Genomic DNA, 72089 nt, shown 5'->3' on the forward strand with positions numbered 1-72089 from the left:
TATTAGGTTGAGTGGAAAAAAATGTTTTATTTCTATGTTGATACCTTTCAGGTCTCTTTATATGCATGTCTCAAAGGCAGCTTCATTTAGATACAAAAATGTTTTTCCATAATAAAAAGGAAAAACAAAACCAAAACTGATAAAATCAGAACCCTCCAAGCCATAAATATATCAAGATAAGTACTTAAAATATTCTGTGGTTTGGGGTATTTCAATCTCAGATGACGAAAGTAGACATAACTTAAAAGACACTCGTCAATGTTATGACACATGCTGACAAGCAACCAAAGCCTGGAAGCAGCCATCTTGCTACACTCAGCTATACAGTATATGGAGGATTGGACTTCAAGACTGAGTAACAGTGTGCACTGTTACCTAATTATGAGGCGCATCTATTTGTTGCTTTTGGCTTTTGACAGGATGATGGTCTGCTTCACATCTTTTGTGTACCCCACCCCCTCCTCCTGCCTACAAAACACCTACATTCTTCAGACTGACATTTTTGTTGTCCTAACCTTATTTTTGGCCATCACTACAGGCCTCACCCTGTGGAAAACCATGTATGGAGCTGGTTTAAGCTTTTTCATCCTGTCCTTCAACACAGTGGCAGACTTCCTATGTCCATTTATCTGTCCCTGAATAGGTCTGAGTGCTTGGAAATTCAGTCATAATCTCAGAAGGGTCTTAAGTGCCAAAATCTTGATGCACTCACTCATCACTCATTCCATTTTAAAGTGTTCCTAACTTTCATGGTCAGCAATTCTTATTAATGCAGAGGAAGATAAAAGTTCCCTTTAATTTACAAATTCTTAAGAATTCCAATATGAAAGTTTAGGCCCATTTCTATGATGAATTCTAACAGATAAGATCTTTAATATCTGTGTAACCTCTCAATTTTTTTCCTTGTTTCTCTATCCTGTTGTTTGCAAGAAGAGGTTATACTGCTGTATTTCAGTAAATTCACTACTTTAGAAAAAAACAAAACAAACAACAACACAAAAAAAAAAAACAACAAAAAGAAAAAACAAAACAAAACCAAAATAAAACCCTACAAAGCAAAAAGCAATGAAGTCAGAACTATCAAAGGGCCTCTTTTTGCAGATGATTTTCTGGTAAGAAACAGGGGCCATAATCACAGAGATAATGCATTTAATTTAGCTCTCATTTAAGCTAACAGAATCTGACAACCTTTTTGCACAGTCTCTTGTTCTTAATTGTGCTAGTTACGACTTTACTTTTATTATATTAGACATGATACTGATAGATTTTAAACGGCCTAGTAATTACAGTAGTGCCTTTAGGCTACTGCTAATTTCAACTTCAGCTTTCATGTAACTTCACTTGAGCATATGTGTTCATGTGAAAAAGAAAACAAATGGAGGGTTCAACAGTTTGTCAATTTAAAACAGTTTAAAAATAATAATTAATAAAAGAAACCTTAAAGTAACTTAATGTCTCCAAGTTGTGAATAATCAAACACTATTCAGTCATTACTGTTTCTCAATAGGTAAGTCAAAATGGATCATCTTAGCTATTCAGTTTAAAAATAATAATTAATAAAAGAAACCTTAAAGTAACTTAATGTCTCCAAGCTGTGAATAATCAAACACTATTCAGTCATTACTGTTTCTCAATAGGTAAGTCAAAACGGATCATCTTAGCTATTCAATGTGCTTATATGCTCCCTTTTTTCAGGGCAAGAATAATAAACTATTAATGGGATAGAAACAATGTAATAATTTTCTGCATAGCAAACTGGATTCTGGTAGCACACAAGCTACTTCTGCTGCTTGACAGCACATAGGCTACAGAAAAAAAGAAAAAATAATCAATTTGTATTCTTAGCTGAAGAAACCTCAAGGTTTTTTCTTTTTAAAGAAGCAAAAATAAAAAAGGAAAAAAATTCCAAGTCAAGCACCCCAAAAAATTACTTTGGCCATGATGAGTATATGAAGACAAAATTAACTTTCTTTTCCTCTTCTTCATGTATTAAAGTGTACAGTGCTTGTTTGTTAAAGCATTTGCAAGTTTCCAAAGGCTTTTTTGTCTTAAGAATTTTTAAAAAGTAAAAAAAAACCTAAAAAAGTTGTTAGTGTACTAGTTTTTCTATACTCAGCTGGTGGTTGCAATATTGAATAATCATGCAAATGTGTATTTGCACCAGTGTTGTTTGTTTTGTTTTCTGAAAGCTTGAAAAGCTTTTTATGCTCATTTTCCTTTTCACTGTCATGTGAAACGATTCACAATAGAGCAAAAGAGATGTGATGCAAAAAGGGGAATGTATACACAGTTTCTTTGTTTTCCCTGTCTTTTTAAACACATGGTGTGGTTTTGATTTGTGAGCCTGCCCTTCTTCAAATGGTAGAGGAAACAGACTTTCTGGATTGCTTATCTTCTCGATTGCTTATATCTTCTGGACTGCATATGTATGATCTAGGTACGGATCTGTTTGCTGACTTACAATAAAAGTACAGAGTCCCTCTGACATTTGTGGATCAATCCTGTCCCTGTATGTGATAAAGGTGCTACAACTTTATAAATATATAATTAGATATGTAATGACCATCTGAGGAAAGAAAAAAAAAAGCTCTGAACTTGCTGTATTCACAAGCACCTTAATATCTTTTATAGCAGATTTTAAAGCATCAGTGATCAGAGGGTTAGTGTGAAGAAATGTTGGGGGTGGGGCTAAGAGGGGAACAACATCCATTTATTTTAACAGAGACTAGTAATTTGCTACTATAATTTCTTTCAGGTGGCAATTTAATTGAAGTAAGAATTGGCAAGTGAAAACCAAACATTATGCCTACTGGTTTTCTGCTCATAATCAATTGACAGTGTTTTTACTGAGGTGTAAATATAAAAACTTGGGTACAGGTAAACCTCTTTCAAATCTTATCTGTTGTGTCACTGAAATAAAAAGAGGTGTTTTATAAAGCTAATGCCAAAGGAAGTCAGATAGTATGGGTCAGCTATGATTAGTGGAGGTGTGAAGGTAAACAGGCTACCATGTACTTCTTTTGAACCAAAAAGAATCCTTCCCTCTTTGTCAAAGATTGAATTAGTCTATAGTTTAAAGACTTGGTATGCCTTACTTACAATTTGATTTATTTCTGTCACAGACACAGTGCAGTTATTGAGGACTCCTGTTAATGCCATCCATGATCTTCTACATTGAGCTGCACTCTAGAACATGAATAGTATATGTGTGTGCATGTACACACACCCACAGTGTCCTAAAGGTCATAGTAGGGGAAAATGTATCCTTAAACACATGACTTGCCATGCAATTAGGAACATATTAGACGACTATCAACTAATATAAGCTTATAAAAAGATTACTTTTAGGATGTTGATTGCCCTTAAACCTAAGGCATAAGCGATGAGCCTCTGCCATTTAAATTACCATTAAGAAAAAAATGGGTAAAAATTCAGGAGACAAACCATATAATTTTATGATACTACTTTTCAGATGCCATTTGACAATCTCTGTAGCATAGTTTTTTATATTTTTTGCACCCTCTTAACAGCTCAAAGTCTCTTTGTTCATACCTTATACCATTTCTGTTAGAAAAAATATCTCCCTATTTCACAGCCAGATGATATTAATGATCCACATTATTTTCCACTTAAAAAGGAAGAAAAGAAAGAAAGAAAAAACATACATAAACAACTAAATTTATCTCAAAGAGTAAAAAAAAAAAAAAAAGTTTATAATTCCTCATGTAGGTCTGTTGTTTTGATATCACCATTTTGTGCCAGCTGTACCTGATTGCAGATCTGCATTTAAAACTATGGCATGTGGACACTGTATGAAGACAGGCTGAGAAAGTTGGGGCTGTTCAGCCTGGAGAAGAGAAGGCTGCATGGAGACCTTATAGCAGCCTTCCAGTATCTGAATGGGGCCTAGAAGGGTGCTGAGGAGGGACTCTTCATTAGGGACTGTAGTGATAGGACAAAGGGTAACAGGTTAAAATTTAAACAGGAGAAGTTTAGATTGGATATAAGGAAGAAGTTCTTTCCTGTTAGGGTGGTGAGGCACTGGAATGGGTTGCCCAGGGAAGTTGTGAATGCTCCATCCCTGGCGGTAATGAAGGCCATGTTGGAGAGAGCCTTGGGTGACATGGTTTAGTGTGAGGTGTTCCTGCCCATGGCAGGGAGGTTGGAACTAGATGATCTTAAGGTCCTTTCCAACCCTAACTATTCCATGATTCTATGTATGGAATAAAATCTTAAACAATAACATAGTTCATTAGTCTTTCTAAAATGTTATTTTGCCAGACTGAATTATAGAAATGGCAATGTCTATAAATCTAAAGTTCTGTTAGCTACAGGGTTTTAAAGAGAACATCTCCCCTTCCAAACATTTAGTCTCCTTTTCACTGCTGGATTCTGACTCCTTTGACTACCTTTATTGCACAAATGTACCTTCTCCCCTGATATATTTTTTTTTTTTTAACATTTCCCAAGGACAGTAGAAACCTAATTTTGTTTCCCACAAATTATTTGGGTTTTTTAAATACATACAGAAAAAAAAATGACTGTGATAATAACCAGAGGCATAAATCACAAGAACTGAAATCAATAATTTGTTTTTATCATAAAAAAAATCTTGCCTTAGACTATTACAAATGTAACCTTTGACTAAAATATACTCCCTTTTTGTGTTCTACAAAAAGGAATTATCAAATCATAGTATGGTTTGTATTGAAAGGGGCCTTAAACATTATGGAGTGCCAATCCCTCCACCATGGTCAGGGATACCTTCCACTAGGTCGTGTTGCTCAAAACCCCATCCAACCTGACCTTGAACACTGCCAGGGATGGGGCAGCCATAGCTTCTTGGGGCAACCATAGCTTCTTGGGGCAACCACTTCAAGTGCCTCACCAACCTCACAGTGAAGAAGCTCAGGAAGCTATGGGCAGTGTAAATAAATTAGTTACAGGGAAAAGATATGGTAAGACTGATTCCCATGCATACATGTGCTTAAATTTACACAGCTGCTGGGTCTATGACATTTCCCTGAAAAGAACAGGACAAGGTGGGTGACACAAAAAAAGTGGCTGAGTCAGTGTTAGTTTTTAACAAAAAAAAAAAAATTAAAAAAATTAGATATTCTTGTCCTGACATGAAACATATCACAGTGTAAGTAAGACTGTACTTTTACCCAGACATCAAAACTGAGAATCCACTGGAATAGTAAAATGACTTGGTTTGGTCAGTTTGTGCTTAAGAATAGATCTTTTTGTAACCTGTACAAACTGACCTTAGTTATTTACAATAAAACTTTCTTACAAAGTAATTTTTTTTTTAAGTTCAAGTACCGGTAGTAGTCTTTCCCCTTGAATTACCTGTTAAATCAAACTACCTAGATAGACAGGAATGAAGACCAAAGCAGTTTATTTCTGGCATAGTATCTCTGTAATTCAAATTTGAGAATGGAATAGGAATTATGCTAAAGAGTCCCTGTCATCAGCTACTTAGAGCCACAAGAAGAAACTACTTAGGAGACATGCTTATTTCATAGGAATGCAGAAACCTCAGCTTTTAAAACTGAAGATGTTCAACCAGAATAAATTTGGTATGAAACCTTCTTTCTGAAAGGTCTTCCAACATTAGACCAGTGGGTAAGGGTCTTGGAAAAGAATATGTACACTTACAGAGTAGATACAATTTGGGGTGGGGGACAGTGGGGGCACATCAGTCTTCTTAAATGGGTAGAGCTCCTGCATGATGCATATGCACACTGCTGTCTAGTCATCTGTTAGGTGTAGACTTAAAGCTGCATGGTCATTGTGCAAATATACAGGATGCTATGTAGGCCACTAACAAAGAAATTTGGGTACTACTGTAACATACAGTTAATAATTTCAAACCTTGTTAGTCCATAATATAATGCTCAAAATTATTTTTCAAGGCATGTGATCTTTTTCTTATTTTTATTTTTCACTTTGTTCTTCTCTTTGGTTTTGTTGTTTTTTTTTTTAACCTTCCTCCACCTAGAAATGCATAATCCAAGCTTCATGGCCTAAATGTGAATGCTACTGGGCAGATTTACCAAAGTAATACTTCAACTTCCCACTTATCCATCACATTTATCAATATCGGGAGAAAAAATGTTGAAAAGCACAACTGTATTCCACTTTTATTCATTGCCTCAACTGAGATGAGACTACATTAATAGAGGGAACATTTATGCTAGTATTAATATGATGAGACATCAGCCTTAGGCTAATATTTATATTTCATATAAGGAATCAGTAACAGTAACGTCATTTCCAGATATGGCTACATTTTCGTGTGGCATAGCCCCCTTTCTGTTCTGGAATGATTATATTAAAATGTCCATAAATCATTGACAATAAATTTGGCCTTTAGAGTAATAATTAGTCAGAAAGAAACAGAAGGGTGAATTGAGGCATTTATGATATTCACTATATAGTGTTAATTTGTTTGGAAGCAGACATTTTTGAGGCTTGAGACTCTGTGAATTACAGTGTCTGAGCATTATGAGCACACATAGCACTATTTTGCATATGTTAACAGTAAAACTTGAAACATGGCTATTGTTAGATCCTAAAGGAGTTTTATTTTGATGGGAATTTTCACTGTGCCAGAAGTGGAGCATTCAGCTAGCAATTTTATAGCAATTCTTGGACTTGTTTAAATCAAAAGTTCTGCATCTCTGTATTTTGGGGGGATTATTTATTTGCTTTTGTTTTGTTTTCCCCAGAAGTCTTAGAGAAATACTTTCTTGGGAAGTCTCACACTTCCATATGAATTTAAATGAATAGTAGATACACTGTCTGGAGCTGTCCCAACTGGAAGATCATTAGCAAAGCAGTAAATGCTACTGTGAACAAGAAACTACTTTAACAAGTCAGAGTTATGAATTTCAGTATTTTAAATCTTCAGAGGTTTTTCTCTATTTTTATTTTTTCATTCTACAATGAAATATTAGCTACAGTTCTCGACCTGGAATCAAAAGCAAGTATGATACAATTTCCCTGGCCTTACATGTAAAAACTTACTAACAGCATTGTGTCTTTACCATGGAATACCATATGTGTGTGTGTCTGTGTACAGATGTAAATTGACTCCCCCCCCCCCCATAAAGAGATTAAACATGAAAAGCATTACTGCAGTCATATTTTCCCTATGGCTAAAAGACTGTATGTCAAAATGTGATCTTTTTGAGCTTTTAATTAAATATTAATACAAAGGGGAAGAAAAGTATCCCACTTAGTTGCTTTCCTCAAGCACTAAAATACACAACATGAAAGCGTATGCACAAATTATATTATTTTCAACAAATAAAGCTTCATAATATGAATATTTTTTTTTTAAGTGTACATCTTAAATGTGAGCAAACGGAAACAGATGTAGTGGCAATTCTACATCTCATTAGTCTGCATAGTGTCTTGATGGTTATAAACTTAATTTCAGGCGTTCGGTACTCTTATCCTCCTCAACACGCACATTCAATTAAAATCTCTTCCTTTCCAAGAGCAGCTTTCACAAAAGAATGGATTCAACATGTTAGCCTGTGAGTGCCTGAATCAGAGCTGTAAAAGTGCTAAAGAGCGTACGACATGCACTGGTATTGCCAGATGTAAGTCTGCCTCAGTGCCTTTTCAGTTCAGAGATGGTCTGCTGAGTACATATGTACTGCTGAAACTCTCCATTTATGGTATGAAAATATTTAAGCTGTAATTTTCAATTAACTTTGTCAAAGAATCTTTAAAGCATAAATAAGTTAAATATTTAGGTATATTAAAAAAAGTAATAAACAGAAATCCAACAGAAATAATTTTTCACTACTTTGTGATTTTCTTTGCTTAAATAAATTGATAAAATCAGAGCCTTATTGCCACTATCCAAAACAAATCAACAACAAATACTGCCTCAAGAAAAATGCAAACATGGAGAAAATATGCACATATTGATTCCTATGTTACATAAATTCAGAACTGACTTTGACAAGCTTCCAGCTTAGCTTTGCTCACCACAGAGCAGTCTTAATGCTGCAAATCATTATGAATGCAAGACATCTCACTGAAGTCAGCAGGACTCCTCATGTGAGTGCATGCAGTCATTTGTATCAAGTATTTGTAGAAGGCAGCTCCTCGTTCAGATGTTACACATGATAAAAGACATGTTGGCCCCATCTAGAAAACCCATTCGTATGGTGGGGCCTCTGCAGATTTGTTATGTTCTGTGTAGTGTTTGACAAGTGGCTAAATGACCTAGCAATATTTACCTCACACTTGAAGACTTTCAAACTTTCAGTGAACTCCTGGTTAAAAGAAAAGCAAACAAAGAAGAAAAAAAGTGGGAGTAGGAGGGTTGTCAGGGGTGGGGGTGGGGGGGTGGTAGGGCAGGGAGAAGAGGGAGACAGTGTATTCAGCAGCACAGCATCTAGGAGACCTAGATTTCAATTCTCACTTTCTCTCACCCCCTATACTGGAAAAGCTGTTGAGGCAGCTGTTCAGTGTTTCCTGCCATTTGGTTGCCATTCAGCAACGACCTCTACATGAATTGGTGGTGGTGCTGATGAGAACCAAACAGCAAATCTCCTCTCAGTTCTCAACAGTAATAAAGATGCAAGGAAGATCCCTGGCAGTCTGAGATGTTAGGAATCCTGTCTCAGAGTCCAAACAGTATGTTTATGTCAGCATTTCTAAATTTACTATTTTATCATGAGACTTGGTATGTGCATTTCCTTTAACATCCCTATCTTGGAATGGTGTGATTACTTTTCAGCTTCACCTTTCAGTTACAGAGGTCTCTTTTCTGGTCATACAGAAAAGTTAAAAGCAAGTTCAAACCTGTGAAAATGTGGAAGTTTGATGTTTCAACATTTTATTTAACCTAATATTACCTAATATGTATGAAATCAACTGAAGATGTAAACTACCATCCATACATGTTATTCAAAGCTGCTCCTTGTGCTTAAAATGTGTATTTAAATATAATTTCTAATCTGTTAATCAATTTAACAAAAACATTATTCTCCCATTTTTAAGTAAAGAGAAAAAAGAGAATTGCATGTCTCCCTGTCATTCTTCTTTCCCTGCACTTTAAAGGCAGAGATAACTGCAAGTATTTTTATAGTCTGTGCCATTTCATCAGCATTTCTTAAGAAATGAGCTAATCACCCATCAGAAACATTAATCTCAAAAATGCTTCCAATAATACAGTGAAAGATTGCAAGCATTTCAAAATATTTAAATAAGTTTTGATACCATGCTTGATATTGCCAATAGACATTACATTTGAGGAGATTTTTCCTGCTTTTGAGAGGTTTTTAACAGTCCAGTAACGTGTTACACCTCTTCTGATGTGCAGTACTGTAGCAGTACCTATGCAAAATTTATGAACATGACCTATTTTATTTGATTATATAGAAATACCTAGAAGAAAAGCTTTCTCTCTGGGGCAATTGCATTACCTGTAGGTGGTTGACAGAATGGTAAAATTTTGGCTAAAAAATCCCTAAATTTTTAATAAGAGAAATTTATAATGAAAAGCCCTTGTAACAAATCAAATAGTCTTATTTTTATTAGGAGAAAGAAGGAGACCCTTGGGCTTCCTTCAAAAATAGGTAATTTTTTGTGTGCTGTAAAGTTGAGAAAAATGTTCAGAAAATAAAAATTCCAAGAAACCAATTTTCTAAAGCAACTACCTTCCAAGAGAGGTAATGAAATTATTTATGTTTAAAAAATATTTGGAAATAAATGCCATAAATAGAGGGGTGGTCATTAATATTTATTCATGATTAAGGGCTGCTGAGAAGATATAAAAGATCAATAGGACTGTTTTGTACCTTACAGTCCTCTAATAGTTCTAACAATGTAGTAGCCTCAAAAAAACAGTAGGAGTTAGAATAAAATTAGGAGGAAAGCCTGTCGTGGTTTAAACCCAGTCAGGTAACTTGTTCACTCACTCCCAGTGAGTGGTGCCGAGCTGACAACAATCAAGGTCCGTGTCCGTCTCCCCCCCCCTGCACCGGGGCTCTCCCCTTCCCCGCTCCTGGAGGAATGGGGAGGAGGATCGAGAGAGTGCAACTCCTACGGGTTGAGACAAGAACAGTCTAGCAACAAATCACCACCGCTACTATCAGCTAAAACAATGCTAAGGGAAAATAACAAGGGAAGAGAATACGATACCACCGGCCAAGAAAACGAGTTCCACCCGGAAGCTCCTGTCCTTCCGGGCAACTCCCAGTTACCCCCCACCCCGGGCATGACGTGCTGTGGTATGGAATACCTCCCCGGCTAGCCCGGGTCAGGCGCCCCCGTCTCTGCTTCCTCACAGCTTCCCCTCCTCCCTGGCAGAGCATGAGCCTCACAGAGTCCTTGGTCAGGGTAAACATCACTTAGCAACAACCGACAACATCGGCTTCACCAACACTGTTCTCAAACTAGAAGTCAAAACACAGCACTGCACCAGTTAACACAAAGGAAAAAACATGACTGCTACTGCTGAACCCAGGACATTGTGATTTTCTTAAACCTTTTAACCTATTTTTAAATAATATTTCTATTCTTAACAGAACTATACAAACAAAGATATTATTATGTAAAATCATTCTGGTAAGTTAACTTAAACACTGCCTTACTAAAATAACTCAGTAAAATTTCTACAGAAAGTGTTGGAATAAGATATTAATCATGGCTATTTATTTAAACTCAAAATAGAATCATAAAATCATAGAATAGTTAGAGTTGGAAAGGACCATCTAAGATCATCTAGTTCCAATCCCCCTGCCATGGGCAGGGACACCCCACACTAAACCATGCCACCCAAGGCTCTCTCCAACATTGCCTTTAACCCTGCCAGGAATGGAGCATTCACAGCTTCCCTGGGCAGCTCATTCCAGTGCCTCACCACCCTTACAGTAAAGAACTTCTTCCTTATATCCAATCTAAACTTCCCCTGTTTAAGTTGTAACCTGTTACCCCTTGCCCTGTCACTACAGTCCCTAATGAAGGGTCCTTCCCCATCATCCTTATAGTTTCTATTTTCTAATAAGAATCACAAACATACTAGGCAAAGTACAAACAGACAGAAAAACAGAGATTTTCCAGTCCCTGGACTTACCAAGTTCCTGTCCCCTTCAGTCTGTTTTCTATAAAACTGGACTCAAAAAATAATGAACTTATGAAAAAAAATAATGAGGATTTTTCTCATTATAGAGTTTCTGCACAATAAAAATAACTTTTCCAGGATGAATGTGCAATATGAAGGATATATGAAACATTTTTACTTTAACTTCCAAATTACTATTTTCCAGGTCTGGACAAGATATAGTTCAATTATCCTCATCAAAATAAGTTGACTCAGCTCTTTTTTCATCCAAGGTTGTTGTTTGTTTTTTCTTAAGGATTAGATGGTTTAATAAATGAAAATAAAATTATTTCTTGCAGTGTTCAGAATTCCTGAGCTGACTTTAAAACCCAAAGGATTCAGTTTCCAAAATTATCCCTAAATTGTTCTTTTTTCTGAAATGCAAACATAAACATCCTTGTAGAAAAAAAAAAAAACAACAAACACAATCCCCTCCCCACCCCCCCAAAAAAAACCCACAAACCAAACAAATAAAGCCGAATCCAATTTCTGTGTCTGAAATGTATTATTGCAGACTGCAATAATATGTATATTTTATTTTAAAATAATTGTTTAGCTATGAGTGGAATTTCTGACAAATGTGTGTCCTTGTATTGCAAAGACATGAAGCAAACACATACTGCTATCTGCATCCATCTCATTTACTAAGTTTGTGTAATTACTGCTGAAATGCACCTGTTGCATCCTGAGGCCCTTCTCCTAATCATTCAAACACCCAGAAGCAGTCCATGGCTTCCTGCCAGCCCAGATGGACCACCTTTTTATTTTCCAATAGAAATTACTGCTCAGAGAAAATGCTGCTTGCTTAAGTCTCAGTCTGGTTGAAAGTCATTGAGTCATAGTGAATCTTGACACTAAACTGGAAAGTGCTTCAGGATATTCTGGTCCAGGCATGACCATTAGCATTTGAAAAGTGCATGTTTCAGATATTTATTTTGGAAGATATTTGCACAAAAAGATAGCTCTAGATATGCATCCTTAGAAATATGTGACATAAGTGTTTTGAGGCCTTAATCTACAGCAATGTCACATGGAGAAGTTACCTTTCCCTGCTTGGCTGTCATACCTGTGAAGAAAGCACCAAATGATACCATAGAAATAGAGAGGACTGCACCCAGAGCCTTGTGTGCCTGAAAGATGAGCTCAGGCACTATTTTATGGACATTTCTTTGTGCACATACTTAGGTACAAAATTAGAAATATTCTGATGTATCCTAAATATTCTGTTTTTTTCCCCCCTGACAATTAAGCAAAACACATAGGTAGTTTATATATTTGAAAGCCCTAAAAAGTGGTTGATACATTATTTATGAAATTACAGAGGACAGTTAAAATAGTGGGTGTCTTCAGCTCAAGCAGTCAACTTTGGTGAGCTAGGTTAAATTAGAACATTAAGGTATTAATGATGGTATTTTTCAGAGGAACCTACTACTTTCGGATATTGCACAGGAAATGTTAAAAGTTACCAATAGGAGTTGTTTAGACCAAGGCAGAGTTTGATTCAGCTGTGTCCTCCTGCAACCGGCTAGAGGGCCATGATCCTTCTCTTTAATTAATTCTGTAACAGCTGTTTAACAAAAACAAATTTAAATGAGGGAACAGGTTTTCCAGTTTTTTGTTCCTGGCTGAGTGATTTCATCACTGGGCAATAATTAGGCTTTCAGTACCCTCACAACAATCTAATAAAGGAGCAACATCCTATTGTCTTATATTACTGTCACAAAATTGGGTGGAATGGAAATAAATCAATTTGTTTAATATCACAGAATATATCTGTAGCAAAACTAAGGGTTTAAGTCTACTTTTCGTAACTCCTTACATATTAACAGCACCATCCTTCTTCTTCTTAGGTTATCTGAAATCACATTAAAGACTGTTAAGTACAACTAGACACTAAGTTGATAATATGCTTAAAAAAACTAATGATGGCAATTTAAAATGAAAAATGCCACTGTTTTCTGGAGTGCCACATTTTTCTAGCTGATGGGAAGACCCTAGAAGAGGTCATCACGTGAAATTTGTTCTAATGAGGTGTAGTGGTTTAAGTCCAGTCAGTAACTGAGAGCCAGGCAGCTGCTCTCTCACTAGCACCCCCCCCCCCCCCCAGCCTTTCTCTCCCCAGCTCCCAGAGGGGTGGAGAAGAGAATCAAAAGTATGTAACTCCCATGGTCTGAGATAAGAACAGTCCAGTAACTAAGGTATAACACAAAACCACTACTGCTACCACCAATAATAACAATGATAAGGGAAATAACAAGGGAAGAGAATACAACCGCTCAACACCTGCTGACTGATATGCAGCCCAACCTAAGCAGTGATCTAGCCCTTCCGGGTAACTGCCCCCAGTTTATATACTGGGCATGATGTGCTGTGGTATGGAATACCTCTTTGGCTAGTTTGAGTCAGGTGTCCTGTCTCTGCTTCCTCTTGACTTCCCCTTCTCCCTGGCAGAGCATGAGGCTCACAAAGTCCTTGGTCAGACTAAACATTTAAGCAGCAACTAAAAACATCAGTGTTACCAGCGCTGTTCCCAGGCTGGAAGCCAACAACACAGCACTGCACCGGTTACTAAGAAGGAGAAAAGTAACTGCTACTGCTGAACCCAGGACATGAGGATTCATGAACTGAAATTCAAACTTGGTTTATTTAAAATATAGACAAATTATCCAATTAACATTCATGATTCTAGAAGAAATTATATCAGCTTTAACCCCTCTAGCAATTCAAAGATGATTCTCTCTGGGCAATTGTTATTAATATGTTCCAATTCTGTTGTGGCAGTTAAACAGGTAGGAGAAAAGATACCAACACCTCTGCTTCTTTCATAGAATCATAGAACAGTTAGGGTTGGAAAGGCCCTAAAGATTATCTAGTTCCAACCCCCTGCCATAGGCAGAGATGTCTCGCACTAGACCATGCCACCTAGGGCTCTGTCCAGCCTGGCTTTGAACACTGACATGTATGGAGCGTTCTTTGGACAACCTGTTCCAGTGCCTCACACCCTCACAGTGAAGAACATCTTCCTGATACCTAACCTGAACTTCCCCTGCTGAAATTTAAGCCCATTATCCCTTGCCCTGTCGCTATAGTCCCTGATGAAGTAAGGAGCCCCCCTTCGGTATCCCTGTAGGCCCCCTTCAGATATTGGAAGGCTGCTACTGGTATATGTATCAAAACAAGAGAAACATTAAAACAAGCAACAAAACTGGTTAGAGAAAAGTAGAACTGTGAAGAGAAGGCAAGTGTGAACATCTAAGGCAGTTTCCGCACCAAAGCAAAGCCTTTATTTTAGCAAAAAGATGTTAAGGTTGACACTATCCCTAAAGGGTATAAAGCAAGACATATCCTCAATCAAAAATATTTAATCTCACCCATCAAAATGCAGTATTTCAAAAAATCTATGTAGAGGAATTATTTGTCATTTTTTTTTCCAGACTGTCAGCCTGATGAAAGCAGTTTGTTGTTTTCAGACAATTCTCAGACAGCATCCTCCAAGTTCTTCAAGATGCAAGTAGTGTTTGAAGCTTAAAAGACCAAGAAAAAGACTTATTTAAAAAATAAGGGTTATCTACCTATCTCAATATATTAATCTTCTCATTACTATGGACTTTTAGAAGTGGGAGAAAAAGCAGGCAAATATATGATCTTAAAGTAATGTTCAGTTCCTAAAGTAAGTTCTTTATTACTGCCATTTTCAATTCCCTTCTGAAGCCCAAATTAATCTTATACAGAATGCCAGGTCTTCAATTTCTTTCCTAATGCTGTGTCAGTGGATATCACCATAGAGAAGAATAATTACTTTCATATACCTGCTTTTCCCCTTGAATAAGTGTAAAGATTTTATTTGTATGTTAATCACAGGATAAAAAAAAAATGAGGTAAGAAAGAAAAGCTACATGATTCACAATATCCTTCCCGGTAAAAAAAAAGTGCAGTGTTTTCTTCTGTTGGCTAAAACCTTTTCAGAATGAACTATATGTCAAGACCAAAATCTAGTACTCTGTTCCGAAGAGGAAATTAAACTGCATTGTTCTAGAAGCCATATATGAAGGAATAGCTAAGCTTCACATTTTGTAATATAATGTAATCCCAGAAACAAAAATAACAGACTCAATTTAAGAATCTAAGTTTTATTTTCTATTTTTTATGCACTTCAATAAATCCAGGTATTGCTAGAATGCATTTGGTATTAGCCAATTTAATAATGTAATGGAACCTATGTATACCATTTATCCTCCCTTAGGGTTCATCTCTGCTTTAATCCAAACAGTTTTTCGTGTCTGTGAATGAAAATGGCAGATCTTTTATCAGCACCATTTTCAACCAAATGAAAATACGAAATTTTGTCAAATGGTTTCATGCTGAATGTAAATCATAAATTCCTTAAAGTATAGGTTTTAGCAGCTTTTACGGAGAGAAGGAGAGCAAGATAGAAAGCAAGAGGGAGGCAGAAAGAGTGAATTTGGTTTTGATTATGCTTCAGCAGGCTGCTCAAATTTCTTTTCATCCCTAGTGTAATAAACTGCTATTTTATATTATTATATTGAAGAGCAGGCCACAGCACTGGGAAGAAAATGGGCAATGTACTTCTTACCTTGACTTTTTTAAGGACAAGGCACTGGTAGATGGTAGATTCCTTAGTAACAACACAACTGCTTGATCTCAATTTAGTCATGCTGGAAGATGACACTAACCATTTTATTACACAGAAGATATTACAGAAACCAGAGATGAACTGCAAATTTAGCTACATGATAGCCTAAATCACAAAATCTCAGAATCACAGAATAGTTGAGGTTAGAAGTGACTTCTGGATGTCACCTGGTCAACCCCCCCTACTAAAGCAGGTCAACCTAAATCCCCTTTCCCAGGACTGTATCCAGATGGATTTTGAGTATCTTTAAGGATGGAGACTCCAAAACCTCTCTGGGCTAATAGTGACAGTGTTTGGTCACTCTCACAGTAAAAAAAGTGTTTCTTCGTGCTCAGACACACTCTCCTGTGTTTCAGTTTGTGCCCATTGCCTCTGGTCCTGTCAATGGACACTACTGAAAAAAAAAAAGGCTTAGCTCCTTCTTCTTTACACCCTCCCGTCAGGTATTTATATACACTGAGGAGATTCCCCCTGAACCTTCTCTTCTCTAGGCTAAACAATCTTTCAATCTCTCCTTGGATGACAAGTGTTCCAGTCCCTTAACCATCTTGGTGGCCCTTTGCTGGATTCTCTCCAGTATGTCCTTCTTTCTCTTCTACTGAGGAGTCCAGAATTGAGCACAGGACTTCAGACCTTACCTGTGCTGAGTAGAGGGGAAAGATCACTTCCCTTGACCAATACTTGTCTAATGCATCCCAGGGCACCATTAGTCTTTGTAATGAGGGTACATTCATGGTATACACCAGGACCCCCAGGTTCTTTTCTGTCAGCTGCTTTCTAGCTAGACAGCCCCTAATATACCTTAGCATACGGTGGTTTTTCTTCCCAGGTTCAGGGCATTACGTGTCTCCTTGTTGAATCCCATGAAGTTCCTGTTAGTCCATTTCTCCAGCCTGTCAAGGTCCCTCTAGATGGCAGCACGACCCTCTGGCATATTCCCGCAATTTGGTGTCATCTGCAAACTTGCTGAGGGTACACTCTTCCTCATCATCCAGAACATTAATGAAGATGGTAAACAGGACTGGGCCCAGTATTGACACTTGAGGTACACCAGTAGTTACCAGCCTCCAACTAGACTTTGAGCCACTCATCACCATGCTCTGGGCCAGTTTTCAACCCACCTCACCGCTCAACCATCCCACGCATCCATCTTATCTGCAGATTGCCTCTTCCAAGCTCAAGGTAAGTCTATCCCAATGGACTGATACCAATGAAGATATTATGGGAGATAGTGTCAAAGGCCTTACTGAAGTGGAGGTAGACAATATCCAATTCTGCCCCTCTATTAGGCCAGTCATTTCATCACAGAAGTTTTATCAGGTTGGTTAAATCACAGCTTAGCTTTGGTGAAGCCATGCTGACCACATCTGATGATTATGTTGTTCATGTGCCTTAGAACAGGATCAGACTCTCCATCACCTTCCTAGGGCATGAGGTGAGACTGACTGGGCTGCAGTCCCCTGGATCCTCCTACTCTCCAGTCTTGAAGATAGGAGTGACATTTGCTTTCCTCCAATCTTTGGGCCATTCTCCCAGTCTCCATGATTCACCAAATATTGATGAGAGTTGATTGTCCTTGCAATGAATCTTCTAGCCCCTTCAACAGTTGTAGGTACATCCCACCAGGGCCCACGAACTTAACGTATGTCCAGGATGCTGAAGTATTTCTCACTTGATCCTCTTACACCAGGGGTACATCTTTCTTGCTCCAGCCTTTCTCCTTGGTCTCTGCAAACTGGGATTCCAGAAGCAGATCTTTGAAGAAGCCAAAGTCCATTCTTCTGAAGTGCATGTTCCTAAGCTTGCTTTTCACCCTCCTCCTTGCCTTCAGAACCCTGGGCTCCACCATCTCATGGGCACTGCAGCTAAGGTTGACTCTGACCCCACTGACTGGTAGCTACAAGGTTCAACAGAACACTTCTCCTTGGCTCCTCTTACCACTTGAAAGAGGAAGTTACCACTAATGCACTCCAGGAACCTCCTGGATTGTTTACGCCTTGCTGTGTTGTCCCTCCGTCAGATATCTGTGTGACTGAACTGCAAAGAGTCAGAGGCCAGCCAAATTATTTTGCCTTATCTCAGTGAGATCAAAGCATGATTAAAGTTTGTATAATGGAGGTGGAGCCTTAAATTATAAAATAAAACATGCTCTCACAAATAAACTGTTTTATATAGTAGCTACAAGAACATTTTGGACAACAGCAATGTAAATCCTCAAAATAAGAAATTTTGTTCAGCTGAAGCTTGAATGCAAAACCTCCTACATCCTCCTATTTCTGCATTTCTCAGGATCAATTTTTTACATTATTGCATGCCTCCATTACATGCTGCTGAAACTAGAAGGGAGCCAGTATCTTTTATTAGTTCCACTGATACACTTGGGAAAAAAAGGAAGCAGGCATGTTTTCTCAAATGTTCTTGAAACCTGAAAAGGAAGAACAAAATGATACTATATAAATATTGGGAACAGTTGCCATGAAGTTAACTAATCTGTTTGATAGAGAAGGGTAGCTTGCCTTTGGAGTCAACTGATAAGTTAGCAAGGAGAGAAGTAAAAGATAAAGCCAGGGGATAAAAGGTGTAATTCCATGATGCTCATTTTTTTTCAGGAAAGGTCGTTTATGAGCTCCCCATCTTGTCCCTGTTTGTGCTCCTCCACAAACATAGTTGAGTGAAACTGGAGGGTTCAAAATGGTGTCTTATTCCCAGTGCACATAATTTCAGTGAGCCATTTTACAGCTGCTGCTCAAGCTGTTGTGCAGGTGAGCTATGATCAAAGGGAGCAAATGGTACTACTGCTCCAAACTGGCTTTGAAATAAAAGGCATTGTCTCATGAAACTGCACACTGTGGGAAGAGAGAAAGAGATGTAACTGATTCTTGTGGAATAATGAGGGTTAGCAGAAGGTGAGGGAGAAAAAAATTGCACTGGACCATAAAATAATGCCACTTAGAAGTGGCATTATTATCCTCCACTAACTGAGGAAGTCAGATTTGAAAATGTTTGTTGTTTTTTTTTTCCCAGTGGAAGCCATACCAGTATTTTTCTTCCTGGATGATTGCAGCTAAAAAACCATAATTTTCAAATGATGGCATTTTTTTTTTTTCCAAAAATAATATATCTTCAAAAAGAAAAATTCTCATTTGAAGTTGAATTTCTCATAAAGATAGCTGCTTTTAAAAAATAACAACCCAAAAAGCAGTTATATGACATATTTGTTCTCCATGTCTGTTGCTGTACAGTGTTCAGGTTTTGGAGAGAAAACAGTGAAATTTGATAGAACAGTCTTTATATACTCTACTATTCATTTGCATTGGCTGACTACTTCATTCTAGTTCCACTGGAAGCATAATACAAACATCCATAATGTGCTGTTAGTATTCATTGCTTTTGTTTAAATTTCCTTAGTTTTCCCAAGCTCCAACAAATAGATATCACTGAGCAGGATTTGATGTTTAAGTTAAATTCCTGTGTTTGTATGGGTATGGGTATGATTGATAAAACTGTGCATTAACATTCTGACTTTCAGATAATTTGCAAGGTGTTCTGCAACATAGGCACAGCATTTACAGTCACTTAATGTAACGTGTTTCTAACATATGAATCTTACTCGGTATCTGCAATGCACTTATAATAATTTTATTGTGCTTTAAAACATTAAGTAAAATTATTTTTGATACTCTGTGAATTTTTGGATAAGAGAATAAACACCTTACCTCCCTATATTTGCTTCATTTGCTTTTATTAAAATGTAAATTTAGAAAGAAATAAAATTTAAATAACTAAAGGAAGAAGGTAAAAAAAATACAAGTTTAAGCTTTTTATTTTTTTCCTAAAGGAGTACTACTGCAAAAATATAAAATTTTGCAAGTGTATTCAAAACTTGTGAAGAAGTATCCCATCACAGGCTTCAGTTACACTGTCTCACCTTTTGTTGTGTTTTTTGTTTGTTTTTTTTTTTTTTGACAGGCATCTCTTTAGGGTTATATATAAAAAAAAAACGATATGAGGATAGTCTTGGACTGTAATTGAAAATGGCGTAATTCCGAATTATCACTTGCTTTTTTTAGAGTCCTTTTCTCTCCAGAATCTGTGCATCTCAGTAACTGGAGTGAACCATTTGAGAAAAAAAAAAATGGATTTCTTTTGGTGTGAGTTGCGGTTCACGTTAATAACAAAAAATCACCTAAATTAGTGCAAACAATAAAAAAATGAATGTGAAACCACATGTATTGTCTGCCTTTAATAGAATCATATTTTATTAGGGAGAATGATTTGTCTGTTAATTTGATTATGTGTCTTAGAGTTAGTACTCTCGGTAATCCAAGATGTGCAGGTGATATCGATGTGTGTGCAAAATGACAGCATGTGATGATAAGAATATATGTGGCAGTATGAAGACAGGCAGAGAAAGTTGGGGCTGTTCAGCCTGGAGAAGAGAAGGCTGCATGGAGACCTCATAGCAGCTTTCCAGTATCTGAAGGAGGGCCTATAGGGATGCTGGGGATGGACTCTTCATTAGGGACTGTAGTGACAGGACAAGGGGTAACTGGTTAAAACTTAAACAGGGGAAGTTTAGATTAAATATAAGGAAGAAATTCTTTACTGATAGGGTGGTGAGGCACTGGAATGCATTGCCCAGGGAGGTTGTGAATGCTCCATCGCTGGCAGTGCTCAAGGCCAGGTTGGGCGAAGCCTTGAGTGACATGGTTTAGTGTGAGGTGTCTCTGCCCATGGCAGGGTAGTTCGAACTTGAAGATCTTAAGGTCCTTTCCAACCCTAACTATTCTATGGTTCTATGATATCAGAATAAAAAAGAAGACTGGGGTAATCAACATCAAGGTAGCCTAAAAGCATGAAAAAACATTACATGGAATACCATTCCTGTGTCCCCAAAAGTTCCCAAACACCCAATATTTAGTATATATGTAGCCTCAGGGGTTTTGCTTTTTTTTGCTTTTTGTTCACTTTTCGGAATAAATGAGGTTTCAGTCTGTATTCTAGCTGCTAAAAGATAGATAGTTTTAACACATACTTATGATCAATGTTTGATATTTTCACATTTTCCTTACTGCAGATTTTAAAAGAACTTAAATTAGTTGTTAGTCATACTATTAGCCTGCACTACTTCTTGCCATTACAATAATACAAATGGCTGGTTTTTTTTCATTATGGATGGTCCCTATATTCTTTGATAACTGACCTTTTTCAGTCTGAAAACTAAACAGTCTGAATGTAATGAAAAGACTATATGCAAAGAATAAATATTTATTCATGGAGAATGTAATGTTTAAATTAGAATGAAAAGGTCTTCTAGAACTAAACATTATTCAATTATAAAAGGGCAAAAGAAATACCCTAATTAGTCTCAGACTTAGCAGCCTTTCCATGTCAAACTGGAAGGTTTCAACTTAAAACAGAGCAATCGTCCAGAGAGGCTAAAATGTTTCTTGTTTGTTCCTGCGTGACTAGATTCTCCTTATGCTTTCTTCAGTTTACATCAAAGCTAGTAGGTTTACATCATTAATACTAGAGAAATTGTTTGTTTCCCACACCAATAACATCCTGTTGAAGTAATTTCCCAAGCAGAAGACTGGTGCCTGGAAAAGGAAATACTTTTCTGTCTTTCTCTTGCACAGTTACTTTGAAAGTAAGGCTATGTGGTGCAAAGCAATTGTGCTAATGTATTAAGACATCTACTGTAAAGCTGTGACAGTGAAGAAATTTTGAGCCAACATCAATTAGAAAAAAATGTAAAACACCTACATCAAGCAGCAGACTAGACATGAACAACAGGATGTTAAGACATAGTAGCTTAATCTTAGTTCTACCTTAGTAACTCCATAAATTGTCTTGCTGGGAAAGAAAGCAGTGTTTGTCCACATTAGCATGATTTCAGTTAGCTAATTTGTATAATCAAGTTAAAACAATAGGGTATTTTTTTTTTTCATCAGGTCCATCTGTCTTTTCATTTTTTTGTGTAGGTTTTGTCCAGATTGAAGTCCATAATGCACTCTACTTTCCGGAGCTTCTGATACAACCTGTCATAAAAGTGTAAAGCTGAAGGATGAATTTTTCAAATATTGGGGAAAAAAAAAAGGCATCAGTAAGGTATCTGGGAGATATAAACAAGGATATGCTTCCTGACCATGATGCATTTCTTAATTTTATTTTACCAGCTGAACAATCATTTTGTCAGGTTACACCATATGTTCGTTTATCACAGAGGTCAGTTATTGGTACACTGTCATTGCTCCCAGACAATGGAGGAATTTAGCTTATTCAAACATGACATTTGTTTGAATTAATTTGAGAGATGTATGAAATATTTTGTCTTTTCCCTGAGCAAAATCATATAGCAAGCATTTTTTAAATAAACCAATTCATAAAGAGCATTTTGGTCTGCCTATTTCAATTTACTCTGCAGTCCACACAGAATTTCAAGCCTACCAGATAAACCTAAATTCTAACTCATTTTGGGTTTTTTGTTTGGTTGGTTTTTTTTGGTTGTTTTGTTATTTATTTATTGCTATTTTAGCATTGTTATCTGCCTACCAGCTCTATAGCATTTGAGAAAATTAGCCTTGTCTTCCTCGGGTAATTTCTAAACTGACAGACTTTTCCAAAATAAGCAAATTAGGGCCACAAAAGGAAAAAAAAAAAGGAAAAAATGAAGACACATAGATCTTGTTTCATTTCCATGTATCATAAATTTTAAACACACAAAACTCTTTTATGCAAGACATGGAGCGCTACTTATAGTGCTATTACTTACTCCTTCCTTTACTCTCCCAAAAGGCAAGATGGTATGCATATTTTGTACAAAATCCAAAATCCTGTTTAGAATATGGTACTTTCTCCAGGGCTGTTTTGCAGGTTGTGTTCTGTACAGCTGTTTCTAAGGAACATGTTTTCCATCAACCAGCAACCATTGTGCTTCCTAATCTGGGCTGACAAGAGATTAAAAACGTTGATTACTTCTGGAGCTAAAGCTGGATGCTGCTACATTTCCCTGTGAAAAAAATACAGTGTCATGCATAGCATTACAAATTGGCTAACTGATTACAAAATAATTTTGCTTATTTCGTACATACACAGCAGCTGTTTACATGTATGTCACTCATTCTTGTCATGTTTGGAGATACTTTAGCTTTCAGTGGCCCTTTGATGTAGCAGTAATATATATGGGTGTCAAGCACACACTTGCTCAAAGTCCAGTTTGTCTCAGTTCAATTGCACGCTTTCAGTCTCAATTACTTCCATCATAGTACGGAATTCCTGCCAGACGCATCAGCAGTAATTTCTGATTTCAGTGATCTGTTAGACACCTACTTCCTTTGAAAATGTGAACTGATGTTGCATTTGGAAAGACCCACCAGAAAGAAGCAGCAGACTTAGAAGCACACATAGTCATTGTGGTGTTTTTATGACTTTGTTTTTCCTGTTCAGAGGAGAATGTTTACTTAGTTGAATGACAGACCACAGCTATTGGCTTGATAGTCTTGAAGTAATACATATTACATTTCCTAGCATTAATTGTAGGTATGTAAACTTATTGAATATTATTTGTTATTCCTCCAGTATACATACAAATGCCATGCAAAAAAACAAAAAAAAAAGCAAAAAAAAAGCAACATGTTGTACCTTCTATAAACATATACTTTGTACATACCCTAATCTTTTGGGATCATGAAGGTTTGCATTTGGCAACATTTTTTTTTTTCGTGTCACTAGGCAGCTGGACATTATGCAAACTTCATTTAAGAGAACAAACTAGAGAACAAGTAATTTCCTTCTCTGTTAGTAAACAAAGCACTGTCCAGACTTTGCATAAATAGTGAACACAGCAATGGAAAAGATTCTGAAAAAAAAAGTGGAAGCATAAAATGATTTTTGTTTTAAATAATTGTATAGAGAGATAACCTTGGGTTCAGGGAGGACTGAAATGCACTTAGTGATATACATGTATGAGCCTTCCCATTAAAATCAGAATTTCCAAAGAACTAATTTCATATACAGAATAGAGTTATTGCACATTGTGCTGAATGCCATTTTAACACGATCCTTGCTGGGAAACTTCCAAGTTTTTCAAATTGTGTTCCAGCTCTTTATGTGTATATATTCAATTAACTACAATTACATTTTAAAACTTTGCTTTCACATCTGAAGTTCATTTCCAGTGGTTCTATTTTGTACTTTAGTTTCTGGTTTTAGAGTTGGAAGGGGTTATTTTGTTATAGTTATGAGAGAATTTTTTAGATTTTGGTGAATTTCATGAGTTTTAGGAAGGTTTTTTTTGAGTCACATCATTTGTTGAGTGATTGCTTATTTAACTTATTTAATTTATCAGTTTTATTTGTTATCAAGGGCACAATGCTAATCAATATATAGAATCTTATTTGACAATCTGAACAGTACTCAGACATGCAATCTAAAATCAGGCTAGCATAAAACAGCAGTCAACATAAGTAAAGATTGTAACATAGAATCCCTGATATTTATTTATATGAAACAGTACTCACTTCTGTGTACTATTTATTTCTTTCCAGTGCTTTATTTTTGTTGGCGGATGTGAAGCAATCAATTCAACTTATCTTTACTGCACTAATTCCTTCTACACTGTATCAGGAGAGCTTGTGCACTTGTGTAAACATGTAAGACACATCCAAAAAAAGAAGTGAATGAGTAGTTGAAAGAAAATCTCACTAAATGACATCAGTGGAAAATAAAGATGAAGGAGAAGGAAGCAGTCTATTTTTACAGTTTATCTCTCCTCTTCTCAAAATCATGTGCAAATTCCTAATGACTTGGATAATCCAGTGTTTAAGATGATGGTTAATAGAGGCTATTAAATTTTGCTCCTAAGTAGCATAGCTTTTTCAGCTTTACAAGCTTGGGAAATAGGATTTTCCTTTGTGGAGAGTTCTGGCTGCGTTACTGGGCAAATATTAATCTGCTATAACTTCACTACTTCTAAAGAGAATCGAATATTCTACATAATAGAAAATGCTGATGTCATGAAATTAACTATACTATTGTTATTTAAGTCACTAAACCTAGAAGAATCTCTTAACTGAAACATCTGCAGTCAGGGGTCCCTATTGAAGGCATTTTTTTGCATTTTTTATTTAATACTCATTAAATTACATGTGTTGCAGAACTAGAAAACAGGAATAAACAGAACAGTAAATTCACAATCAGATTCAGGCCCACTTTTTTCTTTTTTCTGAATGTACTAATTTAACATTACACAGTACACAGCAGTTCCGAAGTCCTGCTTTTAGCTTTCTGTTGCTTTTTCAGGGACTGAAAGATGTGGGCTCAAGCAAGCAGGCCTACAGCTGAGTCTCTGTGAGAGAGCTCTGCCATCACAAGGTTCACACTTCCCAACTCATTAGAGGCCAAGTCCCCCATACTTAACATTTAAATCAGTCTTTAAGGATGACTATTCCTAGAAAATTCTGCATAAACTTTCTACTCCTGAAGGCAACAACTTCTTTACAGTCAAGAGATAGATGCAAACAGTGGCAGGTTGTCATGGTTTTATCTCAGCCAGCAGTTAAGTACTATGCAGCTGCTCACTGACTTCCCCACTACTCTCCAATAGGATGGGGAGGAGAAGTCAGAATATAAATAAATACCTGTGGGATGAATTAAGAACAGTTTAATAATTGAAATAAAATTAAACCATATGTTATTATTTCATATTATTAATAATATTTAATCATTATGCTCAATAATTATTATGCTTTAATTAAACTATACCAATAATATTATGAATTTATTATTATAGCAATTTATTGGTCTTAATACAAATAATAGTAATTGTAGCAATAACAGTAATCATAATAGGGGGGGAGAGAGAGGAAGGAATAAATCCTATCCCTCAAGAAAAAAAAAAAAACCACAACAAAACAAAAAAAACAACACCAAACCCAATAACAAATAAACAAATCATGCATGATATAATTGCTCATCATCTAGTGACTGATGACCAGCCTGTCCTGAGCAGTGATCAGCCCCTTCCGGCCAATCCCCCACAGTTTATATACTGGGCAGGACATGCTGTGGTATGGAATACCCGTTTGGCTAGTTTGGGCCAAGTGTCCTGTCTCTGCTTCCCCCTGGCTTCTTGTGCCCCTCCTCCCTGGCAGAGCATGAGACTGAAAAGTCTTGATCAGGGTAAGCGCTACTTAGCAACAACTAAAACATTGGTGTGTTATCAGCATTGTTCTCAGACTAAAGCTTAAACACAGCACTGCACCAGCTACTAGTAAGGAGAAAAGAAAAAAAAAACAATAAAAAATTCTCTCTGTCCCAGCTGAATCCAGGACACAGGTGAAGGGAGAGCAAGATCTGTCTCCAGGTGTGAAGTCTCTCTAAAGAGATCTGATATGGCAACTGTTAACACCAGAGCACAAAGATCACTGCCTTTTCTCCTTGTCAAACTGTCTCTAAAGAAAAGACAGAATTAAAATCATCCAGGCTGCTTGACCAAGTCAGGCACTTCTAAGTAATATAGTTCTGGTTGAAGGCTGCACAATGCACCCAAAGCTGATCCATTTATTTCTAGTTCCTGTCCAAACAGCCACTAGAGAATTGCGTGCAGATAACAAGTTGCTTTATGACAACGATGGCTGCACAAAGAAAGTTGTGGTCAACGGCTCAGTGTTCATATGGAGACTAGTGACAAGTGCTGTCCTCAAGAATCAGTCTTGGGACCAGTCCTACTTAACATCTTTGTTGGTGACATGGACAGTGGGATTGAGTGTGGACTCAGCAAATCTGCTGATGACACCAAGCTGTGTGGTTCAGTTGATACGCTGGAGGGAAGGAATACCATCCAGAGGGACCTTGACATGCTTGTGAGGTGGGCTGATGCTGACCTAATGAAGTTCAGCCAAGGAAAGTGCAAGGTCCTACACCTGGGTAGGGGCAACCCCAGGCACAACTACAGGTTGGGCAGAGAAGAGATTCAGAGCAGCCCTGTGGAGAAGGACTTGGGGGTGTTGGTTGATGAGAAAATGAACATGAGCCGGCAGTGTGCGCTCGCAGCCCAGAAAGCAAACTTTGTGCATCAAAAGGAGTGTGACCTCCGTCGAAGGAGGTGATCCTGCCCCTCTACTCTGCTCTTGTGAAGCCTCACTTGGAGTATTGTGTATAGTTCTGGTGTCAACATAAAAAGGAATGGAACTGTTGGAACAAGTCCAGAGGAGGGCCACAAGGATGATCAGGGGGCTGGAGCACCTCCCGTAGGAAGACAGGCTGAGAAAGTTGGCGCTGTTCAGCCTGGAGAAGAGAAGGCTGTGTGGAGACCTCATAGCAGCCTTCTAGTATCTGAAGGGGACCAACAGGGACTGTAGTGATAGGACAAGGGATACTGGGTTCAATCTTAAACATAAGAGATTTAAATTAGATATAAGGAGAAAGCTCTTTACTGTGAGGGTAGTGAGACACTGGAACAGGTTGCCCAGGAAGTTGTGAATCCCTGGCAGTGTTTAAGACCAGGTTGGACATGTCCTTGAGCAACCTGGTCTAGCCTGAACTGTCCCTGCCCATGGCGGGGGGGGTGGAACTCGGTGATCTTAAGGTCCTTTCCAACCCTAACTATTCCCTGATTCTATGAATGATTCCATCAAAAACTGTTTTGACATGTTTCTCATGGAGTTCCACACTTCTATGCATAGTTTTGGTTATCAGAATTTAAAATAGAAAACAAAATTTAGAACACCTGTTACACCTAGAACTTTTATTATCATGTATGTTGCACAAATATTTGTTTCTTCTCTGTTCATCTAAAAAAATAGAAATAATAAAATGGAAAAATAAAAATATATGAGCACATAATAAAAATAAAAGTAGAAAATAGTTCTGTTATACTGAAAATTCATTAAAACAACAAAAAGTTTTAAAGTGAGTTTTAAAAATGTCTACCTGCAGAAGAACCAATTGAAAATGCTGCAGATCAGGACTTATTGGAGTTTCATAAATTCAGATTTACTGAGAATAGAAATATAATATATAGTCTACCCTTTTGAAGACAGGGCTGGAGGTGATTTGCACCTTAAAATGCTGTTCTTAAAAAAACAATAACAGAAAGGTAAGATCAGTGAGAGCATATTTTTGCTGTTTCTCTTCAAAATATGCATTTTTTTTACCTTTTGCTAAAATGTTTACAGTACAGAGCTGGATTTAGAAATTCAGAACTCTTATCCATTTTCAAAGTCACATTAGATGTAATTTTACTCCTGCTTAGAAAACTGCAGATGGTTTAGAAGAACCTGTGATCTACTACTATTCATGAGATTTAAGTCACATTTCTTTTATAGCTTTTCCCCTAACATCATTACATTTGAATCACAAATAAATATGTTCATCCTGAAAAGTTTCATAGAATTCTTGGGAGAAAGATAGCATTAGGGGATCAAATTTCAAACCTACTGATACAATAATTTCTTTAGCAACCAGTATCAGTGGTTAAAGTGATATCTGTAATACATGTTGCCAAATATAAAATTTGTCAGAATGAATCTGAATTGCTTATCATTGAGAAGGGGCTTCATATAATGAGTAGTCTTCCTTTTCTCCTAGGAATCTACTGTGGGTCATAGAGGAAGAATTTGGATGTGTAAGACAAAACTCTCACATGTAAGCAGACCTGTGGTTTGAATTTATTAAATCAGAGAAGTGCTAGTTTTTCTGCTAGATTCAGGTACAGATTTTGTCTTTGATGCCCTTTTCTGTTCATTTGATAATATTGTAAATGACCAGGCAAACTGTCAAATGTGTCCAATGGCTGTAATATGAGGATCATGTATACATTTTGTCTTCATTTGTGTAGGAAAAGACAAAGAGCTTTTCTTTGATTTCATGTAATTAACCTTGCCAGACAGACCGTGAAGAGTAAATAGGCAATCTGCAGCCAAGCATGCAGTTACCCTTCTATAGGGTCATATGTTGAATTTATGAAAGAACAATTACTTATCCCTCAGTAAGTCTTGTTCAAGATATTGTAATCAGAAGGTAGATGCAGAAGAAATGCATGTAATCAATGCATGAAGACTTTGATTAAAGTGTCAGAAGTATGATAATATGACCTAATATTTTTTCTTATTCTCTGGTAAGCATGTGAAAGATGTATCTATTAGCTGTATCCTTCAGTTTTAATACTATCTAGAGAATATAATCTCTCAAAAGCAAAAAAAAGTCTGAGGGGACATCATTATCATTATCTGAGATCTTATATTAAAGGGCATCTCAGGCAGTATTTGAAAGGGCCCTGGACATATATACTGTTTTAGAAGTCAACAACTATCTGCCACATGCCAGAGAGGTGGGGGTAGGAGTCATGCATGTGCGGAGGAGCTACACTGCATGTATGAGAAACAGGGTACTTCAATATTTTCTGGGGAGTGAAACTAGTGGATCTGTAGCAAGGAACTATTGATGCTAAAAGCCTTACTTGACATAATGTAAAACTTTCAAGTCTCATACAATATTTTCCCTTTATTTATTTATTAAATAAAAAAACTTCATACGGGTTAGTCTGATGCCCGTTTGTAACAGGTGTTCATTAAAGACACTTTCTGGAAAAGCTTCCAGCTCACTTTCATCCAAATGCAATTCTGTTCTTTTCTGAGAGCCCTCAACATTACATTTTGATACAAAAACTATAATATGAAGATCAACCATAACACCTGCAGAGATCTAAACTCTAAAATCATGCTGCAGTTTAATAACCAAAATAGGGGAGTTACATGCTAGATGGGGTTCATCTGGCCTTAATTCCATCTGTAGCCTGGTGGTTAATGCTATATAGCTTCTAGGTAAGACTATTTCTGGTAGCAATTATGATAGGAATCATAGGAATCTAGGCTGGAATGGACCTTTGAACTTTGCACTGTGAGTCATGTCTTAACTCCCTAGACCACTGTGGTAGCAGTAGTCATGGTGCAAAACACTTTATATATGTGTTAAGTGCTTTATAGAACAAATACCTTTAGGCATCCAATTCTAATAAAAGAGGCAAGCATTCAAGTTAGTCTTTAAGTAGGAAAGAGAAGATTCAAGTTAAGCTTGATTCCTTTTCACTGCCTCAGGTAGTGCGATGATATAAAGGAAGAACTGTTCCTGCTCAAGGTCCTGTACACTTTAAAGCTGTTTCAGGATATAGACAGGATAATTGCAATACACTATGTACATATAACTTAATTCTTATGTAATTACTCCAGCCAGACTTATTTTTTAATCAGAGTAGAAAATCAGAAGTTCTTATAACGTCCTACATTTAATATGAAACCAGACATGACAAAATGTCAGTCAAAATTTTGTATCCAAGGTGGTGACTAGTTGGATACAAGCAACTCTCTACTTAGTTTTATTGACAGTAGTTGTCTGAAGTAGAGAATGAAATTGTGCCAAAGTCAGTGGAAAACACTCACTTGACCATGCAGGTAGCCAGCGAGCCTTATACTCTTCCTGGATGCTTGACTGGCCTGAAGAAAGCATTTCAGAGCTCTCAGTCCTGATTCATATGGTGTCTTGTAGCTTCTATTTGGTGTGCACAGCAAAATAAATCCCCTGGCAGTGCCTGGTCCCTGTCCTTTTACAGCTGGCAGGCTGTCTGAATGAGTCCCTGGGGTTGCTGGCTCAACCTCCAGCAGACAGCTGCACCTGCACCCAGCCAAGCCCAGGCAGACCATTTGGTGAATTCAAGCCCCTTTTCAGCCAACTCAACCCAGCACTGGTCAGAGCTCCTTCATCCTTCCTTGCTCACACAGGCAGCCTCAGCCCACATGTCAAACTTCTGATGCAACCCGCAGTGTGTGATTTTCTGGAGAGGAGATACCAGAGGCTGGCAATCCTTGTTGTAGCATCAGCATACTTCCCAGCACGCACGCGTGTAAGCAATGGTAACCCTTGCCCCATAAGGGAACTTTCTTCTGTTCATGTGATATATACTGTCACGTGCTTACCAGACTGTCATTGCTAAGTTCACAAAAAGCTTCTAGATCAGTCATGTTTTCTCCATCTGCAGCTCTCATGTCTGACTACTAAATATCCATTCATAGAGAGAAATTCTTCAACAAAAAGAATGAAAGAAGGAGAGAAAAAATGACTACACATTTAGAACTTATGTGCGTATTATCAAATCAAGCCACAAAAGCAAGCGAAGGAGAAAATACTTAGTTGCTTATACACTGTTGTCTTTAGGTTTATGAGAATAAACATACTACCAGTGTTACTCAAATCACGCAGAAAGATTAATGTGTCTCAAATATTAATAAAAATATAAACTATTACCAAGATGAAGTGAAGGAGGAAAAATGATTATATATACGAGAAACACACTACCTTTTTTCTGAGTCACTGACAGCTGAAAAATTATGTTGAATGTTTATAGATTAGCAACCTAAGAAAAAGTGGAAGTGTACTTCACAAGTCATGAAACTATGCAAGAGAACAGAAAACCCAGACTCTTTAATCCTTCATAGTATGTAAAAGAAACTTAGATTTAGAGAACTTTCACTCTCATGGTACTGACACTTAGAGATTTAAGGAATAGATAGGTACAAAACAGTGCTTTAAATTCAAAAGAATGCATTCGGAACCAGAAAAATCTGTATCTAGAGGAGCATCTCAAGAAATGAAGCACTGTTCAAGGAAGATATGATAAACGTTATAAAACAGAATTAAAAAGATGCTGGGGAGTGTCTGTGTTTAAGCCCATTTTAGCTACCACTATGACCATTTGAGGAACCGATTAGGTTCAAATGCACATTACATACATATACACTTACAAATGCATATAGAAAATTAAACAAAAACAAAAAAAAAAAGAAGAAATTTATCAGTATATATCTGCATTATTTATCCACGCATATAAAATATTAATACCTTATTAGCTGCTTAGGGGCAAAAAGCCAGGTGACCTTCAGATCACATGTTAAAAGTTTTCCCACTTCATCAAAATTAAGAGGGCAATAAATGGCATCTATTAATGTGAGAATTTTAATGATATCATGTATGGGTAACATGCTTTAGACAATTTAAAAAGAGCTAGCTTCTGATAGCTTTAATAAAGGTCAATTTTCACTAAGAGTCTGGAACTGATGAAATTGCAGTTGCCTGGGAGAAAACCAGTATGGTGCCAATATCTAAAACCATGAAAAGGGTGTGTTAGGTCATTAAAAACTCATAAATGAGGGTAGTTAGGCCATTTCAGTTCTAACATTAATCCCAAAATAACGGCAGAGGTGATACAAGACTTGGTTTTCTCTATCTTCAGTATTTCTTTTTACCGAGACTTGATTTTATTTGGTAGAAGTAAATGAATGATATATTTATTGAAATATTTGGGAGTAGAAGTTTTAGAGAATTATTTATATTAGTGCTCTGATACTAGAGGAATAAGTTTATCACAGAACATATTATGCAAGATGCATTATGCATCAGCCTTTATACAGATGTAAATTATTATCTTCTTTCAATAAGTGATGTTACGCAATCTGCAGTTCTTAGTCTGTCTCCAAAGTTTAACCTTTTTATCATTTATTCATAACAAAACCAATCACTGGTGAAATTTGCAGTTAACTGTTGTGAAAGTTATGTTCAAGAAATAGGTTAGTGAGATTAAAAACTCCTCTTTTCACAACACAATATGCACAATCAAAAGATTAATTTCACTGTGGCCTAAAGTCAAGCTATACATCTAAGAGGGAAGAATGCAGATGATATCAGCTGGAAAAAGTATATCTCAGAAAGTGATCCTACTTAAGATACAAAATATTGGAGAACTAATGACACAAGGAATGTTGTCTATACTTTAGATTTAGACATAAAAAACATTGCATAACTTTAAATTGATAAATGGATACAGTATTAAAAAATATTATTGCAGTCACTGCCTCATTTTTCATGTGTAAGACAGTTTTAGAAGAAAGGCAGCATATTCATTTTCTTCCTGTAGCTTCACTTACAAAAGTAGACTGCTCCATGTTATTCCATGTTACATCTCTTTTGATATTAGCAGGTCATATCAAAGGTCAGAATCTTTCATACACCACTGAGGTGTAAATATTTTCATTAGACTAGCATTCGTTTTCTGATTTACTATTCAGTACCAGCGCTGTTGGCTAGAATCTAAAGCTCGGTTTTAATAGTGTGTGAATAGTATAAAAATCAATAACTAGAGAAGCCTCTGACTTCGTGAAGTCAACCTTAATCACAAATCAGTTATCTCAGATTTTTTGAGATAACTCATATAGAGTCTGCTAAAGCAGAGAGTGGTACCTGAGAATTTACTGCAAGGTCATATCCCAAAAGTATCAGGGAATTTGCAGACCTGCCTAGGGCACTTACAGAGCACTGACCTTTAAAGCTTCTCCCTGTTTAAACTATTTACTGCCTGTGGCGTGAAAGGAGGCAGAGAAGGGAGAAAACACAAATGTGGGGCAAAGATTGTAGCTCTGGCAACCTCTAGTATATGGTTTTGTTATGTCAATGTATGAGAAAAAAAAATGAAGTGGATAGGGCAGAAGTAGTTTATTGCAAAATAGAAAAGAGGTTTCAGATGTTGCATGTATATGCTACATTAACCAAAAAGCAATACTAAGATAACATATATACCAATAAGGCACAAACAATACCTTACACAAATAGCATGGTTCTAAGGGAGCCAATCTATTTCCAATGCAAACTATGAAACAACTATACCACTTTGAAATATTACTGAATTGATAATAATTTAAGTAAATCTACTAAGTATACTCCCTATTACATGTTTTCCCATTCAACTTTTAATTGTTTAGTATAGTAGCAGTAAAGTCTATACAGCTAAATGGAGCATTTCTGGCTGTGATTACAGTACATATTCTTTCCTGCAGCCATATACTTTTAGTGATAGTTACTCCATAGAATGTCTTTTACCACAAAAGGGACATAAAATGTTAGCAGTATTTTTGTGACAGGAGAGCACAAGAAGTTTTTGGGTTGTATCCACATGAGAAGTTCATCCTAATGGAGGAAAGATACAGCCTTTATTACAAACCTGTACTGTGATCACATTTGAAGTATTAAATGGTGTTGCCTCATAATCAGAAAATTGTAACATCTGGATCTTAATTCTAAAAGGATTTGGGAAGAGCTGGGAAACTATAAAAATGGAAAAAATTGGTGGAAAATAGCAGAAAACATTAAAATAAGTGAGGTAATTTAGCAAATGGAAAACATCAATAAAAAAAGTATAGTAATACGTAGCAATTCACAAATATGTGAGACATTACAGCTTATAAGCAAGTACTATTTAGAATATATGAGGCACAGTCAAGTGAAAAAAAGCTGAATAAGCATGCAGTGGTAAGGCACCTTGGCACCAGTCCCTGTTGAACTATGTCCCATAGGACATGTCTTTAATAGACTTGTGGCACTACTTACAATTAAGAAATAATTGAACTTTGACAAAAGGATTCTCCTTCTCTGTTCATTCCAGTAATTGAAAAGATCTATAGGCTCAAGCAGCTTTGCCAATTTACGCCAGATGAGAATCCAGTCTTACTACCTGCATCATGTAGCATAAGAAAGAAGAGAAAGATGATACAGAACATGGAAGGCATTTGTGTGGTGCAAAGATCGGTTTAATGTTCAATCAGACAGGAGGAGATAAACAGTGTTGTAACATTACTGTTCCACTGTTACACTGCAACACTACTGTTCCACTTCATTACTCTAGATTATTTGAGATTTTTGTTTTAATGTAGAAATTAGCTCTTCCATAAGTTCATTTAGTATTTTTGATACCATATCATGACTCCCCCCTACTCATCATGCAAATTTAAATCACATTTTTGAATCTGCTTGTCTAATTCATAAGCTGCATTGAACTGTACTCTAGTTTAACATTTACGTTGTAGCTTCCAAACATGCAACATTATTATGGATAAGTGCTCCTGTTCTTAAACTGAAGCAAAGAAAGTCAGAAATATCACACAAAAATCTTTTTTGGTTTGCTATAAACAGACTATGTCGAAAACCTTGACTGAAAGGTTGTGATCTGAAAATCCTCATTAAAAATAGTCACAAGATTTATGAGTTTGTGTAATTATTTCTCTGCTTTAATCTCTTTTTTAATCTGATGATTGAGTATTAGCTATTCAGACTTCATACAGAGCACAGTTCCTTTTACAGAGAAATGCTGATGGGAATTTTGATTGCAACATGCAGACATAACGTTTTGTTCAATTACAATCATTTGAGGCTGCAAATGAAAATACTTGAAAAAAGTACACAGACGCACAAATAAAAAAAAAATCATGAAAAAAATTGTAGATCTATGAATGGCACATTTACATTAAAATAAACCCTGTGTTTTCTGAGAATTTTACGTGACCTCTGAGTGAAAGAGATCAGCAACAAGTTATGTTAAAAATAAAACATGAGGTGTCATAGAGACATTCACGTCCTTACCACTGTTGCATGATGGTATTGTCAGAGGGATGTAGTCAGTAATTCTGTTTTCAAGCAGGCACGCTTTTGGAAGAGGCAGGCTTCGAGGAAACTCCAAAGTTAAAAGCAGAACTTTCTCCTTCCATGTTTCCTTGGAGTAAAAAAGGAAAATTTTTATTTCTATCTTATTAGAAAAGTAAGGCAAAAAAATCACATTGTGCCTTTTCAACCCCTGCCCCTCTCCTCCCTAAAGAGAGAGGTTCCTGGTTCCTGGTCCCTGGTCCCCTGGGTTTTAGATCTCCCTCTTTTTGTTCTTTAACAATTTGTTATTCTGATTCACATCCTTACTGCCCTATAAACTCATTCCACTATTTCCAAACTGAGAACTCACTCACTTAAGTGAATGTACCTGAAGTGACCATCAGAAGGAAAGCAGAATGACAAAGAATATAAAAATATGAAAAATTAACATGAGCTTAAAAAAAAAATATCTTTTTCTATGCATGCTGAAGACAATAATAGCAGAGTATGGCTCAGCACTCAGCATGACTTGTCAAAGGCAGCAACAGGTGACAAGCTGAAATTGATACAGAGAGCAAGTAGGAGGCAACATGAAATAGCTCAGAAATTTCAACATCTGTATTTACTAGTTGTTTGTTTGTTTTTTTTTTTTCCTTTCTATTTTTAAGAGCCTGACTGCTCTAGCAATTCTTATGCACAAAATCGTCTCTCTCTGGCAAAACACGCAGTTTAGTCTGACGCGCAAACACCCGTTTTAACCCTGGCACAGTAGACGTGCTCATTCACTCTGCTGCTGTGGAAAATCATTTTCACATATAAATTGCCCCTCCAAAACTAGCATCAGTGCAACAACTGTTGCTTGTTTTTCACCTTTACTCTTTTGATTGCATTATGTAACAGTAATGGAGTACATAGGTACCAAATGTTAGAGTTACCTTTTCTAGGAGATCCACCACTAGTTCTCTCTGAGTCCCTTCCAGTAAGTACCTGGAAGTGCAGCATACAAAGAATGAGTGATATTCCACATCTGTGACATAATGACTCCCAGTAATCAATCACACATATTAAAAGATGATTATTCAACTTTAACCTTTTAGCTAATATCAAACATCTCTAAGTTCTTTACATAAATCTACTTCTGAACAGAAATTCTGTGCTTCAACACTAGCAACCTTTTAAATTGGACTAAACCATGTGGAGTGTGATGTGGTAAAGGGACAGAAAATAGATTAAGATTTGTTTTCTCTTGTGGTCTAAGGCAAGAATCAAGTTAAGCCACTGTAGATGACATACTAAAGTTTAGACTTAGAGAAAATTTTTAGACATCATCACTCAAAATATTGAGGTTCGTCTTAGAGAAGGTCTCTAGGTATTGTCACTCAAATTACTGGAATATCAGAAATCTGACCCTCTGGTTTTAAGAACCAACACCACCAGGCTTTAAAAATGAGGCAACTAAGAGGGGTTTTAGAAAAGCTTTTTTAGCATGCAAGGGGTGGCTGGGGCACTAGGAGACACACTGTCTAAAATCTCACTCCATTTGGGTTTCAGCATCAACTTCAAGCCTGATGACAGAATGTTGTAGTCTGAATGGCCCTAGTGATTAGAGCATTTAGGGATCTGAAGACTTTGTGTAAGGTTTTCCTGACCCTCGGGATATTGCATCCTTCTGTTCCCACTTCCCAGAGCTTATCCTCATTAACATGTTATAAAGTAGGCTAGATTGGAGAAAAGAAAAAGGAGAAGAAACACACATTCATTGTTGCCTGTGTTGAAACTGGGCTGCCCTGCAAAGAATGCAAGACTGACAGCATCAGAGAGAATAAACAAGAGGGAGTCTGATGCTACAGCCCAACAAGGAAAATGCTTGTGTTCCCTGACTTGCTGACAAAGGACCCTCCACCAGATGCAGCAAACTGTTCAAGAAGGCACATTAAAACTGGCAAAGATTATACAGGCAACACATCAACATCACTGACAGCTATGTAAAAGTATTTGTTAAAGAATATCACCATTTAAGAGAGCCATATCTATTTTGCAGAGGAGAATGTGCTGCCTCATCCTGAGAAAATACGCCACAAGAAACTGACCTTTCTGGGGACGCTAGGTCTGCTGCCAGTAGGAGAATACTCTGTTTCTGCTTGGTGAAAATTGGAGTGACATCATCCCAGACTGTCAGATTGTAAACCTGTCTTCCTTGTGCTGCAGACCATTGAGTAACATCAGTGCCAACAGAAGCTAGAAATAATTCTTTAAAAGGATCTGACTAAAGAATTACTTTCTAGAAGAGACTAATTATAGGATCTCAATGGATAACATCTTGAAATAGTTTCAGTCAAGAAACTAAGAATGACAGACAGGAAAAAATATCTTGGATAGCTTGAAGGAAAGTGAGGTAAAGACAAAATGATTAGAGACTGCTCTGTAAAATTTACCTTAATCAGAAAAAAAAAAACAAACAGAATAGCTTTAGAGAATCAGATTATCACCATTGAAAATGTGGTGAGAGCTACTTACAATGACGATGAAAACAGCTATAGCTATGGCAGGATGCTTTATTTAAACAAAAAACAAGCAAAAAGGAATGGTGCCTGTATATATTAAAAATTGAGATAAAATTTTCACAGCAACCAGATTTCAATTGTTATGTTCCTGAAAAGTGGCTAAACATCATCTTAGGGTTCTGTGTTGCATTTCTAATATTTTTTCAGTTTAAGAACAAAATCTTTTATCGCTAAGCACCAGCCTTGCAAACTCACTGTGGGGTCTAGGAATCAAAGTCAGCTTTTGCAGTTTTATGTATTATTACCAGTTTTACAGTAAGAATTTAGCTGAGAATTCTGCTTGTATGTAACCCGGAACTGTCAACTGTTTTCAGTCACAGGTACATAATATTGGCCCAGCAAAAACAATGGAGTTTTGTGAGAAAAGTGTATACAAGAGTTCGAGGTCAGCTAACTTTCAAAGTTTTGTTTTGTTTTTTTTCACCAACCTTTTGATCACAATTGAATTTCAGTATTTGAAAGTAAAAAATTTTTTACCTGCAGTATATCAGATAAAGAATCTTAGATATGTATTACACATCTGGTGCATATCTGGTGCAAGTACAAGCCAACAAGCAAGAATTAGAAAATAATAAAAAGCAGATTGAAGAATATGATGAATCTTCTCCTATTGCCAGCCAGCCAAATACATTGATAAATTGCCAAGAAGTTCAGAACTTCATTGCTGTCACAAAATTCAAAGATAAACATAATTCACATCTACCAAGTTGCTGACTTAACACGTGTTAACTACTAGCAAAAATTCATCTCTATCATCTCTCTCTCCCTTTCTCTCTCTCTCTAGATATATATATATCTACTTCTATCTTTATCCATTCTTAAATTACTGAGGGATGTGAATAGATAATTAATTTATATTTTCCATATTATAAATAAAGGAAGAGAATAAGGGACTGAGAATCAAAATACTTTACAGGTGACCAAGAGTGAGTGATGAAAAATAAATACCATACTACTTGGACAACTGAGAGGACACTTGCTTCCTATGAGGTATATACTTTGGTGTCTGCAGTTTTACTACACTACATGCCCAGAGGTATTGGCTCCTCTGAAGATAAACATCTTACATAAGTTAAATTATGATTCACTATTTGTGTGTCCTTGCAGCTATGAAATGCTATGCCTCAACCTGAGAAAAGTTTCTTAATGCAAAGTCTTCTTAATACAAATGCAAAGTCCTGATATCAAGACAATTTCCCTCTTTGGTAGAAGGCTACCTGAATGAGAAAAAAAGAAGTGAAGTTCACTAACATTTGATTGTTGGCATGCACTTACTTTTCCACCTGTCAAACCTACATATCTCCTTGTTCAGCATGCTCATTCTTTCAATATAGTGTATCTGTTTACACCCAATTTTCTATCTATTTCAAGCCTCTGAACTATGTTAGCTTAATAGATGCTTAAAATTTAGAAGTAATAATGTTCTGATACATAGACTCCAATTCCCAGTTATAGACCTCACCCTACTTCTCCTTAAACTCTCTGATTGGTTGCTGGTTTTGGTTTTGTGTTGGTTTCTTTTTAATTCAATGTTTTAGTCATGTGTTTATCTTTACTTTTTATACAGGGATAATTTAAAAAAGAGAGTACTACCAGGCTTAGAACAGAACACAGATGAACTTTTCCCTGTTAATTTATACAAGGAACTGAGCTGACCATGCATGAAAATCTGCATTTGCTAAAGGGTATGCTACAGTACTACAAACTAGGATGAATGTTTAAATACAGATCTCTGATACATGTAAGTACACACAAAATTCTTATTTAATCAACAGAAAATATATGCTGATCATAAAGTTAATAGTAGCAGCAAAAGAATATATTCTTATGGAGATTTGAGTATGAAATTCTAAGGTTTCAATTTCTCAATTCCAAATTGAGAATGGATATTCTTCCATTCATTCACTCTACCTCAAAACATTCAAAATATTAATTTGAAAAAATTATAGTTAGATGAGTTATTTATCATTCAGTTTTTGACACTCACCAAGCCAGTGCATAAACTCTGAATAACTTTGATAAATTCTGAGATAATACCTATACATAATCTAAACATTTTATATGCAAAACTGGATAGGAAAACTGGAACAGAAAGTATTCTGTCCACAAAATGCTAAACACTGGAATAACAGATTCAGAACTGTGTTTGTTGACACATAAACTGTAGGTGTGCTATGAATTATGGTAGTCTTTCTCTGCATGCACAACAAATATTATCAGATAAAATCAGGCTACGAATCAATTTACATTCCAAGGTCCTGAGAGCCAGTCTGTGGCCAGAAGTACAGGCATAACTGTAACAGTTGTAGGATAGCTGCATGCATTCTTTCCAGTCCTTCTACCTGAAGCCTTACTCACTTGGAAACCCTTCAGGTATTTTCACAGAAAAAGACATAAAACCTACTCAGGCTACTGCGAGAACAATCAGGTGTTGAAAGATGTGGGTTTGGGGCAAAGATGTATTATCATAGTGTCTTTCCATTTACACTAAACGCACTACTCTGTGGAGAATATAAACAAAGTCTACATAAGGACCTCTGCAAGGGGAGCTGAGAGATAACAGTGATGCAGAGGTTGCGTCCTGTGGCTTTTTTTCCCAGTATGTCTGTCTCAGAAGTTGCATGTTATTAGCTTATGAGACTGCGGAGAGCAACAAAAATTTAAAACATTAAACATTGACACTTTTGGTCAGCACCAAACATTACAGCATTACAGAAAGAAGGTACTTGTTAGTGAAGACACCACAGTGACAGGAAGAGTATTCTGTAGTTAAACCTCATAAAATGTTGTCCATTTAAGAGATAGATGTTAGGGGTTTTTTTCTGTGCAGAAGCAGCAATATTGTACTCAGCACAGCTTTCAAGCAGTTCTTGGGTCATCTCTTTTATACGCTTCCCCCTGCCTCCCCTCCCTTTTCTAACTCTGACTGCATGTACTCTTTGTTTAAATCCACATTACAGTAGTGCCGAAAGCTGAAACTCACCATGGGAGGCTGATTTTGCAGAAAGCAGCTAAAAGAGGTACTCTGTTACACTGCAAAATATTTCCATGTGGTTGCATATAAAATAAAGTCTATGCATTAAGACGTCCTTTCATGTAGAAAAAATTGACATGAATTTTGTTTTCTTTTTTAGGTAACTTATTGTTCGTATTCTAGTGTTAAAGGCATTCAAAATCAGAATTTAGTGAAGTTAAATATTTTTCTTTTCCTACTTTGTTAATATCGGTGCTTAACAAAATTTATTTATTTCTCATTATTGCATCACCAGCTTTAATTCCTTGTCTGAAAGGAGAGGAGTTAAAAGCCAGAAAGACTAGATGTAACAAGGAACTTAACTGTATGTTATAGGCATCTGGCCTCTGCAGAGTAATACTGAAAGAATTGTTTAGGATCTTCCTATAATCTGTGGGAAGAGCATGTGGTTTTAGGTAAGGATTGCCACATTAGAAAAATTTAAACAGGGTATTCTTTAAATATAATTAGTGCTATGAAAGGGCCAATAAGCATGGGAATTGGCCTGAAATGTGATTGTTTTGTAGGTTGTTTATTGCCTGCAGCATGAACTTCGATGTTTTTTTTTTTTGGACTTTGCAGCATGCAAAATTCTGTAATAGCTTTACTGTTCAGTTTGATCTTGTTCATTATATAAAGACTAAGGATAGGTAAATCTTCAAATCTTTTATGAGATAGGAAATTAGGCAGTGGGGATTTTTCTGTGTTCTGATGTGAAGGCTTAAAAAAAGGTTTTGAAGGCTTAAAAAAGTGTTTGAAAGCTTCATTGCTGTGACCTCAGACTTGCTTCATTAAAGTTCCAAAGAATTATACAAAAAATAATCTATTTTATTCTTATTGAAAGTTTGGTCAAGTCATAACAAAAGACGAGAATACTTTTCCCCTGTAATTAATCAGTCTCCATCATGGCCTATCTATTTGTAATTCTGTGAAGAATTTTTGTGAGGGAAAAAAAAAAGATTCCTGGAGAGTTAGAAGAAACAAACCCATGTTATTTTACAAGTTGAAGATAAAAATAAAAAACAACTCCATGTTTCTTCTAAGTTTAAAGTACAACAGATTTTTTTTAAAGCAGAGTTCAGCTTGGAAGGCACCTTTATCATTGATCTGTTGTCCTGGGTTCAGCAGTAGCAGTCATTTTTCTCCTTCTTGGTAGCTGGTGTAGTGCAGTGTTTTGACTTTCAGCTCGGGAACAGAGCTGGTAGCGATGTTTTGGTTTGGCCAAGGACTTTGTGAGCCTCATGCTCTGCCAGGGAGGAGGGGAAGCCAGGAGGAAGCAGAGACAGGACACCTGACCCAAACTGACCAAAGAGGTATTCCATACCACAGCACGTCATGCCCAGGATGTGGCTGGGGGTTGGCCGGAGGGGCTGGGAGACTGCGGGGTTGGAGGGGGTGTCAGTCGGAGCTTGGTCGGGCTTAGGGGCCGAGTTGTCGGTTGGCTGGTGCTGAGGTGTTGTGTTCTCTTCCCTTGTTGTTTCCTTTGTCATTGTTGTCATTGGTGGTAGCAGTGGTGATTTGTGTTGTACCTTGGTTACTGGACTGTTCTTGTCTCGACCCATGGGAGTTGCGTTCTTTTCGGTTCTCCTCTCCATCCCTCAGAGAGCGGGGCGGGGGGGAAGTGAGCGAACGAGTTGCCTGACTGGGTTTAAACCACGACATCTGTGTACACTTGTAAAAAAAAAACTATTAAATATTCTAAGAAACAAACCTATAGAAAGTTTTTCTTGGTGCATTATACATTTCTACTTATAAACAGGATGATTAATTTGTGCAGGAAGTAGAGTAGAATATGCTCAAGATAGATAGATAGTTATTTGAACCAAAGCACAAGTAATGCCTTTTGTGATTGGTTGGATTCCTTTCTACTGAAACATTGCATGCTCCCAGGGCAGAGTGGGTCTTCTCTGATCACACCTCAACAACCAACTAACAGATACAAAGATCTAGGAGAAAACTCCCTTATTCTGGCTAATCCAAGGAATTTATAAAGCTATTAATATAAATGTTGGAGAAAAAAAAATTTCTTAAAAAAACAAACTAGCGTTAAACCAGCATAGCCCTAAAAGAAACAAGACAGATAAAACAGAAAACAGCCTCAGTCTTAGTCATTCAATTAAAAAAGTCTAAAAATGCAGAAGGAAGATATTTTCTTAATGCTTAAATTTACTGTAAGTAGCTCATTCAACCACATACCAGAGCAATGTATTCATTCACAGTGTTGGGCACAGATGTTATAAGAATGTCTGCATGTGTATGTCTCACAGAATTTTAGGGGAGAGTTATTTCAATATATCTGTTCTGTCAAATCTGTTGAACTGTAGCAATTTTGAAGAGAAACAGATCGTATGATGAAGGGTTAAATAGTAAACTCCTGCATTTCTGACTACAAAGGAAACTCAAAACATGTTATGAGATGAAAACAGTAAACTCAACCTCACAAGTCATTTGTGGAGATGAATATTTAAATAGAATTGTATGCAAGGCTAATGTAAATAAAATATAATCAATGGTTCATAAATTGAGTTATTTTGTACTGTTTACTAATTCACATGAATTCCAGATTGGTGTAACTACTGTATTTTGTTACACAAGAAATGTAATTGATGCATTTAATAGCACCCTGAGCTTTGTTTTAGATAGTTTCAGAATATGGGAATATTAAATATTTATTCAAAGACAGAAGAAAGATGTTCTGAGTTTATGCCAACTTTATTTAATCTATGAGATTATAAAAATTGGAAAAGATAAACTATGCACAGTGATAACTAAGTCCTGAAAAGAATGAGAAGAAGCAAAAAGAAAGACTTATGCATTTCTTCCGATTTTCATATAGTTGTTGCACTAGCGGATATTTCAGAATTTCATGCAGCTTTGACTTTCGTAGTGAAGCCAAATATCAAAAAACAACTGCAATGTAAGAGCATTGCACAACAAAAATTTGACAAATTATGGATTTCTCTATTAAAAAAAAAGAAAAAAAATCAACATAATGATGTAGAAGTACTTACTTTAACAAGGTTGTGCTCTCAATTGCTCAACAGAAATAGAAAGGAAGATAAGCCAGTGAAATCATCTCCAAAGCCAATACAAATCTGTTATCCTGGACCATGAGAAGCTCAAGGCATGGATCATACAAAATATCTGTGGGAGAGCATTGATTTAAAGACTAAGTAGATTGACTGTAAATGTATTTCGTTCTAATATTAACCCCTTCATTTTATGCCTTGAGGTGGATCATGCATGCTACAATATTTGTTCTTTTTTCTTTGTAGGCAGAAGTTGTAACATTGTCAGATCTCACTACAAGGTATTGTTTTTTCTTCATGCCTCCTTACCCCAACCCATGTCATTAATGAGGATTCCCTCTTGAATAAAATTAAATTTCTAGCTTTTACTGCAGTGGAGAAAAGCTTGAGAGCATGTTTCACTGTACCATAAAAATAATGAAAAAAAAATGTTTCCCAAAACTGCTGTTATCTTTAAGCTATTTTTTCATTCTGAGGGGTCTGCCATCATTTTCAAATATACCAAATTGGTATCACTTGGATGGAATGTGGTTTTGCATAGGTGACAGATTTTCTGATTGTTGTGAGAATATATTTAACTATACATTAATTTTTTAAGGTTGTGTATACATATGCTGTCGTGGTTTAAACCCAGTCAGCCACGCAGTCTCCCCCCTGCTCCCCGCCTCCTTCCCCCCAGTGCTCCTGGAGGGATGGGATAATACTGAATAAGCATGGCCTGATACGCAGTAACAAGTCTTACAGGATCTGCTTGTCAAATCCTCATACACTTGAGCTGTTTTACCATGGAAAGAACAGATTCCAGCAGGTTGTTTCCCCTTATCTAAGCTATAGAATCTACACACATTATCTGTATGGAAGCAGCAAAGAAGATGGGAAGTAGCAAGCTATTCTGCAGCTGGCAGATTGTCAGAAAAGAAAATCTGTCCTATAATTTCCCATCGTGAAAAATTCACATAAAATTATCAATAACAAAGGTTCCTGAGATCTACTGTTACAGAAACATGGGCTCACCATAACAGCTCAGAACTCTGCCCCACCTAGTTAGATACTCTGATCGTGAGAGTGACCACAGTGACGTGCTTCAAGCAGTGAGTTAAAAAACTCCATTTCAATTGAAAATAAACACTGATTTCTTACAAAGCACAAATAGGTCAGACAGAAATACGTAAACTGACATCGTTTTGCAATAGCATCATTGAAGTCAAGGCCTTGAACATGAGTATTGGTAAATTCTCAGATAAATAGAAAATGCAATTTTTAAAACTTATTTTGTTTGGTTTTCAAGACATTGTTAGAAAATTATCTCAGTTCAGTCCTTTAAAATTAATTACTTGAGTATTTAAATCATTACATTGCAAACTTTGTCGTGTGCTATACATAAAATACATCGAACATTGCCCATCTTTTCACTTGGAAAATGCCTGTTATTCTTCAACTTTACCTTTAAAGTAAAAGAAAACCCAACATTTGAGTTTTTTCTTTCTTTCATTCTTTTTCTCCCTTTCTTTAACAGCTGGTTATCTAAGTTACCTTATAGTTTTGATGGATAATGGAAACAGTAATATTCTGTATTCCAAAAGATAGGCATTTGAATAATTGATTTATTGAAACATGCTGAAGCAATTTGCATTGTAAAATATTATGAGTGTTAAAAGTGTTTTTTTTTCATTAATCACTGTAAATGGTTCTGACATTTTTTAAGGGACAATTTTATGTGGAAAGTATCCAAACCCTTTGTGTAAAATGATTTGTTATTTAAAACCTCTTAACATAGAGTGGTGATACAACTTCAATTTGTTTTAAGAAATAATTATATAGCCTTTGGGGGTAGAACAATAACCATATCTAAAGAAAGCATTTATTTAAATATTTTTAGTTAATTGTCATCATTAGCTAACGTTATGATTCTGCTTTTCCATGTAAAAGTACAATTTTAATGGTAAAAATGAGAAAAGGATCAACCTTTCATTTCAAATATTTATTTTAAAAACTTATTAACACATAATGGATTTTGGCAAGCCTGAGATGTTCCATGGTTTTGCCTCCTTACTATCACAGCACTTTACTTTGAAAATTTCAAATGCATTCAATTTTTTTCATGTACCTTAACTGTCCTCCCAGAAAAAAAAACCCTGTACATTTCAGTGTTGTTAATTTATTAAAAAAAAAATATTATTGCTCAAATACCTAGGTCACATTACTTAATTTTCCTATGGAAAATATCTTCTGTAGTCATCATTAAGTAGAATTTTTCTGTTCTTTCAGAAAAGAAAGGGTAACTACTTGTCATATTTGGAAAATGTCCTGGTCTTGCCTACTGAAACTGAATATTCTTTCCATCATTTCAACCTAGATGAATTTGCCCACTGAAAAAGTCTAAAATGGGTATTCACTGAGATATTTTTGCCAGCGGGAAAAGTCTAATCTTATCTGATCATCTGGAAGTACTAGCAAAGGTAGTACTCCTAGAGCTAGCAATGACGATGTTTGAAATTATTTGAGAACATGAAGAGTACTGTTTTACTTCCTCATGCTGCTTCCTTTACAGTACCTAGTGGTAAGCGTTATCCGTGTACTGCATTTCTCACTTTGAGTGGCTCTTCTTCCTCAGACTTCTGAAGTGGGGAGAGGGAGATAAAGACTATATCACTGACAGCAAGTTTGAAAAAGTGAGGAAACAGAAAGAGCTTTTCAGAATAACTTTGTGGTTCACCTTCTTACTGAAGGAGCAGTGACACTATCCCTTACAATCTGACCTTTGTTTATTTTCCCAATGTTTTCTGCCTACATTTTAGACTATTTTAGAAGACACTCAAGACCACACCAGCTTGCTTCTGCAGGGCTCTATTCTCTTCCTTTAGTTCTATGATAGAATCCATTGTTTTGTTGCATCCATGTGATTCCAATCCGTCTCTCTTTAAGCACAGTAAGTGAAAAAAGCAAACAATATAAATTTATTATTTTGCATTAAAAATATACCTTGGGCAACAATTGATCAAGATGAAGCTTTTATGAAAACTGACATTTGAGAAACTTTTTTTTTTGTTGTTGTTGGAAATTATTGGATTATTTTCTCATATTGTAGCTGTTCTCTTGCACAGTCCAAGATTATTAACACTTCAGCCTCTTTGTGAATATGTTACTGTGCTGGTTTTGGCTGGGATAGAGTTATTTTTCTTTGTAATACTTAGGATGGGACTATATTTCAGATTTGTGCTGAAAACAATATTGATAACACAGCGATGTTTCTGTTACTGATGAGCTGTGCTTACACAGGCCTTTTCTGCTTCTCAACCCACCCCACCAGTGAGGAGGCTTGGGGTGCACAAGAAGCTGGGAGGGGACACAGCTGGGACAGCTGACCCCAACTGACCAAAGGATATTGCATACCATATGACATCGTGCTCAGCAATAAAAGCTTGGGAAGAAGGGGGGGGGGGGGGGGGGGATAGGGGGGAGGGAAAGGAAAGGGGCACATTCAGAATTGTGGCATTTGTCTTCCCAAATAACCGTAATGCAATGGAGTCCTGCTTTCCTAGAGACGGTTAAACACCTGCCTACCCATGGGAAGTGCAGAATTAATTTTTTATTTGCTTTGCTTGTCTAACACAGCTTTCACTTTACCTATTAATCTGTCTTAATCTCAACCCACAAGTTTTCTCACTTTTACCCTTCTAATTCTCCTCCCTCATTCCATCTGGGGAGGAGTGAGCAAGCAGCTATGTGGGGCTTAGTTGCTGGCCAGGGCTAAACCACAACAGCTACTTTCCTTAAAGACTGATCTTTCAAACAAGAATAAGCTGATTTGTAAAGACTACTTTGACTGAATAGCAAAAACACATGCTGCCATTACCTATTTAAGATTATTATTTTTTAAATTTATATGATAGTGGTTCAGCTATATTTAGTAGTTTAGGCAGGAATCAAGAAATCTGATTGTCTCTGAGGACACAATGACACAAGTATGAATATTTGGTAACACTGGCTTTCTATAAAATCTTACAAAAATGTGTCAAGTGAGCAGTGTTGATAGCTTCTTCCAAGGTCTGCAGGCTACTGCCTACAGCTGCCAAATTAGACATTAGTTTAAATAATCATCTACTCTCCAAATGTTTGAGTCAACTGTTTCTGGTAGCTCAGGATGGAGCATGTCACCAATCACAGTGGGCTGCACCAGAATCTCTAGAAATCAGAATTCCTGAGTCTTGTTTTACAGCAGAATTTTACTGAGCACTTTTTCACGGACTTTTCTTTACTCATGTTAGTTTTATAAATTGCAAGTGTATCAGTCTGGACTAGCATCACATGGTGGGTTAAACTGCTCTGGAACTTTAATTTCAAGAATTCTGCTATGTCTACAATTTGTTTACATTTCAATCAACTCAATGTATTATGCTATGCGTTTTTCTATATGGTTACTATCTTCAATATTATTCCATCGTACAATTTCTATTTCTAATTTCTGCTTTGCCCTTAAAAGAAATATGCAGCTTGATTAATAAATAATATTAAAAGCAGATGTTTTAATGCAATTGATTAGGTAATAACTATTAGATCACCCTCAGCAGGGTTCAAGTACTTAATATGTCAATAGTGTGGCTGAGTTCTGAACCATAACATCTTCATGTCAGTATGGGGAAAAAGCGGTTTAGGGCATAAATTATCTAACTTATTTTAGCTATCTGCTTTAGAAAAGACATAGTGCCTTAAAAAGTCAACATCAACACCAAAGACAAATTCAGCTAGCTACTTCAACTATATACTGAAAAAGTTTACATTTGGGGAAACAAACACACTTTCTCACTGAAGACCTCTTCCACAGCTGATACTGGACAGACAAGTGAATTATTCCATGCAACTAAAAACCTGCACCTAACTGTCTCAAGCAATTTTATGCATAAGAATAGCACTACTATTGTGATTTTGAGGTTATGATCGTGTTGTGATTTAAGCCCAACCAGCAACCCAGAACCACGCAGCCGCTCGTTCACTCTCCCCCTTCTTCCAACCTCTCCCAGAGGGGTGGGGAGGAGAATCAAAAGAATTTAACTCCCATGGGTTGAGATAAGAACAGTCCAGTAACTAAGGTATAACACAAATCACTACTGCTACCACCAATAAGAGTAATGACAAGGGAAATAACAAGGGACTAGAATGCAACCACGCACCACCCGCTGACAGATACCCAGCCTGACCTGAGCAGTGATCTAGCCCTTCCAGGTAACTGCCCCCAGTTTGTATACTGGTCATGATGTGCTGTGGTATAGAATACCTCTTTGGTTAGTCTGAGTCAGGTGTCCTGTTTTTGCTTCCTCCCAGCTTCCCCTCCTCCCTGGCAGAGCATGAGACTCACAAAGTCCTTGGTCAGAGTAAGCATTATTAAGCAGTAACTAAAAACATCATTGTTACCAGCTTTGTTCCAAGGCTGAAAGTCAAAACCACAGCACGGCACCAGCTACTAAGAAGGAGAAAAAATGGCTGCTACTGCTGAACCCAGGACAGTATCCACTCCTTATTCCATACCATTCACGTCATGCTCAGATCCCAGATTTTTCAATATACCATCACACTTGTCTCATATATATGTATATACAGAAGACTAACTGATGCATATTCAATTGCTGTTCATATGGAACCCTGCTCCACTTTGGCTTTCAAAGCTCTCAAGCTTACAGCACCCGGGATTTCCAGGTGGTCCAGGCAGTTTCCCATCCAAGTACTAACTGAGCCTGACCTTGCTTAGCTTCTGAGACCAGACAAGATTGGGCATTTCCAGGGTGGTGTGGCTGTAGACCTAAAAAGTAGAGAGGTTCTATTGCAACTCTGTCATGGAGTAGTGTTTCCTATGCTTTGTTTCTAATACTTTGCCATCTCTCAGAACACTTATTGCAGAGTGCTACAAGCACAAGTGATTTTTCTTTCTCACAGAGCTGTTAAATGGAATTGCAGTATCCAAGTCATGTCCTGGTATGGAGACATGACATGATTGCAGTATGCACCTTAAGCTGTGTTTCTAGATCCAGTTACATAAATGCAGTCTGTTACAATAAGACATACCTTGCAAAGCAAAAATACTTTGTTTTAACCTTGTTGAAGCATTTCCTATTTGCTTATATGAAATTGTATGTCATCAGATTTGAGACATTTCTGTTCAATGTTTCAACTTCTTTGAAATGTGTAAGAAAAAAAAAGAATTAAAATGTGTTCTGTATAATTTTTTTTTTTTAGTCTATGAGCTCGATCTTTTGTAGTTTTTCAGCACATTTTTTTTTTCATAGAAGATATTGCTAGGTTTAAAATAGAGAAAAAAGAGAGAGAATGAGGTGGATAAATGTATTATTTGTAAAGCTACTTCAGAAATATCTGGCTACTGCACGAGAGCTGGCAAATAAAAATTCACATACCTTTTTGCCCAAATGCATATGCCATATGGTTGCCAAAGACAAATTATTTGCAGCAGATGTCCTTTGGATAGGAAATCTCTTGTTTCCTGAATGATCAGTTTAATTGTGCCCAGAATAAAGTGCATAAGAAATAAAGAAAATGTTAAAACAAAGGAAGAACACCTTTCCACATTTAAAGAAGGAGACTTTTTAATAATGTTTTCCTAAATAAAGATAAAATTCTAGTAACATTTCTTTCTGGTAAACCTATAAATATTTTGACAGTAATCACCCATTTAAGTTAATTTCTCTACTGGAAAAGGGTCTCAGTGCCTTTACAGAACTAAATATTACATCAGATTTCTATAGTATCATAAAATGGTTTTGTTTTGGGTTGGAAGGGACTGCTGGATCAGGCTGCTCAAAACCCCATTCAAAGTGGCCTTGAACACTTCTAATGATGGGGTATCTGCAGCTTCTGTAGGTAACCTGTTTCAGTGTCTCATCACCCTTTGGTAAAAAAATTCCTCCATATATTCTATCTAAACCTACCCTCTTTCAGTTTTAAACAACTGCACCTTTTCTTGTCACTATAGGCCTTCCTGTCTTTTATCAACCCTCTTTATATACTGAAAGGCCGCAGTAAGGTCTATCCAGAGACGCTGATTAATTCACTATTTAGTGTTTTAGTAGTCAAGAAGACTGATTTAAATTGTCTCCAAATTGATGGTAAATCCTGCAAATGGATTAGAATGTGTATACTGTAGTGAAATATCTATTTTTTTTTTAATGAATGAATTTGAATTAATTTGCATAACAGCAGGACTGTGTTTTGGCTTTAGCCTCAGAACAATGCTGATAAAACACCAATGTTTTAGTTGTTGCTAAGTAATGCTTACTCTTACTTACAGAGAAGGGGGGAAGGGACAGGAGTGAGCAAATGGCTGCGTGGTTCTGAGTTACCACCTGGGCTTAAACCATGACAACATATTATGTGGCAATTCATTAATTAAAACATCATCTGAATACTTATTTTTGCTCACTTATCTTCTAGATATTGTTGTGTTATAATACTGGATATCTATTTCACTGTTTTAATCCAAATATAGTTAAATTCTACATCCTTACAAATAGCATTTTTTCATTGTAGTTTCACTCTGGCTTGCTAGATTAAAGAAGTCTGATATAATGACTTCAGATGCACACTTGCATGTAGTTGTTATAGTTCACATAACTGGTTTACTTGTATAAATCCTTTTCTCTAATACAACAATCTCTATATTCTTATTGTTTCCATCTCTCTTCCTTTCTTCCAAGATTGAACAATGATCATATTCATCATAAAGTCTTTACTTACCCTTCTTTTCATATTAGTTTTCCAAGCTCATCTACTTTTCCCTTCTAGTTTACTCCATCACAATGGTTAATACTACATTTTTCTACATTTCTCTTGGATTAAACAAAAACAAAAACCGTACCCCCTTGAAACAGCCTCACAAAGGCCGTTTACTTGCCACTGACTAGCCGGTAAAACTACTTGCTAAATATGTTCAATCTTCAATTCCATTATATGGAGCAGTATGATTGTCATGGTCCTAATCTGAAAATATGAAACATACAAGCTTTTTGTGCCTCCTTTTTGAATTTGGTTGTTTTGTTGTTTTTTTTTTCTCCCTCAGTGAAAACTGTGATAGCATAGAATGATCTCCACTGATCTCTGTCTGACAACAAATATTTTCTAAGTAAGTGGAATCTTTGAGATGAGACTTCCAGAACATAGCACTTTTTTACTGAACTGGTCAAAGTACTGCATCTGTTATTTATAAAACACATAACTCATTACATCAAAGTAAGCTTAAACAGAGCCAAAGGCTTCTGTGAAAACCTGTGATCAGTACAAAATTATAGTATCTATAATAGGGATGTGTCTATCACAGTTTCACTAGTTACCCCTAGTTTTCCTCTACAGAAAGTGGAGACAAATGAGCATTTGAAGATTACAATTTCTCTGCCTTATTTTAGATGTTAACACTGGGACTAGATATGTCATACCCAAAGGTCCAATCTCCATTTGGGATAAGGGAAGACTATGGGTAACCAGCTCATATATAGATATTATCATCATCCATGGCAGGAAATTCAATTTTATTGTGCCTACCTCCCCTCAGTTTTTAGTATTAAAAGCTCTTTGAACTTTTGAAGAAAGACTTACTGGTTTATGTTTTCCTTCTGGGAGCTGATGATTGTTTCCAGATAGTGAATTTGCTTCTTTGTTTATTAATTAATGTTCCCAGGTTATCCACATTCTTGAAGTTCCATGGTACAATTTACCTGAAAGAAATGTTGTCAGCAATTCTGTATAATCAACCAAATAATAGTGTCAAAAAGGTCAAGAAAATATTCACAGAGAATATCTTACATTCTTTAACATGTATAATGAGCTCAATATGCTCTAATCTTAAAACTTCCTTGAACAATTTCTTAGCTTTGTTAAGAAGGTATCGTAATTATCAGGGAGAAGGAATTAAGATTTATTTTGCTGAACTGGAATGAAGGAAACCCAGGTGATGAATCTATGATTATAATATAATACTACATGAGACTGGAAATGCTACATGTGTTCATCAAATGTGCAAAACCATGTCCAAAGTGAAAAAAAAAAAAATAAGGTGATTAGAGTTTGTGAAAAGAGAGGAAAAAATAAAATACTGCCATTTTTTCCTGCTAAAAGTCTGGGAACTGATTGTGTCCTCTTTCATAAATTCAACCGTAAATGCCCTGTAAAATAAAATATTATGTGAAAGGTACCAAAAGGAATAGAAGGCCTTTAAAAATTACAATAAATGCCATTTTTGCGCCTTTGTTCTCTAGAACAGTATAGAATATTTTCAAGTATGGAATTCATATTTAGACAAGATTAAAAATTCATAAATTTAGTCTTCCCTTTCTGATTACCCTGAATTACTTTTCTACTCACTTTCAGATCAAGTCGTAACATTTCTACTGGTTTTGACAGCACTGATGTACCAATGTTCACATATGATTATGAATATTTAAACCTTGATAATAGAAATAAGTATGGTGATGGCAATATATTCTGAGTGATAGGAAGAGAGGTTAAAAAAAAAAAAAAAAAAGAGATAAATACCTTCCAAAAATGAGAAATTAGTATGTGAAACATCCAAAACCAAAGAAGAAAAATTGTGAAATTAAATGGGATGAAAATGTTTTATTTTCTATCAAGAATTATATTTGCAAAATGTGATAGATGAAAGACATATTTCTAGCTGAGAGCCAACTCACTTATGTTTCCTTCTCTTTCCTCTTTCCCCCAAACAAACATTTTAGCATTTTAAATTCAAAGTATGAATAAAGTGACATTTTATATATTGTATTTCTGGTGTGGATTTGTTTTTTTGTTTTGTTTTGTTTTGTTTTAATTCCTTTGGGCCTTTTTTAAAATATTTTACCAGTTTCCATTTGGCCTTTGTATAAACTATTACTCTTCATGTTTCCCTTTCTGCATATTACCTTTGTGCTTCCACTTTCATGTGCTATTATAAAGCTTTTTACCATATAAAAATTGCTTAACTACTTTGAAGTGATGAACTACATGAGAAAGCAGTGTCTGTCCTTTTTGTCTTTCTTGATTCATACTTAATACCTATACACACCCCCATAAACATGTTCTTTCATGTATATGTATTTCCAAATATCTTTTGAAGGCCAGACAACCAGGGTGATGGAAAGCAATTTGAAAGTGAGTAATTTATAAAACTATCTGGATAAAAATGTCACAATATCCACCCTGAAAGAAAAGAAAGTACTCTTTTTTCCACACAATAACAAAATCAGTGTTTGCTATATTTTTTTTTCCAATTCTTCACTGTTTTAAATGCTTTTACAGCTATCTTTGAAAATACAATTCCCATTTTCACCATACTCTCAATTTTATCAAGTGATCTCAATCTAACTGTATTGAAAAAAGCCAGTTTGGATACTAAAAGAATAAAAAAAATAATCACACTATCTGTTTGACTCTGCAAGCAAATATAGTAGTTAATTACATATGACTGATATGATTACAAATACAAACTACAATAATTTAATTACACATTTATAATCATATATTCTTATATATTTCTAAGAACACAATTGTGCATAGATGCAAACTGGTGCTTTTGCATAATTCCTTTTTCATCCTACCAGTTTTATAAATAAAACTCACAACTTAAACCCAATATCCTTGAACTTTGCACTTTGCTTTTCTTGCATTTACTCTGAGAATTTTTTGTAGAAATTCTGCTGTGCTCTCTGATGTCAGGTGTTTGTATCGAGTACTTGTTTCAATTTCATTTACTAGACATTTTGAATCATAACCTTCCTGTGGTGGTGACTGATCAACAATGAAAACAACAATTCTGTTCCTACAGAAATTGGGAAAAATTTCCCATTGTACAACAGTCAATAGAAATGCCTATCAGAAAAAAACCAACAACCAACAACACAAAAGCCAAACAAACAATCAAAAAAAAAAACCTGCACCACAACTTTCTTCATAATATCTTGTGTTCCTCCTTGCTTTATGGACTGTTTACCATGTTATACCATGTGAACCTTCCTCACTTTGTCTCAGTTGTTGAACAAGTCTTTGTCAGTTCCCAGCCTTCATATCAACTTGTAGAGTTGCAATCATGATTTTTTTTCAGTATGAATCATTATCATCCTTAACATGTTTCACACTCCTGAATATTTTGGAAATAGCTCAGACTATTTTTATATGGAGATACATACCTTGCTCTTTTGACTACGACTTCAAATTGTGACCAGTGTTCCAGAGCTGAAATAGGTGGTGAAAACAGGCCACAGTATGATTCGAATTATCACATTATAAAGGGCTAGTAAGTAAGCTTTTTATTCCTTGCTCCACATTTCTTAAACTTCTTTCTGTTGTTAGAGAAAGTTCTAGAAAGTTGATATTTTTTCCTCTGAAAAATGTCCATTTGCTGTTTTTTTTTTATTATTTTAAAAATAAACAAGGAAGACTTCAGTTTTAGCGTATCTTTTCCTAAAAGAGAAAGAAAGAGAGAATATTATGCACATATATTTTGAGATAACAGTAGGGGCGTAAATCAAACACCAAGGTACCCAGCGTACACAGCTTCTGTGTTTCTGACAGGCAGGAGCACAATCCTAAATCACATAGCTTAAAAGTTCTTTGAATCAGCAGTTTGTTGCAGCCAGATAATACAAGCTTATGTCATATTCGTGAAATATATTGAGATCTCGGTAGAATCTGGTTTATATGGTGGAACTCTAATTGAATGAACACTGTTACAGCTTCAAGGAGGGAAAAAAACACCCCACAAACACCTGTCAAGGATCATCCCACAAAAAACTGAGCAAACTATCTGAAGATAGTACTAATGCAACTTGCTTGGTGATTGCAGCTGGCAGTCATTCTGCTAATAATTCCTTCTGAAATAATTTTTAATGCACATTGCCATTAGTTTAAATGTAATAGAAAAACCTATTTGAACTAATCTCCTTTAAATAGTAATGGGAAGCTTGACTAAATCCACACCACTCGCAATTATTTGGCTTCCTTGAATGTTAAATCTTTCCTAAATTAAACTGTCATTTTTAAGCTGAAATATCTCAATAAAAAGAAAACAAATATTTTCTGGAAAACTGTGCTAGAAAATATCTGACTATGTCTATACTAGTAAATTAAATACGACCGCGTGTATTCACGAGCATTAAAGGTGGCTCAACAGTGTGGCCTGTGTCTACTCTGGGATGCATTTTCCTTTAGTCATACAGTTGCTGCATGAGAAGTGCCTATGTTGAATAGTCCCTGGAGTCCCAGATCGAATCCAGAAACACTGTTAGGGAAAACGTTATAAACCTTAAGACAAAACAGGCTTGAGGGCCTTCTAACAGGGCAGTAGTATATGGAGTTGGATGCTCCTGAGCCCTGTGTGCTGTATTATTAAAGGCATGGACTTGGGTGCTTCCCGTAAGATCCCATTTATATGAGTAATGTGAACAGTTTCTTCTCCTGCAAAAATAAAATCACTGTCTTTGTTTAAATACTGAGTGTGTTTTGCAGGATTTATTTCTTGCTGATGGCTAAGAGTCTTTCTCTTCGTGTCTTTTTTCATTTCTCCTTTAGTATGACTCCCTGTACTATAACAACTAAACAAAGCTGAAGAGAAAAAAAAAAAAACAACATCAACTTTACATAAGGATTTAATATACAAGGGTTTTTGTCATTTGTTTTTCAACTCATGAATTTTCTGGTAAATACCACAACATAACGGCATGAATACTATAGTGGTAAGTAAAATAAATTAACAGAATATATAAGCCCCCTGACTTCCTAGAACAAATAACAAACAAAATGAGGTACATTTTTATTGTGACTGCAGAGTTTGCTTCCAATGACGCAGTACATTGGTTCCCACAGATGTTACAGATTAATTTTTGCTTAAAAATAGAAAAAAAGCCCCTTAGCAGTCATTATATAATTAATAAGAAAAAAAATAAGAAAAAAAAAATATATTCATTTCCAGATTCTGCTCTTCTTTTATGCCCAGAAGATTACAGTATTCTTATTAAAGCTGATGTGAAGGTGAAAGAGAACCCATATCTGTGTGTATAGGATTATCAAAAAATCTTTAAAAAAAACCTTAATGTGACTCCTTTTAAGCATAAAGTGTCTTGAAACAACCTTTATATTTCACACGACAGTTACATAATTATTAATAATTTCTTATTAAAGAAAGCAGATTCTACTACAAGCAAGAAAAATATTAGTCCATTTTTATGCCCCTTATAACATGGTCTTCCAAAATAAAGGAACAAAGCAGTCTTTGGTATCTCATAGACTAGATTTTCTAAGTTTATATAAACTTAAGGAAATACTTCCTTTTTTCCTCTTCTTCTTTCCATACTCAGAGAAATCAGTCCCCTATTTCTGTATAAACGCTTATTTTAATCTGTGTAACATGACTACAGACAGGGAATAAAGAAGACATGCCTATCTTGAGTATAATGCAATCGACTATAACTACACATGCATAAACACAGTTGATTTTGATAAAACAAAGGTGCATAGTAGCCAAAGTACAACAGAAAGCATATTAAAAAAGGTTTATGCATTACTTAGCGCCACCAAACAAGCTCTTACAGAAATTCCTCATAATAGAAATAGAAACACTAATAACACTAAAGTGGTAGAAATGCATAGGTAAAGTGACATGCCAAAACAAGTGCTTTAATTCAGTTCTCTGTGATGATCTATATTGTTCCTGAATCTTATTCCTTTCATTATAGTGATGACAAAATGAAATATTACAAATAATAGAAAAAATGAGTATGTTCAGAATATTGAGAAAATATATATTTAACCATTATATTTTGTATAAAACCCAGGGAAAAAAACAAAAAAAAAAACCAAAAACAACAAAACCAACAAACCAAAATCTGGTATAGGAGAAAGAAAAAAATAATCAAATCTGAAGCAATAGCTTGAAAATATCACATGAGCAAGCAATGTGTGCTCACCTCAAAGACAGCAAATAACTGCTAGGGCTGCATTAGAAAAAGTATTTTCTTCAGGGCAAGGGAGGTGACCCTTCCCTTTTCTCAGCAATGCTGAGACCATATTCAGATGGTTTTGGTCCATGCCAGGCTTACCAATATAGGGGAGACCTGCACATGTTGGAGAGAGTTCAATAAAGGACCATGAAGATGATTAGGGGACTGGAGTATCTGACATATGAGGAGGTGCTGAAAGTGCTGGCACTGTTCAGCCTGGAGAAGGCTCAGGGAGGTATAAGTGTGTATAAATTCCTGATGAGGAGTAATGATGAAAACATATTCTTCTCACTTGTGCCCACTGACCAAACAAGAAGTAATATGCAAGATGTAATTCCATTTAAACATAAGAGAATGACCTTTTTAAATGTGGCAGTGGTCGAAGACTGGGAAGTGTTTGCCCAGAGGTTGGTGTCACCATTCCTGGGAATCTTCAAAAGCCATCTGGACATGATCCTGGTCAACCAGTTCTTCATTGCCCTGCCTGAGCAGGGGGGTTGGACCATGTACCTTGAGATGCGCCTTCCAGCTTCAACCATGCTGTGGAAAGGGATGTAAAGAAATACAATAAGGAATATGAGATTTTCCATTAAAAAAAAAAAAAATAAAACCAACCAAAAAAAGAAAAATCCAACCCCAAAACACAACAATTATGATACTGATGAAGAAGTATAACTGAATAGAGAAATAGCACTTAATTTGGCTGCCTGAAAAATAGAGAGAAGTTTCATTGTGAGATCTTTCACTACAGCAGATATAATTGAAAGCTCAGAGAAGTCAGGCAGGCAGGCAGGCAAGAAGAAAGGAAGGAAGGCAGGAAGGCAAGAAGAAAGGCAGGCAGAAAGTCTTTAAGAAAGGAATGCTGGAAGGCAAGAGGGAAGAAAATATGTATCATATTTAAATTTCAAGTAATTTTACAATTATTTAGTTAGTAAATTTAATATTTATTTCGCTATTAGAATAAAAGTCACATTACTAGCTGTTTCTGCTGAAATGGATAAATCAGTTTATTGTGAACTTTAAAAGTACCTCACTCCATTATCCAAAGCAGCTTAAGCAGAAAAACTGCTCACAGATGATTGAACAAACAGTACAAGAAAATGTACTTTAATATCTGTGTCAAAACACAGATGGCTTCCATGTACAGTTAAAGTTTTTTTAGAGATAAAATGAGTCTCTTTAGGTTTGACTTTAAAAAGTTGTTTTCTTAGATGGCATTTCAAGAATCATTCAAAGTTTATCTAAAAAAAACTTTAAAGTAAATGAAAATGAAGATTTTTATTTTTTGTTATTATTTCCAAGTCGCACAAAACATTCATGTATGTTTGGTAAATAAAATTAAATGAATTTAAAAAGTGAAACAAATGAGTCTTTAGTGCTAGTACCTATGTACAGGTGATTTTCTGACTGCAGCAGATGCCATTTTCATTAGAAAGGCAGGAAACAACTCCATATGATACAGATGCAGACACATCCACAGAAATAAAGAAATTATAATACAGAGTACACACCTTAGTATGATGCTGATAAAGAGCTTTAAACAACCATATTTTTATTTAACTGAAATGGAAACACAGAAAAGTAATAGAATCAGATCCTAAAATGAATTTTTAATAGGATCTGCATTTCTAATTCTTAGATTTAGAAATGGCTGTAAATTTTAAAATGTCTTCTTTTTTAAATGTTAAAACACTTATTTTTCATTCCATTAATTCGTAGATTACCTGTATAGATTACTCACATTAAAAAAAGTTCTCTATTTCACACTATCTTAAATCTGAGTAATAAATCATCTTCAACATATAGCACTATTATCTCTGCAGTCATCTGTTTCAAATTTGTGCCCTGTTACTACCTTATTTCTTACACATGGTGCTGATTTAAACAAACCTATGTTTGTTTTAAATTTTAAACTACCAGGCACAGCTACAGGTTGGGCAGAGAAGAGAGTCAGAGTAGCCCTGTGGAGAAGGACTTGTGAGTGTTGGTCGATGAGAAAATGAACATGAGCTGGCTTCAGTGTGTGCTCGCAGCCCAGAAAGCCAACCGTATCCTGGGTTGCATCATAGCAGCCTTCCAGTATCTGAAGGGGGCCTACAAGGGTGTCAGAGAGGGACTCTTCATTAGGGACTGTAGTGACAGGACAAGGGGTAACAGGTTAAAGCTTAAACAGGGGAAGTTTAGATTGGATATAAGGAAGAAGTTCTTTACTGTTAGGGTGGTGAGGCACTGGAATATGTTGCCCAGGGAAGTTGTGAATGCCTCACCCCTGGCAGTGCTCAAGGCCAGGTTTGATAGAGCCTTGGGTGACATGGTTTAGTGCAAGGTGTCCCTGCCCATGGCGGAGGATTGGAACTAGATGATCTTAAGGTCCTTTCCAACCCTAACTATTCTATGATTCTAAATGGTGGAAAGAAATTTAAGCATTCTAGGATTATATTTAAAATATTTTTACATCGATTTTAAATGTTGCAAATATTAATGCTTCTTTCCAGTTTCTACAGAATTTATCAGAATTGTTTCTCTTATGATTTTTCTGATTTCTGGGAAATTACACTGCCCTCCAAATAACCTAGTGTTTTGAGGTTGTTTTTTTATAAGATTTATAGAAGTCTCTTATTTATTCCAGGATTTATTATTTCTCTGTGCAGCACAGAAACCACCATTCCCTGCACTTTGCAATGTATATTGTTGAATTTTTTTTCTTGTAACTCTCTTACCCTGAGGATCAGTAGCAGATATGCACATCATCTGTTTTTTTCTTTTTTTGTCAGTCCTAAAAATACATGAGTTAGTATTTCACTGCTACTTTTTGTATCTTCAGATGAGTTGTTTGAGGACTACTGTAACTAGTGCACCTGGTTTTCTATTAACTTACAAAGTATCTGGAATCTTCACAGTGAAACTCTGGGAATCTTTTAACTTAACATCACATGCATTAACTTATACTTCCTGTCGCTTATGGTATGACTCCTGAATTGTTCTGTTTATGTTTTGCTGTCTGAATCTTCACTGTTAACCTCTATAGCAAACCTGGTCTTGCACAAATATAACCACAGGGTTATTTTTTGCATGCAGAATATTTCTGTTGCAGTCAATAAATACATGAACACAGTAACACATCTGACTTGGTGTAGGAAGGATCAAGATATGATTACATGGTTGGCATAATCAAATGTTTTGTGATAAAGAAATTGTATTGCAGACTGCTCCAACATGTGTTTTTATTTTCTAATGAGGCATTCATTTGGATGGCAAATGCATGCTTATATCATGGAAATTTTTACTTCTATTAGCTAAGCCTCTGAAGTCATTTCAAGGCATATGTATTTGAACTGGTTTATTTCCTTTGCTTGGAATGTTTCAAAACATTGAACTGTATAAACTATATTTAGAATAAGCAAGACTGATTTAGAACAGAAAAACTCTTTCCATCAATAAATTTTAAAATTTAATTACACATCATAGCTGAAATTTCTTTTTATCTGGAAAGAATTTTTTTTTTTTATGAAAACACTCTTAAAGCAGCAAAGTCACATTTGAGCACAGTTTTGACACTAGAGTTTGATAGGAACTTCAACATTTACTTTGTATTATTTAATCCAACAGCTTTAAATAATTAATGGAAAATCTACTGAATTTACAGTTCTATAGCACATATTTTGGCTAATTTTTTGAGTGAAATTGCATTGTTCTCTCGGCACAGTGTAGCATAATAAGCAGTTTTTCTTTATCTAAGTAATAAAACTATGTAACGAAAAAATCTGCCTTCCCTTTCTGAATCCACTTTTTTTTTTTTTCCTGAAATTTGTGTCCAATACTCTCTTGCCAGCATTAGACTTGTGCTTGATATTTACTTATCCCTACAGGAGGAGACAGGAATTTGTGAAGGTGGTGAGAGAGGTTGCCGTTGCCACCTGGGAAGAGGTTGCTCAGAGAAGCTGTGGATTCTTGAGCCTGTTTCTTCTCGTCCTATCACTTGTTACCTGGGAGAAGAGACCAGCCATCTCCTCACTCCATCTTCCTTTCAGGTACTTGTAGAGAACGAACATCTCTGAACTACACAGCTAACAAATACAGACCAGTTGAGACTTGTTTCGTTTTGGTCTCACTGTACAGCAAAACCTCATAATTTCTCAGACATCCCCCCCAAAATAATTTATGATATATTGTCCTGGGTTCAGCAGTAGCAGTCATTTTTCTCCTTCTTGGTAGCTGGTGCAGTGCTGTGTTTTGACTTTTGGCCTGGGAACAGAACTGATAGCGATGTTTTGGTTTGGCCAAGGACTTTGTGAGCCTCATGCTCTGCCAGGGAGGAGGGGAAGCCAGGAGGAAGCAGAGACAGGACACCTCACCCAAACTGACCAAAGAGGTATTCCATACCACAGCACGTCATGCCCAGGAGGTAACTGGGAGTTAGCCGGAAGGACTGGGAGACTGCAGGGTTGGAGGAGGTATCGGTCGGTGCTTGGTCGGGCTGAGGGGGGCAAGTTATCAGTCGGCTGGTGCTGAGGTGTTGTATTCTCTTCCCTTGTTATTTCCTTTATCATTGTTATTCTTGGTGGTAGCAGTAGTGATTTGTGTTATACCCTAGTTACTAAACTGTTCTTATCTCAACCCGTGGGAGTTGCATTCTTTTCGATTCTCCTCTCCGTCCCTCCGAGAGCAGGGGGAGGGCAAGAAAGGGGGGAAGTGAGCAAACGAGTTACCTGACTGGGTTTAAACCACGACATATATGTTTTATACTTTTAACTTTAGTTTCAAAGATCACCCTTGGAAGTCAGTTGCATAGACAGAAACTCATATCCTTTATCACTGTTAGTCTTTTTTTAGTTATCTTTAATGTACCCAAGACAGAATGTACAGTTCATTGTGTCCCTGAGTGGAGCATTTCTTCTGATGTGGTATTTAAACTGTTTTTACTTCTTAAATTAAAAAGGAGGAAAATTTTAATTCTGACAATTATATAAAAGTGGGAGACACAATTAATGTTTCAGGCCTGGAGGAAGCTCTCTGAACTGTTGTCAAGAAAAGAATAGGCCTTTTTATGGTCTTCTTTTAAACTGTTAAACTTCTATTTTAAAATCAACAGCACTGCTTGTTTTCTAGGTGACACTTTGACACCCTGCACTACCAAATGTTATCAACTGGCACGTTTACCTTCGGTACACTTGAATAGTGAACTGGAAATTCAGCCAGTTATTCATTCAAATTATAAATACCTGTATACATTACTTGACTGAATTCTCACTCCATAGCTTGAGCCAACATTTTAAGTAATTTAATGGAAGAAATCATGACAGAAAAAGATATTCTTCCTTTTTTTTTTTTTTCCTAGCTGAAAGTCCAAAGATGGAAGAAGTTCCTAAAGCATCAGAAATACACAAGGAAAGTACTGGCTTGTCCACACAGGAACTAAAATCTGCTTGGAATAAGACTTTCTTGGGTGGAGATTAATTTCCTGTGTTCAGTGAATTTGCTGAAGGAGATCAGTAACATACACCTTCACTCGTAGGCTGTAGACAGGAACAATGATGCTGCTTTTACTCTTAATGATTAGAAATTCAGTTTGCTGAATATTATTAGCACAACTTTTGAACAGGATATGATCAATGCTATTTTAATAACATAATCACAAAAAAAATCTGTGTAGTAAACAAGTACATTAGTAATAACTAGGTTGGGTTTGTATCTATGCTAAAAGAAGTTACTTACAAGTGTCTACATAAATTGAAAACAAACAAATACAAGATCTACTGACCGACTGCCAAAACCAACTTTATAAGCATGTATTACAATTCTTCACTTTTGTTTTAAATTTTTATTATGGAGGTAAAAATGGCCCATATTATGTTATTGTTTCTACTAAGGTGTGAGTTTAATAATCTAGCTATGTCGAAGAAATACATTATGTCTTTTAAAGCCTACTATTGGAAAACTCATGAGTGAAAAAGCAGTGTGAAAAGATACTATGCTGAATAATCTGTAATTATCTCATTGAAGTTCTTTCGTTTAGGATTGCATGCTTCATTGCCATCCCTCTCACATAGTCAACTACATCATAAAAGCTGAATACAACTATAAACCTTTGTAACTCTGAGGGATTTATTCAATATTTGCATAATAAAGGATATGGATACCATTGCATTAAATTTTCACAGTTGAAGTATCATACAGTCACATCTAGGGATTCCCACAAAAAGAATTTTCATAAACACTATGCATAACTGATCAAGAGATCCTAATCTGGGTTCCTAGTTACAGTACTGTTCTGATGGGTAAATTCAAAACAATGAGGTACTAAAACTTCTGCAGCAAACACACTAATGCAGACCTAAATTTCACTTTAGATGCTGTTGCTTTATCTTTTTTGAGGAATCTTAATGTAAGCAAATGTTTATTATGATCATATTACAGTTATCATAACATTACTTAAATGTTTTTGAAACAAGAATTTTGACCAAAATTAGGTATGAAACCAGAGATCTTTTTTTCAGCAAGGCTGTTTATTAAACAGATACATGGTTATCACTTCATCAGTAGAAGTTGCTTTAAAGTTATTATTGTACTGACATTTCTAAAAGGTAAACTCTGACATGAAAAAAAAAAAGAAAAAAATGGAAAGAATAATTTATTTACCAGCCCCCCCCAACCTTTAATTCCTTTATTTACTATATCTATTATCTATTTCTTCCCTCACTATATTATATCTACTTTCTTCAGCTTGTAGCCTCTCACCTGATCTAAGAATAAAATCATTGTATGAGGACACAAGCTTTTAGGCATTATTCTGTATGGTATATATTTTGCATTATTATAAAACTCAAATCATTATTATAGGATGTTCAACTCTTGTAATAACAGACTAGAACAAGACAATTCATAGAAAAATCAAAAGGCAATTATTTCCGTTTGCAATAATTTCATACGTTTGACAGCTTTCTTACTTCTTCCTCCCTCTTTGCTGATCCTATAAAGATTTTTCTTCTTGTTGAATATACAAAGACACTATGGTGAAATCCTTCCTCCGGGCAAAGAACTTCAAAGTCGAGTCACTGTCCAAAGTCACAGCAGCAAACAGCAGCATATTTGACAATCTTAGGCTCAAGAGCAACTTCATCAAAAGGGTACAATCACACCTGAGATATTCTTAATATTAGTGGAGAATAATAATTTTAAATTCAGACCATAGATGGGGTGAAAATGTATGGAAATAATCATGTTTAAATCATTTGAAAGCAAAGTGCCATTTGTTTGAAGGGAACAAAGTCAGCAAGAAATTAAACATGAAATATGCTGTATGTCTCTCATATAGCTATAAAAAGGAAAAATAAAGAGTGATTTATTTTTAAGAAGCATAAAAATATGCAGAAAAATCAAATTTACTTTTATTTCAATGATTTTGTCTTTCCTTTGGCTTCTACAGTATCCCCTGCAGGGATTTAGCAGACATTGAGAAACTACCTTCCAGGGCCTGTCACATTCCAAATACACTAAAAAAAGAAGCATTCACATTGACCCTGATTTCCATAGGAAATAAAATCAAGACTCTCAACATTCAGCCATAAACCCCCCCCATATATGATTTGAGGAAAATAATTTTTCTTTAAGTGTTCTCCAGAGAACCTTTGCAGGCCTCAATGGCTGAGCTCTCATGAAGCTTAATTCTAATTCAGCTGCACAAAATCTCACTCACTGCAACACATATAGCACAGGCTTCTTTTTAAAGCTCTCTGATCCAAAAAATAAATCTCTTGAAAATCCTCTGTCTTCACAAAGGCACACCAGAAACTTATTTTCAGATTCAGGACAGAGAATGGAAGTGTTAACAACCCCCCTAAACATGTTACATTAACGATAATGATAACATTAACATTACGAATGCTATGAAGCAAATAAAACAAGATAACAGAAATGTAGATGAAATTCAAAGACAGTATCAAGCTGAATAATTTCATTGGTCCAGTTTTGATGAAATTTTAAAATTTTACTTCTGTCATTCTTTTAATGTCTGAGCCTGAGTTCTGGCAAACAGGATCATAAGGATCTCATGTGAGGACTTCACAATTTTAAAGTCAGGGAGTCACACTAAATTTTGAAGATATGCTACCTCTGAGGTGAAATTACTTGTTTCTTCACACAGTCAGGCTCGATAAGTGGTAGATCTTTGTCTCAGGATCTATGGAAGAAAACTCTTCCTGCCTTACTAATTCAATATTGCTCTTGTTTAAAATTCACGTTCCTTCCAGCTCAGCTGTATGCCATACACTTTTCACTAAAACATTCTAGGAGTACATTTCATTTATCAGTTGTTTCAGCTTGGGGCTATTTTTCTGGTTTGTTTGTTTGTTTAAATGAGTGGAAAAAAAAAAAAAAAAAAGAACCCTAAGTAATTAAAGTCCTAATTTAAAAAACTCACAGGTAAAATATACACATACAAAAAACCCAAAAAAAATAACAAAAAAAACCTCTGAGATTACAATGTTCTCTGATGCAACGCAGATTCTTCCAGTGAAATGGTGAAATGCTATTTTGCGAAAAGAAAAATAAACACTTTTCAGTACTGAAACTGTGATTTGTATAGCTAAATATTTTCTTTCTTTTAGTTTTAACGTACTGCAGTATTACCCCAGGGCTGAGTTTTGCTCATACTATATATCTGGAAGTTAAAGATGTTTAGGAACACATTTTTTAATTAGAGTCTTTCTTTTTAATTAGCAATTTAAAAGACAAATATCTACAAATCAAGCTTACAGTGGAGAAATACCTCTTTAATGTTCTTCAAATGAAGCATATTCTATATCAGCCTGTCTGGGTAAAAAAAAACCAAACAAACCAAAACATAAAGACTGTCCAGATCTTCTCATGCATGTCCTGCATGAATGCATTTGCTGCCACAACAAAATACCCTGACTTGCTGAGACTATGAGCTAATCAGTCAGTTTTTTATCTTTACAAGCTAATTCTTTGAAATTACAACCCTTGATGCCACTGAAGGGCTTCCTAAATTAAGACCTAAAACTTTCTACAGGTGGATGTCTTCTAATGGCTAGGGATTATTTGCTTTAATCAAGTACAGAGGGATCTTGGCATCTCCACAAACCTTCACTGCATCTAATGAAAGTTTAGATGTTTAGATGGCTAAGTCATATGTAGAGAATTCCTTTAGAGATATCTATATTTAGGGGTCTGAATTTGAAGTTGAATTACATTTTTAAATGTGTAGTGACTATGCTGTCCAAACTGCTTATTGGGGCAGCTCTTTGAGTTATTTAACTACATAACTGCTCTAGTTTTATCTGGATTAGGCACAGTTTTACCTCTATGGGAAGCAATCTGTGGACAGTCTCTAATATGAGGAGAAAAAAAAATTATATGGACAAAGCAGTTGCTTAGGTGCTTAGTTCTTCAGTTCAAACCTAGGAGGTCCAAATGTGGTCCTAAGTAGGTCAGCAATTCAACAACTGCTTGAGCCTGCCTCAAATACAAATCTTAACATTTCTGCTTAAAACTGGTGAGTGACCCAAGTAATTTGGAGTTTTAAATATATTCATTTAATGTACAGAAAATAGGTTTTTCTTTGTAGGCTCCTGAGGTTTTCCAATTTTGTTCTTTGAGCATTTCTTTTTTTTTTTTCCTCCTCAATACTGAAGTAGAAGACTAACAAGCTGATAATTTCTGATTATTTGTGGTGACATATGGTTCTGCATGGCTGATAATGTCCCAGAAAGATAAGCAAATGGAGCCAAAATCTATTTTGTGCACTGGCATTTTATAAATGTAAACAGATTGATAACATTTTAACTGCCAGTTATTCAGTGGTGTTAACAACATATATCTGTCGGTATATAGAATTGGTTTGTATATAAAATATTTCATGCAAGTCATTCAAAACTTTAAGCAGATGTCCATGATGCAAAAATAATGTGTGTAATTAAACATGGTTAAATACTAAAAGTATACAATTCCTTTTTTTTCTACTTATCTCATTGCTAAAATTAAGACCCAGCTTTTTTGCTCTGCCATGTGCTTAGATACAGGTGGCAGGCACAGCCATCTGGCTGTGAGTTTGCTTTGTAATCCATGTGTAGAGCGCTTTTTCCCCTTGTCTCCATACCCTCACACAAACTCCAAATACACCAAAGTAAACAGTGAAACCCAGGCTTTCCAGATGACTTAGTGTATTCATTCTGTTTTGTAAATAGGAAGCTATATTCTGTGCATTAAAAGTAAAGTAAAATAACAGAAAACTTTTTTTCCCCCTCAAGATTTTCAGTTCGGGCTTATAAGGCAAATAAAATCCATGCACAGAAGTGTTTTCTAGAAAGAGTAAGTTTTGCAATTTTCAGACTGTTTTTTTTGTTTGTTTGTTTACATTTGTAGATCTGTAAAATTCTACTTAGCTAAGGGGAAAGTAAGCTTTTTGTGAATAGTCCTAAATTGATTTTGTGGAGTCCCAGGTCTCTATTACAATCTGTTAGGAAAAATATGTATATTGGAAAGACACACAGTTTTGCAGCTAGTGGTATAATCATTCTTTTATGAAATCTTTCAAAGATTTTTCAAAGTAATTTTATTCCAGAATACTGAGCACTCTGAGTACATATTATGACTCTTGACCCTCTCAACCTGGTTTCTGCTTAGTATAATTAATGGAAGTCATTCAAGAGTACATTTTGTTCATTTTGAAGAATCTCATATGGCTTTGGTTATTGTTTAGAAGTAGGTAGTAGCAGAACTGACTGACTGAAAAAAATTACAGCAAAACTATATTTTTCCTTCAGATGAGTCAAGATCACTTCAAATTTTTTTTCTGATTATCAGTGTCTGGGAAGATAGCTAAAGGTACTTTTCAGTACATTCAGTAAGAATAATACATATGATTTAACACTACTAGAACAACCTTTGATTTTTTCCTTCTTCTTTCCTTTTCATCCATAAATTAGTGATTGGAATATTATCTTCATGCATATTATATGTCAAATGTCAAAGAATGGTCAATACCAGCTTTGAATAAGTCCCTTTGTTATAAATGAGCTTATGTTGTGCATTTTGCATTTTCCCTAAATTGAGGATGTTAATTTCTGAAGAAAAGCTTCTGAGAAGTTAAGATTGCTATTTATGAATTTAAAATGCATCATTTGAAATGTCACATGACATATTAAAAATATGTCATTTTAAGAAATAACATGCTTAGAATATCTTCTTCACAGTTCCACTCTAGTGAAACTGTCTCAGGCAATATAGCTGTATGTTATGATTAAATGCAAACTAAGTTAAACCATCATTCTAAATGGTTGTTTCGTGACATCAGAGGAACTCAAACTATCTGCATGGTAGAATTATAGCTATTGAAAATGCATCTCCATACATATGGATTTTCAGGTTTAAATAACCAGTAAATTTTCTGGATTTGTTTTTTAGGATAATGTTATGTTAATTTTTTACATTAATGCGCTACACTAATACTATCTGCCTAAAATCTTTAATGCAGTTTAACATAGTTTTCCTTTGGTTTTGTTTTTCAGCATCAGTAAATACAGATTTATTTGTTTATTTCTTTTTTATATATCTCAGTACTATTTACACGTTTATTATATTTATTTATAAATGCATGTTATCTATAATGTACAAACGTTATTTCAGCAGTTATTTTTGGGTGTGATTAAAAACATAGACTTCTGCACAAGGAATAATAATAAGCCCAGAATTACTCTGTTCGCAGAGAAAATGAATCAAGAGAGCTAAGCAGGGCCACACAAAACATAGCTGCCATTGGTGGCAAGTTGCTGTAAAGCAAAGCTGCCTGCTTCAAAGGGTTTGTCAGACCACCCTGGGATTTGCTGCTGAACATGGACTTAAATACTAACCCAGTCATTATCAAATCAGAATTAGGATCACCAGGAAATCCAAGTTTTGTTTTGTAGTAAGTAAAACGCAAACATAATTGTGCTGGTCCCCACCTCACTGGAACTGCTAGATACTGTCTGCTTAGCCACCACTGCTAGGCTGAAGGTGAAATTCAACATTGCTAGCTCCCATTAGAGGGTCCCTAGGTAATTTCCAATTTCAAGTTACAATTTGGAATTACTATACATGTAAAGATTTCTTTTTTTTTTTTGTGTTGCTGATGATTTTAATAAGAACTATCAGCTTCAGTGGCAGCTGAGACCAACTCAGATAAACCCCAGATTTATGAGGAAATGGCGAATACCCTGCTCTTTAGAGAAAGATGAATGTGCAAAGCTTTATAAAAGAAAAGCAAACCAGACAAGACAGTGAACTACTGTTTTCAGATTTGGTCTGGAATTTACCATAACGTCAAGTACTGTTCAGCCTGGAGAAGAGAAGGCTCCGGGGAGACCTTAGGGCAGCCTTCTAATACTTTAAGTGGCCCTACAAAAAATCTGGAGAGGGACTTTTTACAAGGACATGTAGTGATAGGACAAGGGGTAATTACTTTAAGCTGGAAGAAGGCAGATTAAGATTAGATATTAACAAGAAATTCTTCACTGTGAGACTGGTGAATATTGGAACAGACTGCCTAGGAAGTTGTGAATACTATATTCCTGAAGATGCTGGAGGATAGGCTGGATGGGACTCTGAGCAGCCTGATCCAGTGGAACATGCCCATGGCAGGGGAGTTGAACTAGATGATCTTTACGGTCCCTTGCAAACCAAGACATTCTATGATTCCACACTATTTTACTCAATAGTACATTGATCTTGATGGTAGGATGCTTAATGCAAGAAGAAAAATGTCTTTCTCATTTTGCAATTAGATAGATAGACAAAAAAACACAGCACTAAAAATTAGTGGATTTCCTCTCTTTATCTCATTGTTCACTTTCAATTCTTAAGGATACTTTTGTTATCTTTTGAGAGTACTGACAGTCTCAGGGAATGTAGCTGTCCAGAAGGAGAAAGTTTCTTCAGTCACAGTACAATGTGGGATTTTAGTTGGTACTTTTGATAAACAAAGCGGAATAGAAATTAAGTTTGATGAGATTCCCTTTGTAATCCTCAGATGATCTACTTGTGAGGCTGACATGAATCCTATAACTTATTTCCATGCAGCTTCTAATTCTCTTGCACATCTCCTCAGGGGTAGAACTGGCGGTGTAAAGAGATGTCATGCACTTTATTATAATAGCAAATTAATTTAAGTTCCAGAACAAAATTGCATAATACAATACTGTAAATGCCATGGCTGGTTCTGTTGGCTGGGGGAGTTGGTGGTTTTTGTTTGTTTGTTTTCTTTGGGTTTTGTTTGTTGTCTTTGTTTTTTTTAAATCAATCCTGCTGCTCCAGGAGTAGTCAGTAGGAATGATGGATGACTTCATCTATGGAAACAATAGGTTTCAATCTTCATCATGGATTTATATATATGTGTGTGTGTGTATAAGGAATATATAATGCACATGTATTATTTTTTCCATTTTAATTGATAAAGAAAAAATGGATCTTAAGTGTTAATATTGAGTTTTCTTTGAAAGTAATATTACATTTCAAACATTTTTTAAAAAATTGGAAGAAGATGCTTTTCAGATCAGTTAAAAACTTTCTAGTTGCTACAAAAGAAGACACTTTAAGGTGAAAAGTCATAAAATCATAGAATAGTTAGGGTTGGAAAGGACCTTAAGATCATCTAGTTCCAATCCCCCGCCATGGGCAGGGACACCTCACACTAAACCATCTCACCCAAGGCTCTATCAAACCTGGCCTTGAACACTGCCAGGGATGGAGCATTCATAACTTCCTTTGGCAACCTGTTCCAGTGCCTCACTACCCTTAGTGTAAAGAATTTTTTCCTTATAGCCAATCTAAACTTCCCCTAAGTTTTAACCCGTTACCCCTTTTCCTATCACTACAGTCCCCAATGAAGAGTCCCTCTCTGACACCCTTGTAGGCCCCCTTCAGATACTAGAAGGCCACTATGAGGTCTCTACACAGCCTTCTCTTCTCCAGGATGAACAGCCCCAATTTTCTCAGCCTGTCTTCCTATGGGAGGTACTCCAGTCATCTGATCATCCTCGAGGCCGTCCTCTGGACTCATTCCAACAGCTCCATGTCCTTTTTATGTTGAGGACATCAGAACTGTACACAACACTCCAAGTGAAGTCTCATGAGAGCAGAGTAGAGGAGCAGGATCACCTCCTTTGACCTGCTGGTCATGCTCCTTTTGATGCAGCCCAGGATATGGTTGGCTTTCTGGGTTGCGAGTGTACCCTGAAGCCAGCTCATGT

This window comes from Pezoporus wallicus, unplaced genomic scaffold (assembly GCF_028554395.1).
Source record: "Pezoporus wallicus isolate ANWC-B61680 ecotype Strahan unplaced genomic scaffold, APGP_CSIRO_Pwel_v1 contig_2352, whole genome shotgun sequence".
Lineage (NCBI taxonomy): Eukaryota > Metazoa > Chordata > Aves > Psittaciformes > Psittacidae > Pezoporus > Pezoporus wallicus.